The sequence below is a fragment of the Ornithodoros turicata genome, chromosome 1 (genome assembly GCF_037126465.1).
Source record: "Ornithodoros turicata isolate Travis chromosome 1, ASM3712646v1, whole genome shotgun sequence".
Taxonomy (NCBI): Eukaryota; Metazoa; Arthropoda; class Arachnida; order Ixodida; family Argasidae; genus Ornithodoros; species Ornithodoros turicata.
This window is the reverse complement of record NC_088201.1, coordinates 183,909,648-183,965,655: the sequence shown is the minus strand read 5'-3', so window position 1 is coordinate 183,965,655 and position 56,008 is coordinate 183,909,648. Positions and strand designations below refer to the sequence as shown.

Sequence of the window (56,008 nt, the reverse complement as noted above, 5' to 3'; positions counted from 1 at the left end):
TCCTAACCTCAACAGCCTTATTTTGTTTCTTTCGGGAACTCCCGGTAGCCTTTCCACAGGGGACATTTTTTGCGGGGACATTCTTTCCGGGGACATTTTTCCCGGCCTCCCATCTTGTCAGTTGCTTTTCCCCAAGCAGGCTTCGTCCGTCTGGCTGCATAGCTGAGTCTACTGATTCCCTTCCTGTTCTTGGTCTATATGGCCTTCTGACGCTATGCAAGATTGGTCATGAAATGGCTCATCTCAGAGCCCAACTTTGCCTCATCAGTCTTCAGCTATGTCGGAACCCGTCCGCAAGTCTGCCTCCGCCTCCTGGTTTCCCGTCTTTCCATCATTGGCACGGAAGAAAAAAGGAGCTGCAGACTCGTCGCCGCGCCTTCTTTCGCGCCGCGTCGCGAAAATGCTAAAATTGCTCAATAGAGGCATGCTTTTGTGAAACAGATGGCACCATGGAAGCCATAGCATCAATGTCTTAGATGAAATCAAATTTAGAAGGCCTTACATTCAAACAAAACTTGGGCTTTTGGAGAGGATGGCTCTGAGTGAGAGGAAAGCTGCACCGCGCGTGGGTTCACGGGCTTTATGGATGGACCTCCCGGTCGAGCATGACGATGTGATGGAGGACGGCGAAGACTTGGGCAGCTCTGACGAATAATGAACCAAAGCATGGAAAACTCTTTTGTTTGAATGCGTAGCCACCCGTTGTAGTCCGGGGTAGTTTGGAACGAACCCCAGAGAAGCAGGGACCATAACATGTTTGCAGAAGAATCCAGGTGATGAAGATGGTCAAAGAAGGCGCGGCGACGAGTCTGCTGCTCCTTTTTTCTTCCGTGCCAATGATGGAAAGCCGGGAAACCAGGAGGCGGAGGTAGACTTGCGGAGGGGTTCCGACATAGTTCCGACAAGACTGATGAGGCACAGTTGGGCTCTGAGATGAGCCATTCATGACCAATCTTGCATAGCTTCAGAAGGCCATATAGACCAAGAACAGGAAGGGAAGCAGTAGACACAGCTATGCAGCCAGACGGACGAAGCCTGCTTGGGGAAAAGCAACTGACAAGATGGCGTATATGCAGCCAAGCTGGTGGAAGAACTCCATTATGTAAAAGCCTATCCCTGAAGCAAATTCGAGCTCCTTTTCTTCAATGTTCTTGTTGAAAGACCATAAGCTAGACATGCCACTCAGGATTGTTCTAAAGGAAAATTACACTTGGCAGAAGCACGTATCCACGTTTATTCAGAAGTCACTTTCAGTTTTGTCCTTGCCCAGCACGTTGTCGTTGAAAAGCTTTGAAGAATTTTTAAACGGTTTGAAGGTGTTCCATGGTTCTAAGGTTCATGTGATGTCATTGGATGTTAAAGATCGGTATTACTCGTTGAAGAAGTCACTTCTTCTTCGACGTGTTAATATTTTTTGTGTGTGACAATTTGGTCAAATTTCAATCGTATGCTGGATTAGTCATAAGTGACTTTATGAGATTGTTAGAATTGTATTTGAGCTCTACTGTAACCTGTGTAGATGATACTTTGTACACAGAAAGGGAAGGTGTTTTCGTGGGTTCATCTGTGGCCCCGTTGTTGTCAGAGATTTATCTGCACTCATTAGGCTCTTCCGTAATTATTTTGTGAACTTGTGCCAACCTGATTCAGTGTACGTACCTAGATACGTAGATGACTTGATCGTCATTTCTCGTTCTGAGTCAGTTTTCGTGAGTCTCCAGCGGATAGTCCGCCAGTCTGCTCCGGAGTTAACTTTCACTGAAGAATACCATGGAGCGGGAAAGTTAAGATTCCTTGATGAAATCTTGTGCATGGAGAGGGTCCATGGTTGGGAGTACGGGAAGCCGAACGCAAAACCTATTCTCCCTGTTAACAGTTGTCACTCGAAGTCAGTTAAAAGCGGTCTAGTATGTTCCTTACTAAAAGGCGCTCTTGTGAGATCTTGTTCGCATCTAGTATTTGGCGCTCTAACCAGGCAGGTTGAAAGACTGACTGTTTACGGTTACAACCGTATTCTAATCGAACAAAAACTTCTCGGCTTGTTTTTGTAGAGGCCCAAAACAATGTCGCGCGATATCAAGTGTGTCGTGGTCCTGTATTTTCACAACGTGTCTCATAATCTTAGATCTATTTCTCAAACTTACGATGTACGCCTTTTCTTCACAAATCATTTTCGTCTTGATCGTCTCATCCCATTTTCATAGTTCGTTTCAGTGTGTGGGGTTAATCACAGTTCATTCAATTTTGTGCCTTGTGCTAAGAATGTCCTTTATTCCATCATATTGCCCTGTGAGTTTGTTTATATCGGCCAAACGTCGCAGTGCCTAAATCAGAGGTCGGGTCAGCATAGAAAAAATCCTGATTCAAATCTTTCTAGCCACTTAGCGTCATGCTATAATTGCCAACCTCTCTGGGCTGAGATGTCAGTCATAGCGTGGGAAGCAGACACATGAAGGCGACTTCTGAGAGAGGCTTTGCCGATCCGCAATGCCGGAAACTGTGTCAGTGTGGCTTCTGCGGCTATTCATCCGGCCTACCGACGCCTTTTGTAACCCATGCGTTCGCTTGACCTTCTGCTTAAGATATGACCATCCTTGTTATTTTCCTTTTCCCATGCTGTGTTCACTATATGTACTTGGTGCTCTGTTGTTTAGTAAACGTTGCTGGTTTGAGTCGTGTGTTCGTGTCGTCCCTCTGTTTGCCTAGACTCAGGCTTTTAAGATACATAATGGTGTTGCACTTCTCTCGCTCGGTATTTTTATTTCACTCCTCATTTGGTATATCATGTGTGCTACCGAAGTGTATCGGAGGAGTATCTCTATTACCGACCAGAAGAAGTATACGCTTACTCATTCTACAAGTGGTAAAAAAAACTCCTGTAAAGGGGGTTCGCATTGGGACAAGCCGTTTACTCCTCTTCTGGCGTTCATGTGTACTTTTTGGTTAACAGTGCGGTCGCGCATCTTGTCAGTCGCGCTCATTTTTCCTTCAAGTTAAAGCAAGCAGCGGCAGAAAAATATGTGACCCGTCATTCCTTTTCCCTCGTAGTTTTTTTTTTAAACAACTACTGTTCTAACTTTTCTGCTATTATCAGAGATAATAATAAAAAAAATATAATCATTCGAAAATGAATTAGAAGCGGCATGTCCGTCGCATCTTCGCCTCGCTGCTTGCCGGGGAGATGGCACGATGTCCCACAGTTAATAATCCACTGTTTAAAATCCCGCAGGTTCGAAATTCGAGATTTCTAAATTACATGTTTAATGTGAAGAATGTCGGAATGATATTGTTGAATAGTAAATGTTACTGAGCAACCTCGCAGTATTGCATGATTTTCACGTCGGTAGAAGTCATTATCGTGAATAAAATCCTGTTTGTTAGCGCCCCTTAGGCCTTGTATGGTGGCCACATCAGAGCAGCAGAAATGATTAGAATTGGATCAAGTTAAGTTGCAGATGTTAGGTTGGTTTAGGTTTGTTTTTTGACAGTTCGCCACACGACTGGGGGCCCCAGCACGCGCGCAACACGCTAGCGCCGTTTGATATTCTGAACATATAGCATTCCAAACGGAGGATTCTTAAATGTGGCATTTCAGGATATCCCACCCCCGTTGACGGCAACGGAGGGCCGCTGAGAATTTGTGCGTGTTGAAACGACGATTTCCGCATCTATTTTTTAGCAATTACTATGGCAGTAGATATGTACTGTGTGGTAAATTGGGAGACGTCCAACGCGCTTTCTGTTTATGTCAGGAAAAACATTATGTTGACAAGGCAGGCTTCGAAGTTCAACAGAGAAAAGTAAATTTATTTTAATTAAAATTTGACAATGTCGGCTGCGGCTCGTGCCTCACAACGCCATAAATGTCGCCGACCGCATATTTTTTGGTAGCGTACTTTTAAATTTTTCGACATGGCTACATCACCCTGGAAACTCCCCGTACCAAAGTACAGCTATACTTTACCTATACCGCAGATGTACCTATGCATGCTTCAAGTGAACCACCTTGCTTCAAACTATTCCATACAAACAACTGTAGGTACACATCGCATACCCCAAGGATACCCATATGCGACTTCATGGAGGCATATTTATTAACTTCTTTACAGATGCACATGCGCACCTTCATGACGGCTTGCTGAGCGGTCGCTTTACACCTTGCAGTATTCATCTATACCTGTATCGAAGTACCTTTGATGTCTTGGTGATACACATGTGTAACCTACAGAGGTACAGGTTTACCTCCCGGAGTGTTCGATTTATAGTGCTCCTCGAAAGTCTAACATTGCGTATCTTTTCGGAACAAATTATCTTTTCTTTTTATTATTTCCATTTCTTTAATAAAGAAATCAACGTTCTGTGAGTGAACATAGTAAATATTAAAAGTAAATTGAAAAGTAAACATTATTCAATCGAATGGGTACTTACCACACATTGCAGTGAAACAGCTCTATCAGGATCATTAAACTATAGTTGCTTTTACCAGGCGAATATAAATAACGATTGGGCAACCGATATATGACTTGCGCGAATCACAAGAAACTGTCATTCGCCAGAACAATGTTTTAAAATGCGAACTTTATTCCATAGAGATGCATTAAATTAAAACGGTGCTTCCTAAAGCACAGGGGTAATTTCACTTCTGTTCTACGTGAGAAAATCATATTTGCCGCATTCCAGGTCTGTATCCTTCTGGCATAGTTGCTTCCACGTCACCCGGCCTTCCTCTTCTTTGGTGGTTGTTTTCTTATCCGGGTACCATCTCTTCGTGAATGCAGCGTAGAAATTTGGAGGATCGAGGAATCCCCACTCCTTTTTCTCCTTTTCTTTAATCTCACAGTTTTTCGTAGAAGAAAACAAGCTGGACATGAAAATAATAAAAGAAAAAAAAGACACGATGAGACTCTCAGGTTATATATCTGATCATTTCAGATACACGATAACCAATATTAATTTAGAGAAAAAGTCTTCGTGGAGAAGCAAGAACCAGACACGTGGCTGTACTCCGAATCGTAACATTGGAGACAATACACCTTCAGAAGCATACTAAAAACTTCGGAAACGACCGCTATTCAGATCGCTCTATGTGGTGATTTTTCCAGAATGTTCTCACGCAGCTTCTTGCGCTTGCTTAGTCTACAGGATAAAAGCACAGAAAGTCGTGCACTGCATCCATTCTAAAGGTTTACCAGAATATCAGAATTATCAGAATAAAAGGTTATTAGAACCGCTCAATAATCGCAGCACCTAGCTGGTAAGCCTTGTTCAAACAGGTCAGCTTGACCAAAATCACAGACAAAGGTACAACATGGACAGGACACCTCGTCACCTGTCTAGCACCAGACCTTTCATTGTGGCCTACCGTGAATGGTGCTCGAACAAGATATCACCAACACCACCATTAGTTTTAAGGATGTGTGCCCCCAGCTAGTTAGCACAATAGTGGAATATTCTGCTAAGCTACTTACCTGGTAGTGCAGCTTACTTTGAGAGTGTGAGCAAAGCAAGGAACCCCAAGAGCGTCAAAAAACGCTTGGCCAAACTGATACGAGTCTGTGGAATTGTCTTGTAACAAGCAGTTGAAGAGCTTTATGTCATCCTTACAGTTGGTTCTGAAACAGTTCACATTACACGATGAACATATCTCAGCAAAAAAAAAAAAAGAAGACGAATGTTTTGACCGCTCCGTCTGTAGGTTATATATTATAGACAAACAGTGATATTTATTTGGCTTCGTATGTGCTTTTTCGGAATAACAATCGAAGTAGAGAACAATATACAGGATGCATTTCATTTTTTAACGACCGGAAACTTTTATGAACAAGTTATGAGAGCGACAGAAATGTCGTTCTTTCATGTGGGTTACGAGGAGGTGAACATTCTGCATTGGAGAGTACGTATATACAGTGTGTTTCACCTAACGTGATAAAAAATCCTAACTGGCGACGTACTCGCCAGAGGACTGTGGCACTTTCGGCAATTACCTTCACGGAAACTTTTGCCACCATTGAGGAAGGCTTCGGACAATTTTTAATTGCGCGAAACTTATTTTTTCAATTGTACTTTCAAAGTTGCCAAGCGACCCTCACTTTTTTTATAGAAATATGAAATCCTCTACGGATAACCACAGACCAACAAAAACGATGCACAGTATCCCCACAGACAGGAAAAGTTGGATAAGTGAGTTTACTCTTTTCGCAACGGCTACAAACTTAAAGTATCAGCCCAAAGAAGTGCAAGCTGCGACGTTCCTAGTAGTTATCGGTGAGGAAGGACGGAAAATTTGTGATACGCTTGTATTTGACAGTGAAGATGAAAAGCACGACATTGAAAAATTGAAGAAAAAAACAAATTTAGGAATGGTGCAAGCCGGCAATTAACCAAGTATATCAGGATTACGTGTTTGGAATTCAAGACCAGAAGTCTCACGAAAGATTTGATGACTGGTTGACGGATTTAAGGCTTCTAGCGAAACAGTGCGGAGTTCGGGGAGATGGAAGAGAGAATGCTTCGTACTAGGATTATACTCGGCACGAAACATAAGGATTTGCAAAGACAGCTTATCAAAGACAATCTTAGTTACGAGCGCGTTGTTACAGTCTGCAGGCTGCACGGAAAGAGCAACGAGCAATGTCAAGCAATGCAAGCAGAAGTAGGAACAGCAATAGTCGGAAGTGACCAGGAAGTACGTAGCATAAAGCACGCAAACGCTGTAAATCCTAAGAAGTGCAACTACTGCGGCTACAGTGTACATCGTGATAACAGATGTCTTCCTAGAGGCAAGCTATGCAAAAAGTGTGGAAGAAAAAACATTTTGCTAAAGTTTGCAGGACGGAATCCAAAGCATCGAACGATAAGCAAGTTAGAAGGCGCTACAAAAACCAAAAACGGGATCAGAATATTGGGGTGCGATGACGGATCAGTCGCGTCTGAAGACTGCGACTACTATTTCAACGCGTTGCAAGTGAACGGAGCCGGGCATGATTCGTCGTATTGGAACGTCGAGATTGAATGTGACGGACAGAGGAAGCTAGCGAGAATAGACTCCGGCGCTGACTGTTGTGTGATTAGTTACGAAGACCTGAGGGCTCTTCAAAGAGACTACAAAATGCAACGCTATTCAGCAATACTACAACGATTCTTCGGTGATAAAGTACGGGCTGTAGGAAAGATAAAGCTGAAGTTGAGCTATATACAAGCCACAGCTGAGCCAACGTTTTTTGTTGTAAAACAGTCGGTTCCGCTAACACTGAGCGGGGAAGCATCAGAACAACCGAAATTACTCAACGGCTTTACACCCTTGAATGCGACTCTGAGTTTGACGTTGAAGAGTTCAAAGACGTGTTTGAAGACGTTGGCAAGATAAAGGACGTCGTATATTCAATGAGGGTCAAAGCAGGCAGCAAGGGAGTGATAAGCCCGACTCGAACTGTTCCCATTGCATTGAAAGAAAAGGTAAAGAAGGAGCTAGATAGGATGGTACGCGATGGGATTGCTGAAACGATAACAAAGCCAACAAGTTGGGCCAGCCACATGGTTGTGGTCAACAAGGGAGACAAAGTTTGCATTCGTCTCGACCCGCAAGAATTGAACAAAGTGCTCGACCCCATGTCCTACCCCACTACGATCCTACGAACACTACCCCATGTCCACATTGGATGATGTAACCCACAAACTTGCTGGTGAAAAGTTTTTTTTTTTTTTTTTCAGGACTAGATGCAGAACACGGGTTCTGGCAAGTGAAGTTGGACGAAGAAAGTTTTAAACTTTGCGTTATGAATACACCGTATGGTCGGTATAAGTTTCTGCGCATGCCGTTCCGCATTTGTACTGCCCCAGAAGTGTTCCAGCGGTTCATGCATCATATATTTGAGGATCACCACAACGTAGCAGTAGTCATGTATGACATCCTAGTCTGGGGCGCCGATTCAGCAGAACACGATAAAAACCTGCGAAAAGTTCTGGAGGCATACCGCAATGTCAACCTGAAACTGAATCGCCGAAAATGTTTGTTTCGACAGAAGGAAGTGTCTAACTTAGGCTTCGTGCTCACCGACAAAGGAGTTATGTTGGACTGGTCTAGGATTCAGGACGTGCAAAATTTTCCGTCCCGGTAAAGAAAAAACAACTCCAAGCCTTTTTACGTACGGTAACCTACGTATCCAAGTTCATTCCGAACATGTCTACCATTAGTGTGCCGCCACGTAAGCTGCTAAAAAAAGGACGTGGTACGGGAGTGGACTAAAGAGCAGGACACTAGTTCTGATGAGCTGAAACGTCAGTTAACTACGACACCAGTGTTGTCCTATTACGACGCGTCAAAACCAGTTGTGCTAACAGTTGACCGAAGGCGTTGGAGCAGTAATGAGCCAAGAAGATCACCCAATAGCGTACGGATCAAGATCCCTCACGGACTCTCAGTGCAATTATTCGCAAATTGAGAAAGAGTTACTTGCTATTGTTTTTGGTTGCACTAAGTTCCACGATTTTATTTTAGGAAAGCCTAAAGTGAAGATTCACACAGACCACAAGCCATTGGAGGGCATCTTTAAGAAACCGCTGCCACAGTGTCCACAACGGCTACAAAGAATGCGTTTGTTTCTGCAACAGTACGACCTTGAAGTAAGGTACCAGCCAGAAAAAAACATTCCTATGGCTGACGCGCTATCTCGATTTCCGAACAAAGATAAGTTACATGAACATGTCTTGGTCAGCGCTTTGACGGTAGTCTCGGCAAGCAGCGAACGGCTACAACAAGTAAAGCTGGCAACTGATAATGACGAACGTTCTTCGCAAGTTTGCAGCAACCGACTGGACCGAAGATAAGAGGGATGTTCCGGAGCCGATTCGACACTTTTGGCCGTACAGAGATCAAATACATACCGAAGAAGGCATCGTCCTACGAAGTAATCGGATCATTGTTCCACCGTCCATGAGAAGGCAAGTACTTACTTCTCTACACGATCCTCACACAGGGATAGAGAAGATGCTACATAGAGCAAGAGAAATATACTACTGGCCACAAATGCAGTAAGAGATAACCGACTTTGTGAAGTCCTGCGCCTACTGCAAACGAGATATGCCTCGGAATCCTAAGCAACCGATGCTAAGCTACGAGATTCCCGACTATCCATGGCAAATTGTCAGCATTGACCTGTGCCAACATAACGGTAATGAATATGAAGTCATTGTTGACCCGTACTCTTTCTTTTACGAGTTGCGTCTACTTCGACATTCAACTGCAAAGGATCCGATCAACATGTGCAGTGACGTATTCGCCACACATGGACTACCAGCGCTGCTCAAAAGCGACAGTGATCCTCCCCTTTCGAGTTCTGAATTTAAGTATTTTCTTCACAGTCTCAAAGTCAAGCATGTCACCTCAAGTCCCAGGTATCCCCGAGCAAATGGACTCGCCGAAAGGGCCGTTCCCACAAGCTAAGAACCTGCTGAAGAAACATAAATACGGTACCGTACAGTTCTATGCTGCCTTGTTAGAATGGCGCAACCAGTCCCGAGACAGCATTTTAAAGTCTCCAGCAGAACGCTTGATGGGTCGCCACACAAGGACTTTGGTGCCAGTTCCGGATACCACGCTGTTCCAAAAAACTATACCTGCCCAGGTGGTGGCTACACGACTTCGGAAACTTCACCGACGACAAGCAGTGTACTACAACAAGACTGCCCGTCCACAGCGTTACATAGAGCCTGGAGAAACCACTTGGCTCTACAACTACGACCAGAAAAACTGTAGTCCAGCAGTTACAGCAGGGAAGGCGGTAACTTCACGGTCATACGTCGTTGAAACTTCAGACGGTCGACTGATTAGACGCAACAGAGAAGTCTTCAGAACAACCTATAGCACGTCAGGAGTCTGAGCCTTTATCTCCTGAACGGAGAAGCAAAAGGCCTCAGCGACCACCCTGCCGCTATCCAGCTCTGGAAGTCTACACCTTAAGACTCGGTTTTTGTTCTTGTTGTTCTTGTAGTTTTCGGTTGACATTGAATTGTTTATTAAAGAGGAAAGATGTAGAATGGTATGTACGCGTGCTATCGCTTGGTGATGAGATATCGTCCTTCTTCTGTGTTTGGGTTACGCCACCATCACGACTTACTTAAACAGTGATTTACAATAAACAGTGTTCATTCAGCAGCACCTTCTTGTCGAGTGCCGTTCCTCACGACTGGGGTTAGCCAGTCAATGCTACACTTGGAGGACTTCATATTTCTGTAAAACAAAGTGAGGTTCGCTTGGCAATTTTCAAAGTTCAATTGACAAAAACAAATTTCCCGGAATTAAAAAGTTTCCAAAGCCTTCCTCAATGGTGGCAAAAGTTTCTAGAAGGTAATTGCTGAAACTCCCACAATCCTTCGGCGAGTGCGTCGCCACTTAGAATTATTTATCAGTTTAGGTGAAACACCCTGTATAGCTTGATCCAGAGTTGATTTGAACGCATCCAAGTTTCCCGTATCCAAGCTACTGAGTTTCGGAAAACCTTAAGGCCCGCAACGTGATATGCTGCGCTGGCACCAGAAAAACATGCATGATCAAATTGTTTCGATGCCCACTAGGCCAGATTGGATATGACTGTGAACAATTATCACCACACCGATTGCTTCCTGATTTATACTGAACTGAATAAATGTTGTACAACGCTCCTGATGATCAATTCACGCGCACGAGATTGTACCTAGGTAAGTCGAAACGGGGAAACAACATCGCCTCTCGGCTTTATCAATTAACGTGCATCTTACGTAATCACTGGAATCACAGCAAGCGCCAAGAATCACAATGTTAGTAACCAACGCTGAATGCAATATATTGTTCCCTGCTAACGGCGAAGACCCCTGTAGCACGAGTGGGATAGCACAACCATTCACTCCTTTAGCTTCCTCTAAGCACCGCCAGGGTGTTTCCCCTCCCGCTCCGCACGGAGAAGTGCATTGTCAGCCCTGGATCAAGCTGTGCCTACGATTAGAGACAGTGATTCTTTAAACTACTGCAATTTCTAAAAGGAGGTCCTGAATGGAGCAGATAAACTGATACCCCTATCGCCAGATTCTGCCATGCGTATCAGCTGAAATCACGTGTATGAGAAGCGCACGAAGGAGAGGCCCCTTTGGCGTCGGCGACCTATATGGTCCATCAACCGGTTTATATCGCAAGCAAATCACCGTCGACTCCAACCAGTTGTATCGGTCCATAGCATGTGGCCGTGTGACGTAGAACGGATGTTGTTCTTCTGCACTCGCTTGCCTCTTTTTATATTTAACTAACAACAACAACTTTGTTAGGAGATGATGGATGGGGAGTTTCATCGCCAGGGGTGATACTCTACCCCATTGCTGATGGTGATGGGTAATGAAATAATCGCCCCTTCACAATAAGGATCGAAGTCCTAGGGTATCCAACTATTTATATTTAACTATTAATACCAAGCAATAGCCAATACCAATCGAATATTTAACAGGTGGGATATCAGAACACCTGGCATTGGTCTCTTCGTAGCATGGAGCCCACTTGACACCAATGTAAGAGGTGCTTCAGGAAACAATAATGGAAACAGATTTGAGTTTTAAAATAATGCTGCATCCTTGGGCACTGTGCCGAGCGTGTTTAACCGTGGTGGTTTTTGATGGAGATCGTTTCCGGTAAGTTTTTAACTTCAGTATTTTTTAACTTCTACTGAGCTTCATTGGAACCTCTTAAAGAAGCAGGGAGATGACCTTGAACATGGCTCAAAACCTAGTTTCATTCGTCATGCCGTCCCTGAAGAGCGATCACCCAAAGTAGTTTCGCTGTGCAATCAAATGCGTAATGTGCACGTGATTGATAATCTGTATTGTCACTGGACAGTACATGGACAAAAACACTCGAACCGAGCAAGCTCAGCCGGCCGGCCCGATCTCCTCTCGTAATCCCTCCCAGTTGCATTTATTTCCTTCTTTCTCTTGTGTTTTTCTTCTGAGCGCATGCGCTTATGCCAGTTTCTAGCTGTCCCGTTGTTGCCTACGTCATGAGTCACATGATTAGGACTAAACCTGATGACTACCCTTTTGGTGCACTTATACGCCCTTTGGAAGGATGGAGGTTTTGAACAGTGGCCTCACGCTCGCGGTTCTGTCCCCTGGTCGTTGTTCTTTTGCAGGGGCTCATTGTATTTGTCGCAGAACACGCACCACCCGAAAACAGAGAGAAAATGGGGCCACCTGAGTGCTCTATAAATGCCGCGTGAAATCATTTATTTTTACGTTTTTGCGTCAATTGTCACGAAGTAGTTTCTCTGTATCGGAAAGACAGTCAGGCGATCACGTGGTTCGCGCACCACAAGGTGGTGTCACGTGGCACGGTGCTCAGTACAAAAAGGCACACTACTTCTACACAGTAAAGTCATCGTTGGAAACGAGCACTGAGGTGACGCCCAATTTTTGTTTTTGTTTTTGGCTGCGGCGTCTTCAGTAAAGCATACTATGATCTCCTGCGAAAAAACAACGCGCGGGGGTGACCCGAAGAGCGCGCACGATGCCTCTGTTCGGCACACCTTTGAAAAAACCTCCACTCCTGGAAAGAGCGCACCGGAGAATGAGAAAACGTGGTGACGTAGTGTGTTTCTCTGACATGTGACACGTGACGTAGATCGGCGTGGCTCAAGCGAGTACACTATACGTAGCATAAGTCCGATTTCTTCCACAGTAGGTAATTCAGGTTTGTGTGAACCGTTATTTGAACCGATTACCGAAATTTTTTAACGGTTCGGTTGTGGTTCAGCTACAAGATGGCGCCAATAGTTTCGGTTTGCTTCAATTCCGATTCAGCTAAAGGTAACTGTTAATAAGGGTTTTCGCTTCAGGTTCGGGTTCGGTTCCACTCTCAGTTTCCTGGAGCTCGATATTCAACTTGTCAAATTTGGAGTAGATTTACACGTAAGGTAATTAAGCAGGGTAGGTCTGCGGATAATTTCGGCCACCTCGGGTTCTTTTAACGTGCGCCTGAAAACTCCGACACACGGTGCTGGGGGCTATGTCTACCTCCCCAACACTGCTACCGTCCTCGACGGGGATCGAACCCGCGATCTAGAGCTCAGCAAGGCAACACGTTACCGACTGAGTTACCGAGGCTGGCTTCAACTTGTTATCCCATAACGCCAGTTAAATGCATCACTTGACCCTGTGGTTCGCGACGCGCCCCTGCGCGAGCCTACCAAAGCGTCTTTACTTTACCTACCAGAGCGCGCGTACTTTAAATATAATAATAACGCTTAAAATGGCAAATTTGGCCAGTTGGTATATGACAGAGTTTCGTAGAACTTGGAGCAAACACTCACGGACAGGAGGACGACACACCACGCAGCACGCAGCTCACGCGTTCTCCTGCTCGTGTGTGTTTCCTCCAAGTTTCACGAAACTCCAGTCTGCTGAAACTCATAACGCCTGCTATGTCAGGTTTGAAGGTCCGAACCCTGGCGTATATAAAATATATCACTTCATTGTAACCTGTATTTTGCGAAAAAAATTTGGGAACTTGGTGGCTCATACTCCTAAAGTAATGATAAATAAAGCAATACAATGTAAGCATTACACCTTGGTCCGTACACCATCCCTCCCTTTTGGACCGCCACGGCGCGTTCCTTCTGCTGACCCGAAATAAGGAAAAGAAAAACATGTAGTATACGTGGTAATTGCACATACTGTTTACACTTACACGGTATATTGTTTGGGGTTTTTCAGCTCTGTATGGTTAGGGTGTGTTTGCGACGCTAATATGTAATCCTCGGCTTTATCATGATCTTCGCAACACTTGTCTGTCTCCTTGGCATTTCCATACGGGTCACCTTCTTTGGATATATTTCCAGCGCCGCACCATTTTGTACCTGTCAAGTTTTTATAAGAATGAGTAAGTATGCATATGACACAAAAGGAACGTAGATGCTTGACATAACCATTATGCACAGAACACGTTTCTGAATAAATAAATAGAAGTATACAACCAGCGAACGCCTGTGCGTTGGTACCGGTACGAAATAACCTCTATTGCGTCCAGTGGCGTAGCCAGACCTCCAAGGTAGGGGGGGCTCGATACGAAAACTCGCCCCACTCCCTCCCCCCCCGGAGGGGGGAAGCACACTTACTTGTTCACACTGCAAAGTGCGGATGCAGAAAAAAAAGGAACGAAAATAGTTGATTTGGACGTTCACAATACGATTACATCTATAGGCTGTCATGACCAATGAGGTGGTGTCACGCGATTGGAGCCCCCCTAGCCGTTGAACATGCGTCTTCTGATTTCCGGACTGACTACCAGAAATCAGAAGACCTAGGTTCGATTCCTAGTGTCAGCACCTTTTCTTTAGTTACTTTCATTCGAGAACTAGTTTTTTTATAGATATATTTTAGTGTCCCTGTATGACTCATAATTTCATGTTGTTTTACAGTTAAGAACCGGAACCCAATGGCACACGCACGTTATGACAGTGTGCACGTTATGACACAGTGCGACGACTTTCGCTGGTGCACGAAAACCGAGCGGAGTCAAAGAACAAACGTCTTTATTTGGCTGACGCCGGACGTAGACTAACCGACTGTCGCCAGTCGAACAGCTGATCCACGCAGCGCACGCGTCTCATCTTCGTCAGTCTACTACAGTTGGCATTTTCGGTTCTCGAAATACAGCGAACCTTCGTTAATATGACCATTTCTGTCCCCGTGGATTTTGGTCACAAAGCGAATTGTCATCCTAACCAGAAACGCACCCTCTGGACAGACCACTACGCAGAACAAAAGCCTACGTCGCCATAACAATTTATTTAAAAAAAAAAGAAGAAAGCTACGAATATCTACTTGAAGCAATTATCACTAATCGAGTCTTCTAAATCGACAATAGCACCATCAATCGCGTATATAATGCTTCACTTGCTTCCTTTGAAGTGATGCGTTGGTGCCCGCTCAGCTCACTATCAGACACCCTTATCCGCAGCGTTATTGGGCGACTCCTGGGAAGATCCAATAAGCCACTCTCGGAAAGCACTTTGCGTGTCAGCAGCACTGTATGACCTGGGTCCTGTGGTCACTGCCTTCTTAAAGGTCAGATATGCTGATCGATTTTGAAGTGACGCAGAACTAAGCGATACTCGCTCTGTGTGTTCATTAGCGAACACTGAATAGGTGTGCGAAATGTCTTGGCCCAACTGTTCGCAGTTTTTTAGAAAACACTTTTTTAGTATCCACCGCCCGCCCGTCAGACCGTCGGCAAACCCTGTGCACTGGCGCACCGACGTCACTGCTCTAGGTTTATATCTCTTTGGCTTGGCATGGGCCCTTGGCTCGGCCGATTGTCTTCCTTGGTTTCGTTCGTTCTCTGTGCATCGTACAACCGTACATTGGCAAACAGCTGTTATGTTATTGCTAAGAAGGAAACAAAGCATGTGAACATTTCTTGGGCACGACGTCGTTTAGAAAGCGTACTTCCTGGGGCTGACCTTGCCTTTTATGAGCTGAAGCGATATGATACGTGATATGCCACGGTGAAGTTGACAAGAATGTGACGAAAGCTGCGAAGGAAGGAGGTTACGTTGACACGAGGGGGGGGGGGGGGGTTACAAGCCTTACCCACGGAACAAACACGCGCGGTGAGTGCTGGAATCAGAGCTATCTTATCAATAACGAGGTCACTCGACGGCTTGCAACCCTTTCCCTCCTCGTCTGTCAATGTGACCTTCTTTCTAAGCAGCTTTGCGCTCAAACTACGAGCCGCCAAAAAAGAGGCGGAGCAAAGAGCTCATTTCCAGGGGGTTTCCGCGAATTTATTTCGGCACTTGCCATTGCATTACGAGTGAGATTATGTGATATACTGAGTAAAATGACCACGGGGAACCCATTTCTGAAAAGAAAACATTAGGTTGCCTTGAAGAATTTCAGAGTTCAATTCAAGAAATTAACTTTCCGTCAATTGAAATGAAATAAAAATGTTACCGATATGTGGCAGAAGTTATTGGGAGATATTTCTAGGACTCATGGTATGCCCTAACTCTTCAGACCACTGAGACAACATTTCTAAGTGGCAATATGTGCTCTGGTATTTCTTTTGCGTCTGCATGGTGTGGAACCGCATCGATTCTGGAGCTGTGCATGTTTTTGTGCTACGGTGCTCATTAAAAACAAAATCTAGATGTTAGACATGAAATGCAGTCGTTCGTAGCTGCTACAGTACGCAGCATGACGTGGGAGTGTGTGATTCAAAGAAAGCTTTTGGAAAGTGCACAGAATCCCATAAAAAGTTTAAATGTGATTGGTATTTTGCTTTACCTCGCTCGTCGTTCGATAACATCGTCGACGGTGTTACACATTGATAAATCGTACGTAAAATTTGTCCCATAGCATTATGCGGTTTCTGAAATACATAGCACGCTTTTTTTCCTGCAAGAATGAAACGCTGTCGGAATTTTCTTCGGCGTTTTCTTGTCGAAACGCCAGTCTCTACAATGGGCAAGTGCTGTAAAGGGGCTAACGCAGACGCGACTTGATACAAATTGTACGTGCTCACAAAACACAAACGACGAATTCCAGTCACAACATCGCACAGAGGTTGGTTCACGAATGAGTTCGCAGCTGCTGCACTGTTTACTCATCGCTGAACCAGTGGAACCCGGCTGTCCGCCATCTTGAAGCACAGATACGTGACGCCACGAAAAGTCGTAGTTGGAGTCCAGTGTCAAGTACGAAGGCGCGTACACGTCACAATGCCCGTTGGGACGCATCTGCGTCATAAACATGGCTGCGCCAATATCTGTTTCGGAATGAAGTATCTGTTTTTTTTGTTTTTTTTTTTTACATGGCACTGTACCGAACTGGGAGAATGTCGGGGCATTTTTGCGAGAGCTGGATGTGGGCTCTCAGAATATCACAACCGTTTCGACTATTTGGGATATCGGCACACCTGTCCTTTAAGCACTTCCGCGCATTGGTAGTTCGGGGAGTACAAGGCGTGATAAACCTCTACACGAGAAACGTCATCATGACGTTGGTAGACACACCGAAACCAAAACAGATCGGAAGGGGGGAGCTGCGTTCCACGAATGGGCAATTGTTCGCTGCCTCCTATTGGAAGAAAAGTAGGACCGAAGGTCGCGTCCTTTTCAGAGACACATCGTAATCCCCTCAAGAGCGTGGCTTTCGGGCGCGACCTTGTTCGCCACTAGCATTGAACGTAGTTCAACTCTACCAAACTCGTGGCACTGTCGAACATTATGACGTCATTTGTTTACAAACAGGTAGAGGTCTATTAGGCAACTGCATCACTTTGAAGTCCAACTCCCCTCTCCCACTTTCCTTTTTTTTTTGCTATAGTCGTGACGATGCCCACTTGCGCCCACGTGCGGCCAACAACGGCAAGCTAGCTCGACCCCCCCCCCCCCTCCCTAGGCAACTTTAGGAGTCATCCCAAACTTTACAGGCCTACATCAACACGTCGCCCTCTTCTTGAGGCACGCGGTACATTGTGCTCGAGGATTCACCTGAGGGTCAAGTGCCGTAGGCATAATAACCCGATAATCATACATGTGTTTGACCTTACGCGTAGCACAAATCGCGGTCATTGCCAGATAAGCGATTTTCATACTAAAGAGATGAATGAATGAATGAAATTTATTTATATTTCGAATGGAAAAGGACCAAAAAGCCTAGTGGCTTGACAAGGCTCCTTTCCCAGTGCACAACTACAGCAGCAATTTTACATAGAAGAATATAGTTCAGCCAAAACATTTAAAACATAACTACAGTCAAAATCAGAGAGACGTCAGACAGAATTAAATACAAGTCAATTGTGAATTAATTATGGTCTTGAAAGTACTACACTAATTTACACCTACTCATAGTCAAATGCCCGTATTCACCAGTCCCACTTAGCCACTCGCTTAGTGACGTCTGGTTTAGGTTGATCACGTGAGTACTTCGTCCGCCAATCACGAACAACCACCCCGCTGGTCTAACCTGGCTACCGTGAGGCCCATGGCGGCCTCCATGGAGTTTGTGTGCACAGCGCATAGGCCTAATCTACGCGGTTTTGACTTGTAAAGCTACTAGAAGTGTTTGTAAGGCGAATGTTGTTACACTCCAATCAATATTTGCCCTCAACGTCTCACTTCGTTCGCCGTTCACACGACGTAAACCCGGCGGCCTAGCGATGGTCTAACTCCCAAGTATTTTCATAGGACTGATTTAAACTAGGGGTGGGGGTAGTTTAAAGCCGGTCTACCGCGGAGCAGCTGTGAATGAGCCTTTCGAGAAACAACCCAAAAATAGTTTTTGCTGGACGCTGTTTTCAAGTTTTCAATAGTTTTCAAGTCGAAATTGCGCAAATTAAGCAAAAAGAACGTTGTGAGGAACAGGTGAGCGAAGTAAGTGAAGTAGTAAACCCGCCAGTGAGTTAAAAGTTAACGATCGGTATGAAGTGAAATTTTGAAATCCGCTTTCCTAATTTAGGACCAACATCGTCAAAGTTAGTGATGTCAACATTGGCAGCTAGACACAAGTCACTTTCCGATCCAAAGCTGACAGGAGGTCGTGCACAAACAGCTGTTACCTCCAGCAACAAAAACGACGCTGATTGTGCCCTAGTGCCTCTGTTATACATCACTAACAATAGTTCGTACTGTGCTGCCGTTACTGGTTCTGATTGATACATTTAACGACTTGCTGCACACTACAGTGAGAGCCGGTACTTGTGAACGAGCTTTGTGTTTCTAGATTACTGTTAAGAGTTTCCTGTTAAAAATGCATCCATCATGTTTGTCTTCTAAACTAAACGGAGGTCACAAGAGGGAGGGGAGGTTCCATGGAGCAGTTATACCTCCATGTGCCTTACAGCTATACAGCGGATTATGGTACATGTTACCCAGCATGTAAAGGCACAAATATCAAGCACGTAGCTCGCCTTTGAAATGCTATGAGTGACATTCCAAAATAGTAGCATTGAGAGGGTACCTGGAGTTATATGTTGGATGTCCCAGTGCATTAACAAGGTACAATATTTCAGATCTGACTCCGGAAAGGGCACCATATGGAGGAAGCTCTAGATCCCCTTGGAAGCTTGATTTGCTTGCCCAGAAAGATGCAAGCCCCATAGGAAAGCACTACTGTGTTCTGTCATTATGAAAGCACTAATGTTTTTTGAAAATCACTATGCGCATGTTTATTGGCACAATTTTGTGCTGGTGAGATCTGGCTTTGCTTATCGGCTTCAATGCAGGGTGCTGCTGTATATGTCGACTGGGAGAAATTTTGACAAAAAAGCGTGTCTTTAGGATATCAGACTTGGTTATTCGATAAAAGTACCGGTAGAAATATCCTGCACAAGGAAATATTGTGAGTAGTGTTTTGTGTCGACGAATTTGTATGGACAAATGAGAGCCTTCACGGGGGCATATAAGTGTCAAGCAGCCCATGCATGTAGTCATGATGTCGATACCACTGTCAGGAGTGTGCAGATGCTGCGTGCAAAATTGTGAGCAGGTTTCACCTTGCCGGTTCAGGAGAAAATCCACAGAGAAGTGAAGGTCTCAAAATTTTATAAGGACGCACATGTAAGTACATGTGTAGCTAAAATGTGTGCTCTACCACTTCCAGCACACCACACCGCAGACGGGGAGGGCAAATATGCCAACAACCAACATTTCTGCAATGATGATGTACCGTAATATTAGAAATTATTCAAAGTGACAGCTACTTGCTTTTATGCTCACATTTATCATCTGCTGTAGATGTGGCTTTGTAGACTGCCACCGCAAGAGACAAAACACAAGTGACGTGGCTGCAGACCTTATCAAAGCAACATATTTCTGGGATGCGATTACTGCCAATAGAAGCCCATGACCATGATTCACACAGTGTTCCCCTTCATTGTGTGAGCAGCACTGTGTATGCCCAACACTTTGTTTCTTTTCTTCCAAATTATCTGTTATGGGCACAGCTGTGCTTGTACCTCATGCATGTGAGTTGTTTCTTTGCATTAAATCAATAAAACTTGTTACGCATTTCCACAAGGATTATTATTATTAAGGATATCAACTATTAGTTGTGAAGTACAGATGTTTGTCCCATGCCACATGCTATAGAAAAAAGAAATATTTACTACATTGTGCATGGAGACACAACTCCAATGCATTGATAGTGCAACAGATCGAAATATATTGGGCAGTTTAGCATGAAAAGCAGAACCACTAGCTGACACTCTTACTGCACAGGAAGTACCAACACTGAACAGTTGAAATTACTGCTGTACATTGGACATGAAGAATGATTGAATTCGGAAATGCTATCTGTTACACATTAACGAACAAATAGAGATCATGAAAAAGGGAACTGTGATGGAAGGACATGTAGGGTGTGTCTGAGCCAATGCAAAGAGAACCAGTAACACAATTACCAGTACCGTGAAATATATGTAGATCACAGGGACTTGTTGTTATTGGTAATGCTGTTTTTCCACCTTGTACTGCAGCGCACAAGTACATTGATCTGTCTGAAACGCAGCTACGCTGAGGACAGTCACCACGTGGCAGATTGACATTTGTATCATCTATGCTAAATCATGGGTATCATTATGATGTGTCTGCAGATGTATGACAGATCATGTGATCTGAGAACACAGGCATGCTCATTTTTTGCAAGATTTCCTGGCAAATCTCACATGCTATGCATTGTTGACAGCTATCATGACACTGATGTCATGACATGGTGGCGACACGGATGTCAACGACACTCCAGCTTTACGCTGGTCTGATCTGTGCACTTGTTGTGTAGTCTCATATGCTGTAAGGCGCAAATCTTAAGAATAGAAAAAGACGCCCCTGTGCAATCAGGTCACAAGATTTATTCTATACATCTGCATTCACATCCACATTGCAACCATGCCTCTATTTATCATGAATGCCCAAATGCCTGTAATTTAGTTCTGTTGTGTCTGTCTTCAATGTGTTCTAAATAGCTGAGTTCGAGCAATAAGTATAGAATAGTACAAATTGTAGTAATACTGCATGAACCAAACCAATTGCCGCTTCTAATATACACTTCACTTCACTGTACTTTCAATTATGTTGCAACTTCGTTCTCCTTACACCAGTACAGGTACGTGCTAAGTGCCCACGGTTCTTCCATTTTGACATGTCCTGTATATTACCTGATAGGAACAGGTACTCCCATTGCGTACTAGCTCACCTCTGCCTTGACTCACGCTCCACCCCTAAATGCACACCAGTGAATGAAGGATAACGCAATACGGGAATACTACCGTCACAAAATTCTGATGTAATTATGGGTGTTGTTATCAGCATCATTACAAATGATTCTAATATCTATAAATCTGTCACTCGAAAGCCCACAGGAAAGAGTGCCTAGATGCTGTTACAATGCAAGACACTACGGCACTCATTTACGTTTCAAAACGTTGAAGCTTCCTTCCTTCACATCATCACCAGGAGAATGTGTAGCGCCTCAAGCATACTAGTTTTACTGCATAACCGGCACAAAATGCCTGTGACATATGTTACACATTCTTATTTAGTTTGTTTCAGGAATGCAGTTCTTCAATGCAATACGTGAAGAAAACTAATTGTCGTACAGATATGTGGCTGGAACGTGACTAACCCTGCTTAAATGCATGAAAAACATGTAATTGTAAGGGTAGAAACCATTGCTTCAGGAATATTGTGGTTGTGTATGCAGAATTTTTCCTTTCTTCTAAAGAGGAGTTTCGCACTACCTCTACCTCTGTTTCTTTTGGCAACCCTGCCCCATCCCACATTTTTTTGTGATGCACCTTTATGGGTACATAAAGTTCAATAAAGTGTAATGAAATAACTATATGCCCTTCATGTGTGCCAACATAGATGTGTTTGCCCCAAATCTGTGAAACTGTTGTTGCTGTTGGGTGCTGTTAACTTGCAAACCATCCCCCCCTCCCGATACGTCACCTATTAATTTCCAGAATACACCAGGTGAAGACATCGCATGTTCATCACTGGCTATTGAAGCTAGGTGGTCAGCCATGCAAAAATATCTGTGTTATTTTTCTGCATATTAAGCAATGTCCCACATTTCTGCTCCCAGACTTTGTCCTTGATGATGCAGTACACCGCGTTCACTACCCTAATATACTGTCTGGTTGTGTAGCTTTGTGCTGACACAGCTGAATGTATATGTTGGCTTTTGCAAAGTTACAACTGCCAAAGTGTCTCAAAAGACAACAGAAAATGTGGAAGAAAGATATACAATCCTGTATTTCCTAAAAAATAATAGCAGCACATTGTAGATAAGATGCATCTGATTTCAAGTTTCATTCTTTTCTTTACATGAGCTTATTTGCATTGCATTCATTTGCCCATTGCAGCCTTCCACTTACTGTCCATTACATATCAATGCAGAAAGCTAGCAGACAATGATCAGTGCTGCTGTTTGCTTTGATAATCCACGGTGTTGTTTCTCAAGAAATAGCACAATCTCTCAGCACACAGCTGTGCAGTTTATAACTGCGTAACTACGCAGTGCACAAATGCATGGGGCACATGCACAAATTTTTCAGAGCTTTACCATCTGTATTTCAGGTTGTCTGCAATACAGGACAGTGTAGAAAACTGGGAACAGTCAGAGAACTATAGCAAGACTTAAAAGCTAAAAAAGAAAATTCTCAAGAACGCTGTATAGAGCTGCTGATGTAATCGTGCAATACCTTAATTTGCACAACTGGACAGTGGCAGTTCTCAGAGCAGCCTTGCCAAAGGAGAAGCAGAGGTCACACGGGCCTCTCATGTGATTTTACTGTCAAAGTTGAGCTATCTGTGTGAGATTGAAGTGGTAAATGCAACTGCATCACCATAGAAATTCTTTCTGAACAAAAAGTCTAAATGAAAACCCTCAGCTGGCATATTATAGCATGGCATCAGCTGTGGGGAGTTTTTAGGCATAGGTGGTGGTGATTGTTTGGCATGTAATGGTGCAATGATAATGGAAGTGAGATTGTTTACAATGCCAGTATGAAGTCAAGAGAGGAGCTTATAAAGAATGAGCGCAGAAAAAGACCCTGACCAGGTATGTAAGTGTTTCCTCAATAATATATGACTCTGAACCAGCAAGCACAATGCAAAGAACAACACGGATTCGCTTGTAGCTGATGTTGCAGCTGTTGTTGTATGTGTTTGCCTGTGTCCATTGTATGTTTGCTCCACCCTTGAAACACCATTATTGAGACAAATAAGACCTTCTGTATGAGATATTTGATCCATTTTAACAGCAAAGAGAAGATTGTTTTTATTTTGTGTATGTTGTCTCAATAAACAACAAACTCTGAATGGCTCGGATTTATTGTAACGACACTAAAGTGTGCCCTTTTATTTTTGCAGATATGGCGTCTGTGATGTCAAGTGCGCTCAATATATCACTGTAGGACAAGTGTGTACATTCCCATTCTATTAATTTCCAGCAACTGACAGTCTTTGTTAGCTGAACAGAATAAATCAATTCAGTGCTTGATGATTTGTACAAGAATGTTATCTGCAGAGATACGGAGATAAAGGAGGTCACAAATAACCATTGCACCGCACTGATAGAACGACAGGAGGTCACGACACTGGCAACTTCCACACAACTCACAGCCAGGGGCACCCTGGGTAGCATAACGAAAACAGCGCTAACACACACACACACACACACAGGACACGGATGTAAACAAGACTGCACAGTTCGTTTTCCGTCGTGCGCCCGAACAAACGCAGCCAGCGAAGCGATGCTTTAACACGTTGCAGATTTGTGACACCTTGTAAAGTACCACGTCAATTTCTTGAAACCATAACACTAAAAGTTATGCCTGTGGGAGTCCGATGCAGGATATGGATCAATGCATCAATGTTATGCATCAATGTTATTGCTGTTTGCTTACAGGTAGCCAACCGTGATGATGCGCCTGCACACACGCTGCGCACATGACACCAGACTTCAAAGCGCTGCTGATATGCCCCAGCGATCGAAACGCTCTCTTGATCGTTGCAATTCACAACACAGGCCGCACAACAAACGATAAACAAGCGATGATCCATGGAGGTGCAGTTATTATACGCAACCACAATCGACGACCGAACACTGACAAAAGTACAACGATTGCCTCCACGAGAATGTGTACTCCTGCCTCTTCAATAACATGGCAAACGCGCTCTTTGTACATTGTTTTACCTATCATATTAACAGACACAACGGCAGGCTTAACCGCCGGCCACCAACACACCATCCCGCAACCACCTGTAGCAGCGGCAGCCAGCGCCGCACGTAGCTCAGGTCGCGGGGTTTTTAGCGGAATCCCACCGGGAATATCTGTCAACCAAGCCTGCTACCTTGGCCTAAGTTATTTAAGTAATTGAAATTATTCGTTACCAGTCAGGATCGCGAATACACGTTAATAAAATAACGACGCTTCACGGTATGTAGTTGGATTGGAATGGTGCGATCGTGAGCTCGGGGACTTTATGTGTAAAGGGCACGTTATTGTGTCAGCACTGACCGCCGCCTTGCTCGGCGTTAGCGTGAAGTGTCTGTGGAACAAAGACAAAGCAAGTGAAAACAGAGTTCGGCTCATTTTAGACCCACTGGCGAGTTTTATATACTGTGTCAGTACGGTCGTTTTTGCTTCTTTTATTTTAAATCCACAAAGAAAGCCAACTTGGCATGTTCTTTTCATTCTGACCAGAATGAGTGTGGCCGGTGCTTTACTTTCTAGTACCCTAGGCACGCGGCAAACTTAGTGCTTTAAACGGAATGACAATAATTCACCTCCTGAGCAACATTCGTCCCGAATGACTGCGTTTTTTCAACACGCCCCTGCCAGCCAGGAGAGAACGACGCTACACAAGGTTATAGTTGGTGAGGAGGTGAACTTACCGCCATTTCGTTTCATGAAGTGTGGCTAGCGTATAAGGGGCTTATGTAAGTTCACACGCGCACACGTTGGGAATTATGCTGCAGCGTTGTATACACGAATACGTGCTAGAACTGAGCTCAGGTAGTTTGCTTTCGCAATGCATTACGTGCAAGAGAACAGAAGAAGAAAAAGAAAAAAAAAACGAAGGGGAGAATATTTGAAAGACCGAAGGTCGCACAGCCGACGACATATACGTCGGTTGGTCCGCGTATTGGTATTTATATACAGGATGCCTGCGATAACGGTAGAGATGATCTCGAAGACATAGCGCTGTCAAAGAAAAACTGACAGGTTTTTGTTGCAAACGGACTTATCTAGAAATGCAGCGCCAGGACACCCTGTGTATAGTTGACTCTGACTAGTATATTATTATAATATGTCACTTAATGACTACTACCCAAAACTATCCCTAATGTGTGTCCTGTTGACCTTTAATTCTTATATATATTTATGTGTATGTCTTAGACGTTAGTAGTCCTGGCAGTTTTCAGTTACTATCTCTTGCTATTTCGTGACTCGAGAAGATCCAAATGATTGTTGCAGGGCACGACTTGACGATGTCTACCGGAAGCTAATAAATGAAGAAAAAATACGAAAAATACTTCTTGTGTTCATGCACAATATCCAAAGTTTCGCACTTAATTCCGTGTGAACCGTTATTTGAACCGGAAACCGGTATTTTTTTACCGGTTTAGTTCCGGTTCAGCTCCAAGATGGCGTCGACTCTTTCGGTTCGGTTCAGTTCCGGTTCGGCCACAAATAACGGTTAATAACGGTTTTCGGTTCGGGTTCGGGTTCGGTTCGACTCTCTGGTCTACACAACATCCCATTTACCGCGGCTACTTTTTTCGCAACATGGTCTACATGTGCATTCCAAGTAAGGTGCTCGGAGAAAATTACCCCTACATTTTTAAAGAAACAGACTTTCTCGAGTATCGTGTCATTGTAATAAACCATAACATCGTCATCGACTTTCTTGTTTAACGGACGAAATAACATCGTTTTAGTCTTATGTGTGTTAACTTTTAGAGTATTGGAGTTACACCCCGTTTTTAGTGCCCGCAATGTCTCATTGACAAGGAGCTCTAGTTATGTTTTTGAAGGTCCCGAAAAGAGAAGAGTGGTATCGTCAGCATATACAGGGTGTCCCAGAAAACGTGTCATTGAATTATAATAAAAAAAGTACACCACCTAGAGTCATGCGGTCAATGGCATTTGTTCTTACTGGGTTTTTGCCACCTCCTCATGTGAATGTCGTGTAACGTAAATTTAATTATGTAAATTTTTGCGAGCTCCAGTCGGAAATTTGCCTAGTAAAGGTCACTTTTTTACCCCACCAATGTGAAGAGCGTGTCTACTTTAGTCAAATTAATGATAATTGACAGGGATATTCAGGAGCTATGCCATCAGAAAAAAAAGCCGAACATCATGCTCTACAGAGGTCGCACAGAATAGCGCACAATGAATTTTTCAGCGCAATCTTTGTTAGTCCGACGAAAGGAGGTTGGAAACCCAGCCCTCCCCGACATCGCGGAAAGAGGTAAAACAGGCACGGCTTATCACGTCCGACTTTCGCTGGGATAATGGTTTCCCTCTCCCAATTTTAGCGACTGTTACCGCTGTTACTTTTTATACTATCACTCTGTGGGCTGGCTTCGGAACGTTCTTTCGTCGCACTGAGAGCGATTGCGCTCAAAAAGTCATCGCGTGCTATGGTCCGTTCTCCGAAAGCCATGATATTCGGCTATTTTTTCCGATGGGATAGCTCGTGAATATCGCTGTGAATTATCATGAATTTGAGTGAATTCGGCACGCTCTTCATATTGGTGGGGTAAAAAAGTGACCTTTACTTGGCAAATTTCAGAGTTCAGTTCGCAAATATTTACATAATTAAACTTGGAGTACATGACATTCACATTAGGAGGTGGCAAAAACCTAATAAGAACAAATGCTGTTGACCGCCTGATTCTAGGTGGCGTAGTTTTTTTATTATAATTCAATGACACGTTTTCTGGGACACCCTGTGTAATGAAGTTCAACTGTACAGAGCTGTGAATAACTGGTGTAATGTTTACTATGTCATTAATATATATATTAAAAAGCAGAGGACCCAAAATGCTGCCCTGGGAACGCCAGATCTTATGTTACCAAAATCGAATCGAAAGTTATTGAAAATTACCGCCTGTTTTCTAGAAGACAAATAAGACTTTACCAGGTCTAGGGCGATGCCACGGATTCCGTAACGGTTTCTTTTTTTTTTTTTTTGTAGTTTTTCAGCCAGGACATCATGGCTTATACAGTCGAAGGCCTTACGTAAGTCAATGTATACCCCGAGGGTTAACATCTTCTTCTCTAGATTCTGTACAATTATTTATTTTTGTTTTAACAGTGCTATTTCCGTTAACCTATGTTTCCTAAAACCAAACTGTTCGTCAATAATTACATTGTGCTTACTGAAGAATTTCCATCAAACGGGTATATATAGTCCTCTCAAGACCCTTTGAAAATGCTGGAAGGACAGATGTCGGGCGGTAATTAGACGAATCATTTTTGTCACCGCTCTTATATATAATGGAAGCTCTAGCATTCTTCAACTCCTTAGGGAAAACATCACTTTGCAGTAATTAGATTGTAAATGTAGGTCAGAACTGGGGCAACTACATCAATAACATACTTAATGGGACGAATTTGTAGACCATCAATGTCGCAGCTTTTTGAGTTTCTGAGTGACAAATAGTTACTGCACACTTCTACAGCGTCCGTCGGGTGCAGAGAAGCTGAATCGCTTACAGAGTTCCTTAAAAACTCTCGCGCACCAGGTGCTGGATCTTTAGTAACCAAATTAACAAAGAAATTATTAAACCGATTTGCTAGCGATTTCCCAGATAATGTAGCACCATCAACAGTGATTTCAGTGATATTCTGCTTAGAAGACTTTCGGTTCAAAATATCGTTCAAGTTCTTCCACATTAAGTCACTGCGCTTCGATGTATCGCAAAAGAGTTTACAAAAAAAAAGGTGGATTTATATGGCGTCGAAACGGTCCTAAAGCGAGCATTAACGGGGTCATACTAACTAGGGTTCACTACGTGATTCCAGTTTCTTGTTGTTGTTGTTTTTTGCATTCTTACTTCCATTGACACCGAATATTTACAAATGTAACTTCACATTGTGAGGATGGATGAAGCAACGTGAGGCCGAAAGGCACATGTGCTTTCGTCTTTCATGTTCACATTTCACCTTTCACATTTCTGAATGGTCACATGGGTTACATTGATGACATGGGTCACATGGGTATGAGGTACGAGCGTCATACGATCAAGTCACATAACAAATGACGGTTTACAATGTGCCCTACATATGTGGATCATATGATATTTCAGGAAGCAACAGGCAGTGTTCAGAAATATACAACCTGGTGTCACGTGCCTTGTGTCCTTTTATGTGTCCTTGTGTCCTGTCGGCTGTCCGTGCTTCCTCGCGCGGACGCTCCGGCGGCGCCACTTCTTGAAACGCAAGTGCGTACGAGCGGTTACCACGAGCACCCTCATTTTTGTGTCTCCGTCCATAAAGTCCGGAATGTTCTACGCCAGTGAGTAGAACTTTTTAAGTTCCATAGTGTGCGACACGCTTTGTTTAATTTTTGTCTCATATGGCGTCATCTGAAAATTTCGGCGCACTACTTCCCGCGTAACTCTCGAATGCGATTTTATGTTTATGCTATGTATTATGTTATCAGTTTTATTTGCATATGTATGAGGGGTGTTCAAGTCAAACCGGGACGGTTCATTTTTCGCAAAAGTAAATTGGACCTACAGGCGAGAAATTAGTTTTATTTTTCAACGTAATCTCCAGCTGCACTAATGCACTTGTCCCAGCGTTTCACGAGGGCTTGGATGCCAGCAGCGTAGATATCCTTACCGGCGCGTAGCAGCCATGATCGGACCGCTTTCTTGACCTCATCGTCGCAGTTGAAGTGGCGGTCTCCCAAGGAGCTTCTTCAGTGGCCCGAAGAGATGGAAATCGCTGGGGGCGAGGTCTGGACTGTAAGCGGGAAGTGGCAGCAACTCCCAGCCAAGTTCCTGTAAGGTGCGTGGTGTGAGGTGCGCGGTATGCGGGCGTGCATTGTCCTGTAGGATGAGGACTCCTTTGGTGATCAGGCCCGGCCGCTTTTGCTTCAGCGCATTATGCACATCCCTGAGAACCTGACGGTAATATGCACTATTGACGGTTGAACCACTGGGCAGAAAATCAACATGAACAACGCCAGCCTTGTCCCAGAAAACCGTGATCATGGCCTCACCCGCGGACGGGGTGCTTTGGAACTTCTTGGGAGCTGGCGAGAACGGATGCTTCCACTGTTTTGATGCGCGTTTAGACTCAGGAGTGAAATGGTGCACCCACGTTTCATCGGACGTGATGGTCCAATCAAGGAACGGCTGTGCTTCAGTGTCGAAATGGTACCTTAGCTTTTGGGAGATTTCCAGTCTTCTCTGCCGGTCAAACACGGAGAGCTGCCTCCGGACCCAACGGGAACTAACTTTCCGAAACTGGAAGTGTTCATGAATGATAGTGTTCAACGTTCCCACAGAAAGGTCCGTCTTTCGAGCCAGTTCGAGTCATGTTATCCGTCGGTCCTTGAGGATCAGGCGTTCCACAAGTTGGATGTTCTCAGGAACTCTGACACTGGGCTCTGAGCCGCCCCGGCGGGGATCGTCCAGCACTGATGTACGGCCGTCTCGGAACCGTTTGCACCACTCAAAGGTTTTGCTGCGGCTATGTGTATCGCGGCCATAATGAGCCTGAAGTCTTCTGTAAATTTCAGATGACTTTGCGCCTTCATTCACGAGAAACTTCATGGCAATTCGCTGTTCGGTGTGCGCGCTCACCTCGTTGTCGGCCATCTTCTTCAGCATGTGTATTCTGTTATCACCACCTCGTGGTGAACGCGGAGGCCTGTCGCGTGTGAAAATGACGAAAAAGAAGTAGCGCGACCCATTTGTACACTCAGGAGGCAGAAGTCCCGCTTTGACTTGAACACCCCTCGTATATTATACAGGGCGTTTATTTTTATCCTCCAAAGGTTCTGAGTTCTCGTAAAGAAAGGTTGTCGCTTCTGCAGTTGCATTATATGGCCACGCGGGCATCTTCTGGGAGAAAGTGTGCAACCACAAGAAGACTACTGTAATTTTACGCATACTAGCCGCGGCTTAAGCGCGATTTTTCTCTTTTTTTTTCTCTCACGGGCGCCTTGCGGCTTATCCACCGGTACGGATTTTCCGATGACTGTTTTTCCCTGATATTTTCCCCATACACCGGTTTTATCGGAAGGGACGACAGTATCTCTGGAACAGATCCGCCGGCCCCCGTTGCACGTACGATGCGTAGCAGGGGCGCGTCCGCGTTCGAGTAAGCTAACCTTCCCGGTGCCTTCTTCCCCCAAGCAGCTTTAACTAATGTGGTGACAGTGATTCCTGTCTTCTGGAAGGCCACTGACCTGTCCATCCATGAAAAATATCACAACAAGTGCACGATCCAATCTTGGTAGAACACGAGAACTGACCTTTGTTGAACACCATGTACACCATGCCGACCCCGGAGCATGGACCACAGGGTTTATGGCCTTCTCTATGGTCTCCTTTCTGGCACAAATCAGTTGCGCCTTATTTCCCGGTGCTTATCTGCGAGTGCAGCTTATCTGCCCGAACATTTTGAAGACGTTCCTAGAAACGGGTCCTACGGCTTATCTTTTTTGGTTGCGTGTTAGCCCCACGAAGCAACTGTGGCTATGAGCGGCGTACAGATGTGGACAGACGGAGAGGGGACAGCAGGAAGGAGTGGAGGACAGGGGGATTAGTATGCGTCCTGGGCCGACTTCAGGGGAACTGTGCCGACATTCGTCTGGAGAGTCTTCGCAAAACCCAGGGAAAACCTCAGACAGCCGGCGGTAGGATTCGAACCCACCACCTTCCAGTCTTCAGCACGACGTTGGTTAGCACCAACGAGCGGACGCCTTAGCCCACTCGGCCATGCCGCTGGTCCGACGGCTTATCTGCGGTGCGGCTAATACGCGTGAAATTGCGGTAATTACCTAAATTGCGGAATCCCTTATTTAGCGGATATCGGGCAAAAGCGAGATAACAGGGGGTGGTGGTGGTGGTGATGGTGAAAGGGCTCGCCGTTGACATACTATCCTCGTTGAAAGCCATTCCACGTCTAACATATCCTGAAACACGCACGTGCGTTAAAATATGGCTCCAGAATTTTGATATGCAAATGGACCGAGACCGTGATGACCGGGAACGCAGATGGCATAGCGCTTATTTCAAAGGGAAACGTCGAAGGGAACGTGATTTGGAGCTATGGAGATGATTAGAGTTGGTGTCGATCTGCTTGCTGGCCAGACGGGCCGCTTTCCGGCCCAGACAAGTCTCCGCAGGCGTAGATGATGCGCTCTTGAGGCGCGCTTTTTGGGTTTCAGCTCATTTTTATACAAAAATGTGTACTTCACAGCACGCGCTCTTTTCTGGATTTTGAAAAGATAGAATGGCCTTCAAGGAGGATTGTCTCCCGTTCTGCTATATCGCTTTTGCCCAAAATTTCCTAATTAAACAGTGAATAAATGAGTTTTAGGTAATTAGCCATCTTGTAGTTACGTACTCTATTCTAGTGTCCGCGCGGCCGTACAGCTCAATTGCAAAAACGATATCTGTGCTGCGCTCATTGCGTTTGATAAAAAATATGTAAAGTGTAAAAATATACACCCCGTATGTGGTTAGAGCTCGTCAAGACGAATAGGCTGACAGGTCACTTGTTCTATACAGTACAAGGCACCCAATGAACCTCTACCCAAGAAACGTCATCATGACGTTGGTAGACAGACTGAAACCGAAACAAATCGGAAGAGGAGGGCTGGGTTCCATGAAGGGGCCCTTGTTCGCTGCCCCCTACTGAAAAAAAAAAAAAAAAAAGTAGGATCAAAGGTCGCGACCTTTTCAGGGACTATCGTAATCCCCTCAAGACCGTGGCTTTCGGGCGCGAACTTGTTCGCCCCCTAGCTTCGAGCATCGTTCAACTCTACCAAACTGGTGGCGCTGTCGAACACTATGACGTCATTTGTTTACAAACAGGGAGAGGTCTGTTCCTCAAGGTACACCTTCCTCAGCACATCGCCGGGAAGTCTTGCATTATCACATGAAACGTATATCTGCGACGACACCTCGCTGGTTGCGATACCTTGAATAGTATTGTATTATTGCATTTTTTAGCTCTTCAATATACTTTACGTTTCGAAACGCGACCCCATTAGTGATGACGCGTCATACGAACCGCAAACAAAGGCTGGGTTCGACGTCAGAAAGTGGGAAGTTAGTCGCTTTAGGAATGGCTTTCCCGGTACGCCTACGTCAGGCTTTAACAATGCAGGCAAACAGTGCAGAATCCACGAGGAAGTAGCAGTTGTAGTAGTAGTAGCACAGTGCAGTGTAAGAGTTCAACGGATAGTAATGATCCGGGGGAAACGCTTGCCCAGTGACCACATGAATTTAGGTCGGGAACATCACGAAATGAATGTCAGCCGTGCTTACGAGATACTGCTGCAGCGCTTGCTGCTGCTGCGCTAGCCAAAGACCTAGAATTTTCCGATGCAAAATAGTGAAGCGTTGAATAGAGCATAAAGTAGAGATGCCGACTTGCCTGGATATATGTAATTCCCGTCCTTGTTCCATTTGATAAGTAACACGTTTTTCGGAACAGGGCCAACATTAGGTGTGGTACAATTGCCTGTGTAATCCATGACTGCTTGCTTTTGCGCTTCTGAGACGAAGTAGGACGTTCCTCCGAGTACCCATTCACCACCACCAAAGAAGCTAAACCTAGAAGTGCAGCAATAAAGAGCTCCAATAAGTACATTCGGTTGCTGGAGAAATAACTAGACAGTAAGGGAAGCATTTGTATTTCAATGCGGGTACGAAAGCCTTCGAAAGGGTTATTATCATTCGTATCAATGCCTTTTAGGAAGATTGTTCCTTAGCGTTTGTCGTTTGCCCGAAGGGTATTATCCAACGATGACTTACAGAGAACTCAAGCCTTTTGCGCTTCCTTCCAGGGATTTGCATTTCTTTACCAAGTCGTCACCTGACGCCACGTCAGACCTCGGCAATGCCAATGGCGCAACCCTGAAAGATGAAGCCGCATAGTTAACATGGGAATGAATAACCATATTCATATCGATATGCAGCGCTACTTCCCAAAAATATTGCGTATCTCAAAAATGCAATGGCCCACTGCGCTATAGCTGTATATTTCACACTTGATAAGCAGTAGAACACAGCGCTGCACAACGAAGAACGTTGGACCACAGCTCACAGACATCTGGTTTAATAATTAAGGCGAACGAGGCAGCCTGATTAAGCTTGTGTTGTTTGGACAGTGACAGAAGAGGTTACCTCAGAGTCTGGGTCTTGAGGTATCATGGGACGTCTGAGGTTTTGAGGTTGCCTCAGAGCTTGAGGCCTTGAGGCTGCCTCAGAGCCTGAGGTCCTGGAGTTACCTCAGAGCATGAGGCCCTGGGGTTACCTGAAGCTCTGAGGTTTCCACAGAGTGGAACTCAAGACATAAACAACAGCGACCACCCGTAGCACCATTTCGTGTTCAAATACTTTCTATTGTGATTGAGGTCATCAGACTTTAAATGGCTTTCCAGACACTTTAATATGTTATTCATGTGTCGCACAAACTCTCCTAATTTTCTTTCTGGCTTCTTCGCCTTGGTGTGCTCTGCTCCTGAAGCATTCAAGGTATATGCACCTAGAAATGAAATTCTGTTGAGGCATACGATAACCAAAGAAAGAATAAAAAATAATACACTAAATGCCGAATAATAATTACCAAATTCACTGAGCATGTACTAAAGTAATTGGCTATCCGCGGTAACAGACTATAAAAGTCCATTGCGGTTAATTGCGATACTCAGAACAATGACGGTTTTCAACATTGGGATATGTGTAGTCTCCAAATAAGTTTAATAACTCTAAGCGTATCAAGAATGATATGAAAAGCAACACAGGGACAGAAATTCGGTGGCGACAGCGTTCTGTTCAAGATATGTAAACTCATTTCATCCCGTATTTGCTGCGGTTCCGGCTCACGCCTTGAAGGCTTTCCTATGCGCCATCGTTCGCTGCCGGCCCTGGCAACATCCTCAGTGCCTACCATCAGACATGCAGTCTATCTGAAATGTGTCGCAGGGAATCTGAAAATACGATATCACAAATATTTCAAATTCAAAGTTGCATCTACTTCTGCAGTGTCACTTCCTACTTATAAAAAAAAATTCAAGCAAATTGTTTTCTTTGATGCGAAACACACGTACGCACGCACTCGCATACCACCAAACCAATATGCAAGAAATAACTTTCACGTACCTTGCTGAAAGAAGCCTCTACGCGTTTTTTCGCTATCCTGCCGGAAAATAGCGTGCACTGGATATTCCGTGTTCCGATTGAAAATCCGTGGCATGATTGTCTCCAGCAAAAATGATCATGTTCTCCACAGAAGCAAGAACGCGAATGTCGTCAAGAGCCTCACGTATACACACGCCATGTTGCGGCACCTCATTAAGAAACGGCAGACAGCACAACGTGAAAGCCGGCGTGTAACTGCTCTAAGCAGAGGGGAGGCGATTCCAGGAACCACAAAAGCGGGAACTTGTTGTACGGCCCCTCTCGAACCAAGGAAAAAGGGAGAAAGAGGGATGCTTCGCTCGAGCGGAGAAACTTAGTGCGGCTGTAAAAACGACACCGACGTTGCATATTTCCCGCGTTGTTTTTCGTAAACCAAATATTTCACCTTTTGTAGATTATTTGCAGAACATTTCATTGTAATGGCATCGCCAACCTGTTTGAAGCTCATAGGATCAGAGAGTATTAATGAGAGAGTAAATGAATTTAGAGAGTAATGAATGAGAGTAAATGAATTTACGCCTTCCTATGTGGATGACCCTAAATTTGATGTAACGTTTTGGCGTTACGGTTTCGTGTCGGGTTAGTTAACGTTATCAATTTAATGAAGGTAGCATGATTAAATTAAAACTCCCCAAACTAAATTGTACTCCAAAAGCCTTGCGAACCCCTCCAACGAAAAATGTCCCTGAGAAATGCCCACCGAAATTCCCAAAGCTGTCAGGTGTATCAAGTTGTGAGACCCTATGTTGATACTAAAGATGCGCTGAGGTAGCCCTAGGTGAGCTACGGTCTGGTCTGAGGTCTTGAGGCGGAGCCTTAAAAGAACCACAGCCAGGTCTAGAGTTCCGAGATTGAACCTCAGAATTGCTTGAGGTTACCTCAAAGAATCGAAAACGAGCTCTGAGGTCCTGAGGCAGAACCTCAGAATTTATTGGGGTAACCTTAGAGGACCCACAGCCGGGTTTGAGGTCCTGAGGTACGGCCTCAGGATTTCTTGAGGTAACCTCAGGAGAACCTCAGGCAGCTCTGAGGTAACCTCAGAGAACCTCAACATATCCTGAGGTAACCTCAGGACCTTTTTCCAATAGGGTCATCCGGCGCAAATCCTATAAGGAGATTCGCCCCCCCCCCTCCCGCAAAGAAACAAGGATTCCTACCTGACCTACATAAGAGTCCCATAACGGCACATGCATATTTGATTGCGCGACAGCCTAACTGCGTCCTATTCCTACGGACGAGAGTTAACATTTAAATAAACATTTAACTAACATTTAAACTTTATGTCAGAAAAGCTGAGGGCCATCCTTCTATCCGCATTGAGTTCTTGTCTGACCTTGACAAGATAAAATGAGGACAGTTACCCTTCTTATCGACCTCCTTTTATCACTATGGCTGATTACAAATATATTTCTACGCATGAAATAGGGATGTTGCAGGAGTCACAATCCTTGAAATGTGTGCATCTGAATGTGCAATCATTGAGTAATAAATTTGATGAGCTTGAGATATTTATTTCTGAACTGTCGGTCAAAATTGATGTGCTGATGCTATCCGAAACATGGTGCCAGGATACGCACCACTATTTCACCCGCCCGGGGTACGATCATTTTTACTTGGATAGGGAAGGGAAACGAGGAGGTGGCGTAGCTATCCTTGCTGATAGAGACCACAATTGTGAAATGATGCCTCAGTTCTCCACTGTAACTGCAGACTACGAAATCTTAGCATTACGAAGTCGTAAATGTTTGTTCTGCGTGGTATATCGCCCACCACAAACGGATATAGTCCCACTTATGAATGCCCTTGAAACGTTATTTTCGTTCATTAACGATGAAAAATACACTCTCATACTAGGGGGCGATTTCAACATTAATATGTTAGTAACTTCACGTCTCAAGAAAGAATTCACCAGCGTGCTCCAGTTGTATGACATGCGCAATGTAGTTAATGCTCCTACTAGAGTAACGGGTTCGACTTCAACACTTCTAGACTTGCTCATTACGAACTGCCCCGAAGATTTGATCACCTGCAGCGGCGTAATTAACGTTGGTATTAGTGATCACATGCCAGTCTTTATATCTGTGAGATCTCGGCTAAGGACAAATAAGCACCCAGGCGTATGGCATAGAACCATCACGGAAGAAAACCTTGTGGTATTTCGGGAGTCCATTCGTTCAGTGAATTGGGATTCAATAGCGAATATCACTGATGTGGAACAGGCCTATAACGTATTTCTCTCCATGCTACTCGAATGTTACAATGCTGCCTTTCCCCTGCAAAAGCAACCCGCAAACAAAAAAGCAAGAAGTCCCTGGATGACCAGAGACCTTTTAAAATTATTGCGAAAGCGGAATAATAAATATAAGCAATTTGTAAAGACCAGGACACAAGAACATCTAGCAGAATTTAAAAAACTGCGAAACACTGTAAACGCTAAGATTCGGCATGCTAAAGCTGACTATTATAGCAAATTATTTTCTGGTGTCACCAATCAACGAATTGCGTGGTCTAAATTAAACGGCCTACTGAGTACTAGCAAGTCCTCAGGGCCGCCGAGTACCATGCTGATTAATGATCAGGAATTGCATAGCGAGGAGCTAGTTCATTGTTTTAATACTTACTTTACCTCGGTTGCAACAACGTCACCATGTCCAAATACTAACACACCAAGCAGCGCCTGCGCCGCATCCGTGTTCTTTGCCCCGACTGATCCTTCCGAAGTGACTGAAATAATGCTAGGGCTAAAAAATAGCAAAAGCACAGACATAGATGGCCTGCAGATTGGCCCAGTCAAGTATGTAATCGATCTCCTGTCACCGCATCTAGCGCATATCTACAACTCTTGTTTGAGCAATGGCGTCTTTCCTGGCAGGATGAAGATGGCTAAAGTTACTGTATTATATAAAACGGGCGATCCGAACATGCTCTCTAATTATAGGCCAATTTCGATCTTGCCTGTTTTTTTTTCAAAAGCACTTGAAAAAATAATTCACAAAAGACTAATGCCATTCTTGAATAAGCATGAGTGCACTGCGAAAGAACAATTTGGGTTTAGGGCAGGACGATCCACTGAGCTAGCCCTGTTACATGCTAAAGAGAAAATCGACTCATTACACTGGCTATTTTTCTAGACTATTCCAAGGCGTTTGACCTTATTAATCATAAAATTATGCTATTTAAGCTTCAGAGCTATGGTGTACGTGGGCTTCCACTCAAGCTGCTAGAATCATACCCGCAAAATAGAATGCAGCAAGTTATGATAAGGGAAAGTGTTTCCACGCCATTAAACATCAAGTCCGGTGTTCCTCAGGGAAGCATATTGGGCCCACTTCTTTTTAATTTGTATATTAACGACATTGTTACGCTCTCTGTAAATGCGGACTTCATTCTTTATGCTGATGACACCACTATACTAATCACTGGGCGTGAATTGGACAGCATCATAAATGATGGAAACGAGATTCTGGAAAAAATAAATCAATGGGCGAGAGCAAATGCACTAGTAATAAATCCGTCGAAAACAAAGGCCATTATTTTTAGGGCAAGAAATAAAGCTGTGGGCATTGCTTCAGACCTGCGATTGGGCACGTCTGCTATCGAAATCGTTGATAGAGTGAAGTTTTTAGGTGTACATTTCCAAGAAACATTATCATGAAATTTACATATTGACCTCCTTTGTTCCAAACTTGCTAACATTACTGGCAAGGTTTACAGGTTTAGAAACATACTCCCCGGTCATGTTAAAATAGCATTATATAATACACTATTCTTTGGCCTATTAACTTACTGCCATTTAGTATCGGGTAGCACCACCCAGCAAAATTTGATTTCAATTGAGAAAATCCAGAAGCGATTTATGCGTGTCATAGCGAATGTCGACAGATACCATTCGACCAATGTTCTCTTTAAGGAATACCAAGTAATCAGAGCAACCGACTTCCTTAAATTTAGATGTCTAAGTACTTACAGGTCATCCCTTAGGAATAAAAACCTTGAATTTTTATCCCTGTTCAACCTCATTTTGGATAACAAGAGTTATCCTACCAGGAGAGACGCTATGTGGACTTGCCCTGGCGTGCGGACGTCATGTGGTGAGCAAAGCCTGCCTTTGCCCTGCCTTTGTCATTCCCTCCGAGTCATTTTCAGATGCCATCATCTCTCACGTAAAACATCGTCAAAATGCGCTGAGCTTTATGTTATTCTTTTCGCCCTGCGGAAAATTACTGACAGCCCCGTTCGCTCCTGGGTCGTTTTTACGGATTCCAGATCTGTGCTGCAGTGTGTGGTAACTATGAGACTTCGCGGTTTCCTCAGCCCTGTGGTGATTGAAATTCTGCAAGTATATAAGAAAGCAAGCGCACAGGGCCACTCTATCGTCTTTCAGTGGATCCCGGGTCATGTAGGCATCAGCGGAAACAAGGACGCAGATCGATCAGCCGCATGCGCGCACCAGTACACCCGGCCTGTCCCCATCATCTTGTCTCGGGGGCATCGCTGTTATCTTGCCTCAAGCCTCACTGGCCCCATGACGCAGTCTCAAAGCCAACGTGACATCACCACCCACTCTCTCCTTTACTCCGTTGACCCCACATTGTCCCTTACTCTCCCCCGCCGAATGCCGCGTTCCTTTACCACAGTCTTCCACCGCATCAGACTTAATGTGGCTATTAACCGGCTTTCAAACACCTCCTCGGTGTCGGTGCGAACAACCTCTGTTCCACGTGTGGTGTGCGCGGTGACCTCCATCACGTCCTTCTGGACTGCGGACAGTACGATCGCGAGCTGGCCCTCATGGAAAATGAATGTTCTCCAACGTGTCGATGAACGCCAGTTCGACTTAGCCAAAATTCTCGGGCCATGGTCGGACCCCTCACATCTGATGCAAGGCCTATGAGCTGTTGCTGATTTCCTCTCCAGCACTGGACTAATGGACGAACTCTAATAGGACACCTTTCCATCATCATCACCTTCTCATCCCTTCCACAAGCGCAATGGGGCAGTGTACCGCCATAACGGCGGAGAATGACCCACCACATCATCATCCCATTTATGTGTGTGTGTGTGTGATGTGTCTACCGGTGGGAGATTGCGGGAAAATATTACGTAACTTTTCCTTAAAGATGCCAAATGCTGTAAATTAGTGCCTCTGTACCGCCACAAAGTGTGTACGGAGAATTATTAAGCATGTTGGCATACTCTGGCTCCGGAATAACATTATTGTTTCTTCATTTTGCATGGCTCACACACCTACACAGTGTAACGTATTTAGTGTGAGAATATAGCTAGATCACATCCGTCATCCTGTGTAAGCTTTAGTAATTATATCTTACGGAAATGCTTCACTTGCAGCATAAACACCTCAAAGAAAAGTTGGCTGTATGCTAGCAGTGCATTGACTACGGTGCTATATCACGGTTTCGGATACATTTTCGTATTCCTATTTCAAAAGACACCACGCTTTGTTTATCTGCTCCGAACAATAAAATTGCAAGACACAGTTCGAAATGTGCTATCAACACACTCGCGCTAGCGATTTGCAAGTGATTGTATCACGGAAACTTGCAACGGAAACTTGTAGCTTGTAAATTTGTAACGGATTGTATGACATTTCCCCTGTCGTTCAGTGTATTACAGATATCTGCTTGTGTTTCACAAAAGCGAAAAAAAAAAACGCACACAATAACACAAATTATATTCCTAAATTTTGGATGGTGCTTAGCTTATGAGAGTTAGTGATGCTGAGGAAGATCGACATGTCAGACTGCATGTTTAACAAGTAACTCAAATGAATAACAAGAACAAATTTTGCTTCGCCGGTATCTCGCTTTTTTTCGGCGTCTTCCCGGACTTCCATAGTACGAGACGTAACGGTAGCGGCACTGGCTCCGCCAATACGAATATTTTAGCTGAAATATTTTTGCTCTAAATTTAAAATGTAGCCGGATCGCTACTCCGCTACTGAAACAAGTCACTGTGGGGTGCCTCGAGGTTCGATTCTCGGCCTGCTTCTTTTTAGTGTCCTTATTAATGATGTTTGCTTTCCAATTAAGCATTCTAGAATCTTGCTGATGTAGGCAACATCAACTTATTCCGTCGGGTTGAGAATATTTCTGATTGTGGCTTGCTGCTAGACGATACAGATTCTGTACATGATTGTTTTTTGCTTGTTCCGTGTTACCGCCACGAAGCAACTGTGGCTATGACCGGCGTACAGGACATGAGGATAGTATGCGTCCCGTGCCGACTTAAGGGGGAACTGTCCCGACATTCGTCTGGAACGTCTTCAGAAAACTCAGGGGAAACCTCTGACAGCACAGCCGGTGGTAGGATTCGAACCCTCCACCTCCCAGTCTTCAGTATATGACTGGTGTAATGCTAACATGGTACACGTCAACCTTGGAAAGATTGTACGAACAACATTAACCCAGAAACTGTTGTGTTTCATTCAAAATAATTGCACTTTGAATAATCAAGTTCCTGAGCAAGTTGATTGTACAGGGACTTGGGTGTTTACATGGATTCTCACTGAAATTTGATCGACACATCAGTTTCATTGTCACTGCAAGTTACCATACGTACTTAGTATTAGAGAGTTCTAGTACATCGTACGCTATCGCTTTTGCGTACGTACGGGATGGCGTTGATGGTCCTGCGTACGCCCATAACATAAAGAGAGCTTCCCCCAGTGCGCAGAACCACCAACGCTATCGCTTAGATGCCAACCTTACAATATCGCTTAGTTGCCTAAAGAGCTGGGAAGCTCAAAACAAAACCGAAACTTCTTAAGCTGGAGAGAACTGATGTTTGAGACTGGAACAACATAGAAGGGACAATTACATACAAAGCCTCAAGTTTGCGCCGATCCCTGTCGTATGAATGTGTGTATGAGTGTCCAAAAATGTAAGAGTGAAAGGAGGATGAGTGAGAGAAAGTAACTGGTTTGTCCCTTCAGATGACGCACCCTGGAAATCGCTGAAAAGGCGTGTTAGCTTAGCTCCATTGGTAGAGCGAAAGATGTGGGTTCGAGTCCTACAGCTTGCTAACCCTTTCAGTGACTTTCATCTTTCATCGTTAACTTCTTAAGCTTCCCTCTCCTAGAAGATCAGTGCCGTTATCTCATAAATAACTTGCTTTTCTGAGATCACCCTAACCCTGTACAAGATATATAACCCAAGTGTGTTTTTCAAAATAAACCTGTTGGAAGTTAGCGCCTGTCCGGTTTGTGTCTGTCAGTCTGTGTCTTCTCGACTGCACTTCCCTGCTTCGTTCCCTCTCCTACCTCCTGCACCATGAGTGACGTTTCGGGTAGCCTCGTGTGGGCCACCGAATGTTTTTCGTGCACGTGCATTGTAAATTCTTCATGCCACATTCATGACCAGTCATCTGCTTCCTCGATTTCGTTATAAATATTCGCCAGCAGTAAAAGCAAAGCCTACAGAAAGCCGTACACGAGAAATACCGGTGAAGTAAAGCGCAGTGTTGATGGACTGCTTTTCCTTGGAGGAGCGCCTAATCGCTCAAAGGAAAATATTCCATTTCTAATTATCTGTGCCCCTTGGGGATGAGAAATTGTATTCACTGAAATATCATACGGTAAGGATGCCACAAGACGTATTCGGCGACGGCAACGACGAGCATCTAAAAGTTCTCTCTAAGTCGCCCACCCGCGCGATAGGAAATGAGAAAAATGGGACACACAAGACACCAGAACGTTTTCGACATAGTCATTCATCAATAAGATAAGTCTCATTTTCAAAGGTCGGTGAGTTCGGACAAAGCGAGTTTCTCTTACCACCCCAGCGGGTTAGGCGAAAAAAAAAAACACACAACCAACCTTCCGTAAGACATGACAAACATCATGGGGGAATCAATCGGACCAGATATCTACGCATTGCAAACCTAGGCAATCTAATCCCACACATCCATGAAGGAACCACGAACATCCATACTCGAGCCGAACGTCTTCGCCGATCTGGGACCAGCTCTGAACAACCCTGTTGAATCCCGTTACGCGCTATCTCAATAGAGATGAGTGTGTGCGTTCGGGTGATAGTATCGTGACGTACACAGCTGGACGGCGCGCGGCATCCCGCTCCTCAGTAGATCCTCAGTGGTGCACACACTGGGGACTACTGCTCTGACTACTCGGTTCCATGGAGAGTTTCCCTGATGAAACGTCATCTCGGTCTTGTGTGAGAAAGAAGAAAGTTTTTTTTTTCTCCCCGGGTGTGCCTATACTACAAATTCGTCCACACAACTTCAGTACTGCATTTGTACGACACTAGGGCTGGTTTCATATCTCAACCCATTGACCACACCTTCAAAGTATCATGTAGCGTTTGTCACTCAGTCAGTTTGTGTCAGTTCTTGAGAAAGTCATTTTTTTCATGAGCCGAAGTCGAGTGGAACGTCCTACCACAGTCCATACTAGATTTTGCCCCATTGTCTTCTCCTTTTCTTTTACATTTCTTTTCCTTTTCTTTTTTTTTTGAATAGCAAGCCGTCCTCCGTCTGGCTGACCTTTCATTACTTTTTTTTTCTTAATAAACATACCCCCCCTATTGTCTTTCGGAAACATCTTCGTGCTCATTGATTTTGCTAGTAGCCAACTACCTTTCTCTTCCATCGTCATGTTTTCTTAATATAATTAATGTACTCTTAGTGTATGAAGCGAGTAACATTTATTCATTGTTCTTAATAATGCAGTAATTTCTGTTCTGAATAATATATTAGCATGTACTGTACTGTGTTTCAATTTTGTATTACCCATGTATTGACCATCACGGTCCATTGGGTTTCTGAATCAGAAATAAATGAATAGTATGGTGCCACGATTGTGGCGAACTGCAGTCAGCCTCAGCACACTTTGGAATTAAGACGATACGGCCATGCTTAAAAGAACGGGGAAGTAGTCATTTATGAAAAAAACAATAATGATCGCGTCAACAGAGAGCCTTATCGCTATCCTGAACTGTTTATAAAATGTGAGCCCGCCACGACCTGGTGCCGATTAGCCTTTCTTTTTGTAATACCGTCCAGAATTTCTGACAAAGTAATTTGGAAACACAGCGCTTCACCAAAATATTAAAAGGTCGTTCCGCCAAATGGTTGAAGGGCGCTCTGGAGGCATGCGTACGGAGTGTACGTCGGGAGAACACCACCAAGAACATTGACGACCCTGTGATCCACTGGTGCGATCTCTACGTTTCATTACCTAGCAATTCAACCAGATTCATGAATCTTCTTCATGGTATTCGCTGAACACGTCCTTCGGTATCAACCGACGAAATGAACCGTAATGGCCTCATTCACATGACCTCACGAATGGGTTACCGGCCATCAGCGAAAGAGGCGCCTTACCAAAGTGGAATAAATTGGTATTATAAGATTCTTACCTGCTAGATGATGTGTCAGCGTAGACACTTCCCTTAAGCAACACGGCTACAAGAACGAACCTCGTACTCGTAAGGGACACCTGGAGAACAGAAACGCTTTCGCAATAAGACTGTAACTCTACTGAACACATATTTGATTCAAATCATTCAAAGGGTGAGCGGTGTTTTCTTTAGTATTGAGTTGTTTCCCTGTCCGATAATAATTCACTCAATGCTGGCGTCTCATGGCCTAATCGCTGACACTATTATGCACCATTTCTTCTCACTTTAGCCTTAGTTGCAGCAAACTATGCAACACGTATGCTAGAAGATACGAATACAAGCAATGTTACATTTACACCTTGACCATGAATGCTTCAGTTATCTACTAACAATCCAAGCGCTGCACCGAAGGGAATGGTTTTATGCACTAGATACTTAATACCAGTTTGTTACGCATAATTGCTTTTTTTGATAATGACACACTGACGAAAGTGACTGCAAAGTTGCAAAATAGGCTATATGTTTTCGAAAGCTGGGTGTGATCAAGTACTGCTAATTGTTAAGTCTCATTTTTAAGGCCTCCATTGAGGAGGAACAAACTACACCTGCCATTCAGTTGCCTGTCCAACCTTGCCCTGTAATTTTGGCTTGATCTCAAGAAACGAACGAATGGAAATGAACAGAAAATATGTAGGGAACTCATTTATTGTGCATCGCTCTCAGTGCTGCAGAATTCAATGTGAGCCGCCTAAATCCTCAAACTGTCATTGTATGCTGCACAAACATTCGATCACTCCCCAGGCCGACCTGTGAAACAATCCCACTTCCCGTTGTTACGCGTCGTTTAGTTTAAGACAACTTCTTACCTCCAATTTCAATACCGACCGCGCATGCTTAATAACGCATCAGTCATTGCCAAAGGTCTTCATCCTAATTGCGTATTCCGCGAGACGAACTTTATTACGCAATGCTAGGTATGTTTTAGAATTATCGCCTTCAGCTAAATACTGAGAAACGGCTCGCATGAACCCCTTTAGCAGACAATGGCCCAGCATTTTAAAAATCAGCTGTGCAACATGTATATATGCATATATGTCGTATTTCACTCGAGTCTCGCACGCAGTTGTCCGTGCGCCTCGGCTTCGACATGCTTGCACTTGAACAGGAGAAGTTCCTCCGTCGACAACTGCTTGGCCGGCGTGGCGCGTTTGCTTCCACGGCGTGACATCTGCAGCTCGCCCCATTTCATGGGAGTGCTCGTGTCCACGGAATTTCTTGCTATAGTCGGCCATGCTCAAGCGGGCAACGTCATGAATATCGCGGGTGAGGGGGGGGGGCGGACCATGCGTCATCAAGTCCCTCGGAGAAGTGTCGTGGAACCCTACAGCAACGTCTGGAAGTCTCGCGACCATAGCAGCATAGATACGACTTTCATTTCGTTTAGCAAAAGGATTAGCGAAGCAGTCACAACTCCCATTTACAATGTTGTTCAATGAAACTGACTTAGCCACTTCGTTTTTGCACTTTCAGAGCTACAGATGAAAGAAATCAGTAGATTGCAGTGCCTATAATTCCATTTTTAGTACCTAAGTCGGGATATTTAACGTATATTCTATCTAACGGGATATTTATATCTAATTTATAGGGGACTAATATATCTAACGGGATATTTTGTGCCTAATAATCCGGTCTCTAATAATAACACCATCCTAACAATCAGCAACAGTCCAAAATCATATCATCACTTCACCGTCTTTGGATTATGTAATCGCGTTCCACGCTGGGAATGGGACACCAACTGTGTTCAAATCCTGGCACCGGCTGTGCTGTATAGGACCTTATCCTGGGTTTCTTCAGCCGTAATTTGGCAAATCGCGCTCCCCGTAAAGTAAACCCGATACCCCACATCGGCATGCCACCATACCAGGCAGGCACGCAACTCCGCAGTAGCACGCTACCAAGCAACCGAACAATACTACATTTCCGTAAAAGAAGAGGCGGCATTAAAACACGATATTGGGATAGGTTGTGATATACCCAGCTCCGCTGATACAGAAGGAGGCACTGTCGTGCTCAGACGCTCTCAGACATATGTCGGCACAGTTCCCTTAGAAGTCGACCCAGGGCGTCAGGCGTGACGTTGCCAACCTCTGTGAGGCCGACAACAGCGAGCCCTTTCACCACCACCACTACCACCCGTCCTGAACATCACTGATTTGGTAGTCGAGGCTCACGAGCAACTAGGCGACTCTAAGTTTTACTTGGCCTTACATAAATGTCCTGCGTCCTATTTCTGCAAGTTTACGAACGAAGTAAGCGATACCAGTTGCCATATGTACTTAGTTCCTACGTTATCTGGTGCACGGACGTTAAAACAAGTATATTTGAACTTCTCAGAAAAGTAGAAAAGGAAACCCATTCCGGCTAACCGATTATATCGGGTACCAACACCCCTAAAGAAAATATTTTTTCCTTCACCGGCAGTTTCATTAGTCACGTTCGGCGCCATCGTCCTTCGCATATTTAAGATACCAGTGACTTTTTCTGTAAAATTTCTACAATTACAAACAGGTATGCTGATCTCAGCGACCACTTTCCAGGTGAAATGGATGTAGTTTTCCTCAGGGGTCGAAACTGGAACTGAACCGTAACCGAAAACCGCAAAAAACGTTCTTTTTTGCAGAACCGAACCCTAAACATTTTTGCTCTCGCCTTAAACGAACCGGAACTGAATCGAACAACATATTGTGCGGTAACCGGTACGCCAGACGGTAAAAACGCCAATACCACCCACTCGACTGCCGCGCACCCGCTCCCTGCATCGCTTGGAATCTTGCCGAATTCATAGAGCAGACAAATTGATAAACCAAGAAATGGTGAATCCATGCACCTTCTAGAGCCTCACTTCCAAGAGGTTCACGACATCCCTGTACATTTTTTGTGACTCGAGGTGTAAAAAAAAAAAAAAAGAAAACATGCTACACGACAGCTACACTTTGCATTGCTGCCTCGCTGCTTCCTTTTTAAGCGACGTACATTTTAATAGGTCACAGTGACATTCACAAGCAACGCAGACCTTTACGACCACGGGCAAGACTATGGTGGAAGGAAACACAGGAGGCGGCATCTCGCCCTCTTTTCAACGGGGAGCAGCGTGCCGGCCAGCGCATGGGACTCTGGGATACTCCTATCTACCACATGACCGCTTTTCTCTCTTTTTTTCTCTAGAAACTGGCCATAGCGTTTTGCAATGGAGCTCAACGTTATGCTGTACGCCATTTCCGAGCACGTTTCGGTACAGTAAATGATTATTCGCTGTGAACTACATGGTTCGTTGTACCTATGAAGTGTAGAGGCGAGGGAGTAAGAGAAAGGAAGAAGGGGCAAGCCATCGCCGGAACCTGATATTACCTCTCACATGTGGTACACTGATTAGCACAGCACACGTAAACCGGTTCCAACCGATTAATATTGGTTCAAACCGTTATTTTGGTTGCGCTGAACCCGACCCCGAACCGAACCGATAACCTTGAACCGGAACTTGAACCGAACCCCCACAAATAACGGTTCCGAGCCTTGGTTTTCCTACACAAAATATACCCGTCACAGCGAGGGGCGAAAATTTTGTGATTCCTTTCATGTGACATTCGCGCCATAACCCCAGTTTGAAACTGAGAAAACAATAACTTTTTAAATATTCTCCTAATACATGCTATGCACAATTTCATGGAGCTACAATGGGATCTATCTCCACGTCTATCTCCACGGAATACCAATCTGTTTCTCATGTCACGTTAAAAACTGTGGAGGAATATTTTGATGTGCGTTCCCCAATTCACTGCAGGCGTATTGATGAGGTATTCATAAATTGGTCACGTTATGGAACGCGATGACTGGGTTTTTTAATCATTAAATCGTTGTCCACCTCCATTAAATTTTAATGTTACAATTCAAAGCAGTGTGTTAATTTTTCTGCACGTTGCAGTTGAGGAAAAACGTTCATTTTTCGTATGGTTGTCGCGTAGCAAGTGCGGCTATGAACGACATACTGTCATGGACAGATGGAGATAACACAGCAGGATGGAATGGGAAAGGCCGATCATTATGCATCCTGGGTCGACTTCACGGGGAACTTCGCCCACATTTGCACGGCCAGAAAATCCAGGGAAAAAAGAATGAGGGATAGGTAACGCTTCGATTTAACACGAATTAGCAGCGGGAGCTGCTGAGGGGAGGTGTAGACACATTCGTCGATACATTGTTGACAAATGGCGACTAAACAATTTTGCAACAGAGTTTCTACTGAGTGTATTTTATTTCACTGTTCTTCACGTAGTGTGACGATGAGAACTTTCTGATGCGTGGTGAGAGTTGATACTTCTTGCTGCGATGTGCGATTCTCGAAAACCAGGTTGATGCACGAATTGCAGTTGGTAATGGGGTCTGCCAGTTTGTTGCACATATATATACAATGCCATCTGGTTGGCAACCTGGGTTGGGAATGTGGTCTTACTAGCATCCACACTGAAATCACCCAACATAATGCTTGTTTTGTGTCGACTTAGTCTGACTGCGCAAACTCCAGAACCTATGTCGTTGTTGCTGTGGGTGAGAAGTAGACTGTGGCAATTTGGACGCCGCAGATTTCTGTCATCAACCGTACCATTCAACTGAGCTCGTTGGATTCATTCTCGTTGCTTGGCTCGGCGCCGTTCTTTGGAAGCAGCTTGTCGTGCAGGTGATGGCTTGGGACGTCCCATGCGGACTAGATAATTTCGCCGCCTAAACAACATATTACACAACAGAAGGAGAGAGACCACACCACAATCACGATCGCAGAAAGGAGGAGCGCAGAGAGGGAGGGGGAGGAGGGTTTTGTGTCAACGTCGAGACGGACAGTCCAGTCGAATACATGGGTCTAGGAAACACAGCCTAATGATTTCTAATATTCCTCACAACCACCGTGCAAAATATTTAAGAAATCGTATCGCGCGATTTATAATCGGTTTTTTTCTATGCCCCAGTTGGTCCTGAGTAATGGCCGCAGCGAGCTCTCGCGTGACCTGCATAAGAGCAAAGCCTCACGTGACTTGCGCATGCCTGTTTGCGCGATAGTTGGTTGTTGCGTGCTAGCATTTGCCCATTATGATGATTCGGTAGGTATCACCCAACGCACAAAATGTTATTTATTTGACATTTTTATAGCCTCCTGCAACGACGCTCCGCTATATTCTTTCTTTCACGCTTACTTTGTACCCATAGTTACTCTACTTTTCGTCGCCTTGTTGTTTGTTACGTCATTACCCGCCGTGTATTGGAAAACATTGTCTTCCTAGAACAGCCCGACGTCAAATGCGTCTCGATACACATCGAAAGTGTGTTATATGTACGGCAAGGAGAAAGATGCTCTAGAAGCTGCCGAAATGTGCATGCACTTATGCACTATACACAAAGCTGCCGAAATATGCATGCACTAATCCTCTATAAAGAGTGGAAATATGCCCCGTTATATAAGCGATAATTAATCGTAAACATTTCGCCGTCACTATACTACCAACGTGGTTACACTGCGATTTTTCGAGTGCTTTCCTTCAGGAAAAGGCAGAATTGACAAAGCACACATGAACTGCGCACCACACGCCGATATAGTAACCTGAGGTAAATGGACTTGGAAGTAGTGTGCTGCACGTCCCGCGGGCCCGCGGGTTGGGCACCCGCATGTTGGTGCGGTTGGCGGGGCAGCGGGTCGGGTGCGGTCGATGCATGTGACCAAAACACTATTAGAAAGTACACCGATTTCCTCAATTTCCTGGGCGTGTGTACTATGCACTGGCGCGAAATATGACGTATAATACTCCTGCCACAAGACAAGTTGAATGCCATTCCCAGCGAATGATATTCGCTCTGAATGACATTCGTTTCGTGTCACACGGTGACGTCAAACGGCGATTCACCCAGCGAATGAGTTCGGGGAACTTATTCGCTTTTCCCTCTCGCACCGACAGTGTACCCTTGCTGTAGAGAGGTATCAAAAACAACAGCGATAAACCGTTTCAAGAAATGAAAGACGGATGAAAAGTTGTACACCAACATTTTATCACGAATCTGTTAGCTTTTGACAAGAAGGAAGGAAGGCTTAACACTGTTTTTCGGAGAACTACCCTCGTTCCCAGTTGCCACGTTGCCAAGTGCGGTGTAGATAGGCTTCTTAGCTGTCTTTGCTCGTGAAATAGTCTAACGTTTCGCTAGTTTCGAGCAAAACAAATAAAAATATAACTAATGCACTCGTATAATGCTTCATATGTTTGGCCCTGGTGTCTGTCGACACTATCGACACTGACATCATTTGCGAATGACATTCTGTTTCTTCGTGTAGCTCGATGTAAGAAAAACGAATGCCATTCGGTGCGACTGTCATTCGCTGGGAATGCCATTCGGTATGCCCTGTGACAGGGGTATAACGTCGCTGACGAGGGCGGAACAAACGCTCACACCGCTTAGGGTGCGACAGCGCCTGTGTGTCCTTCTTTGTCCATGTCGCGTTTCGTCTCATCATGCCTCAAGTCATAAACCAACATGCATTTGCACCTTTTTGCCCCCTGCGCTGATGTCATACAAGAAACCATGCACACAGACACATCTAATCATGAGGCACAGACTCGGGAGTACTCTCAGTTTTCTCGTCAGCGTTCATAGCTTCGCGGGTAGCGGGTCGGGTGAGCTTTTGGAAAAAATATGCAGGCAGCGTGTCGGATGCGGATTTGCATCTGCGGATGCGGGTCGGATGCGGATCAGACAATTCTGGTCCTCGCAGGAGTATACTTGGAAGCATCGTGAATCGTATCTGAATTCGTCACAATCCCGAAATTCCGTCGCGGGATCGCGGGATTGACAGCAAAAAATCCCGAAATCCCGGGACTGCAAAAATGGCTCGGGATTGACAACCCTAGGCATAACACGTTGCCTAGCAACCGAGGCACTAGCTGACCAGTGTCGTGGTTTTAAAACCTTGCCGTTCCATCTACGGAATACACGAGCGTGGGGCCACCCAATCTATATCTTACTTTGGTTGCTGAGGTATCGGAAAGCAGAACAATGAAAAATGCTGCCTGCAAACCTCACTGAAACTACATAAGGGTCGTAGTCATCGCCGTTATCGGTACGTGTAAGGCCTTGTCGCTCCATCTGCTCACACTGGAGCTCACCGCATGAATCCACACTATCCTTCTTATGTAATTCTGTGTCGCTACACTCAAAAACCTATCTTAGGCACGACAAGCGTCTAAAACAGCGATAAATGCTCCAAATACGTTTGTTTCCAAAACCGTTGAGCGCAAACGAAGGACGGCGCCAATGTGTGCGAGGTCAGAGTGGTCAGGTGACAATCACTGGCTATGGCTTGTGACCAAATATACTGTATTGGTCTTTTGTTGTTTCTTGTGTTTGTTTAGACATTTATGCGCGCAAAGAGCAATAGAAAAGGAGCATTTCGGAATTTTTCAACGGGAGGATATGCTCTTATACTTAGAAATAAGATGCATTTTCAAATATGCCAGAAATACAATCTGGTATGCTGTATATATACTCTCTTCACGACTTCCTAAACATGTGTTCTGCACTCCAGACTAGGCCGGCATGGATATACTGTCTCCAGAAAAAGAAGAAAGAAAAACAAGCATTTCCATTCAATTCGTAGCCCTAGTTGTATGTGATCAATGTTAGCAGCAATTCAAAGTAACACCATCTCCGTGCGATTATGTACTTCTCTTGGGAAAAACGGACTCCACGTAAACAAGCTTAAGCTGAACATCAACCTGAATTTTGCGTCATCAGTGACTTCTGTTCATGGAGGCTAAACTGGTTACGCGCACGAGGCGACTGCGTACATTAAGACACGTTAAGTGAATGTATCTTGCCGGTGACAGAAACGTGTGACGCTCTTACATGCCAGGCATTAGTTGTTGAAGTACAGCCTCCACTCGCCGCAGCAGCGCCTCCCAGAACGCTGATGAAGAGGAAAGGAACGTAAAGAGCTTGAAGGATATTGAACATTGTGTTCAGATGAAATTGATTGGGCGCAGCAAGTGCAAGAGTATTTATAGAGCACTGCCCACTGTGCAGTGGGCTTCCCTGGTTAACTCATGGCTGCGTAGCAGTCTGCCTTAACGATGTAAGTAAAAAAAAGACCGCCCTAATTACCAAACAGGCGACAAACTGCCAGAAAGCGATTTGATGTTGTTGGACATGTTTCAAATTAACGTAGGTCAAGATTACTTTGCGAGTAATAAGTCCGGTAATTACGCTAACGTTAATTGCCTGCGCAATGCTGACGATGGCCCAATTATGGAGAGACAGCTGCTGTATTATTACCGCAAATCACCTAAGGCTAACAAGATGCGGAATTCGTGTTTTTTTTTTTTGTTTTGTTTTTCATTCGAACAAGCATATGATGGAGGGAAGCCTGGAATTAAAATAAAAAATAATTAATGATTATGAAAATTAATTACATTAATTTAAAAAGAAATCCCTATATGTGGCAGCGCACGCGACACTTTCCGCGTTATAGATGGAGAAACCCCGAAGTGCTTTATCTTGCACCGACATAGAGCGCTCCAAGACCTATTTGCTTTTGAGATACAGGAAAAATTGTTTTAAATGCGATAGCATTTTTTAACGCATTTCTGAGCCTTGTTGAAGCGTGGGTCACTGGAGGGGGTTGTTTCATTCTCGCGGTACGCTATCTCTGCTAGAGTCACTAGATAGTGGTAGAGAGTACATGATCCTTTTCCGCGCCGGAGCCGCCGTCCGGTGTCCGCGATTGGGCCCATTGCGTCACGTGGTTTCTCCTTACAGGAACTCGCCGTCCATGTTGAGTCACCTCCATGCAAAACCGGTTTCTTGGGATGCGAGCTGGTTCGACTGCGCGCTGTCCTTCGCCGGAGAAGGGGCAGTTGGCGTCTCATTGCTAGGCGACGCAGCCGCGGCTGACTCAAGATGGCGGGCTCGCTCGCCGGCGTGACTCGGTGTCGCTACTCTACTCCTTATTTGGTGACTCTAATGTCTGCTCCTTGATTTCGTTATCGCGGCACTGGTTCAATGGGGAGATTTTAAAGGATGGGAAGAGCTTTGACAGGTCTTTACGATAACGGTTCCGAAAAAAATTCATGCGCCTAAATTCCTTTGAAGTGGCTGGCATCACGTTGATGATCTTGAACATGAGGGATTCCCGCTTGCCTTTTTGTAAAGCGCGTCCGAAGTGCAGAGCTCCGTAATGTGTGCCACACTATGAATTCGAGCGGCATACGGATGTGGTCAGATGGAGAGAGGAAAGCAGGAAGGAGTGTGGCACTGGTGGTTGGTGCGGGCCCTGGCATGACCAGCGTAGACCAGCGTTTCCCAAAGTGTGGGTCCCGACCACCGTCGGGGTCATGACAGATTTAGAGGCGGGTCGCGAATCGGCTCAGTAGCTATAAAAAATAGATGACCATAAACGATGCTCCGCCCACTATTCTGCGTCCCGAAAAAGCTCGTCGTAGTGGACCATAAGGTCTATAAAGCAAGCTCAGTTTGTTGGATAGGAACGGTCATCCCTGCATGCCACGCGTTTATTTTAATGCGTTAGCATTAGAAGCGGCGTTTCGAGGAAAAGCGTGGGTATCGATCCGTAGTCAAAACGTGAAGATGGAAGTACGCCGCATGAGAATGGAGGAGGGCAGCGAAGAGTTGAGAGTAAGGGAAAGTAGGCCACGGAGCGGCAGCGGTCTTGGCGACGCGCCAGATACGAAGGAGGGTCTGAACTTGTGGATGTAAAAAGCGCGCATGGGCTCAATTCATGCACACAATGGAGTGTGAACCGAGCACGAGTGCAGGAGCGAGTGGGCGCCAAAAGAAGACGGATTTTTCTGGGGAGTTACTGGTCATTACACGCTGCGCCGTTCCTGAACAGCACGAGGTCCAGAAAGTGTCGGTACACATAAACTGGTTTATGTATGACAAATCTTCACAGCTGAAGAAATAAACAGTCTATGAATACCCTCTGTGGTTGAGGTTGGGAAAAATTTAGTCCGCGAATAGGAACAAACTGTTGAGAGCAGTTCGCTCATGAGTATCACAAATCACCCCTATTCACCAACGCAAAATAGACCTCTACCCGAGAAACGTCATAATGACGTTGGTAGACTGACTGAAACTGAAACAAACCGGAAGGAGAGGGCTCGGTTCAACGAATGGGCATTTGTTCCCTGCCTCCTATTGGAAGAAAAGTAGGACCGAACGTCGCGTCCCTTTCACGGGCCATCGTATCATCAACACTGTAGCTTTCGGGGGCGATCTTGTTCGCCCCTAGGTTCAAGCGTAGTTCAACTCAAATTGGTTGCGCTGTCGAACATTATGATGTCATTTGTTTACAAACAGGGAGAGGTCTATTGGGTGCGCACAAAACGCGAGAGTTTACCTCAAGGCACGACCAAAGCCTTTAGCAAGTCGAAGCAAAAATATGCACCCCTTACCCGCCATGCGCCTGCTTTCAGAACGACAGGACACTCTTCATTCCCATGAACAATCAATACCACAAGCGGAAAAGACAAGAAAATATTGTGAACAGCTTTCTCAGCATCTTGCAAATATGCCTCATTTTGGCCTATTCTTGGAACTTGACTCGGTTTTGGGGTCCGTGTGAATATCTAAGTTTCTTTCCTTGTTCAATAATAATGTGATGATGGTTAGTATCTTTATGACAAAGTGGCTACGAAGGCTGTTCAATAAATCATTGCTGCTTTGAGCTATACGGTCGGCTTCGGCATGAAGACGCGAGCAAAGTGAGCAACCCTGGATGTATTGCACAAGAACGTCCAAGATTATTTCTTGCGAAAGTTTAGTAATATGTGTCGTGTACTTCGTTGCCCGAGGTCAGGCTCTACTCATAATGGATATGACTGACCAGCTTTGCCTCGTCTACGCCATCTTGTTTCTCCAATTAGATTACAAATGGGTTTGCTGGTAATCATGCGGGATATCAACTGGAAAACGAAGTTTGCTGTCCCTGATGTCATTTAAAGCGTCTGCGCCATCTCGTATTTCCAATTAACTGCCCAATAACTGTCCACTAATCATGCTCGATATCAACTGGATAGATCAAGTTTGCCTTGCTGGAAGTAATTTAAAGCAATTACGTAATATCGTCTATCCAATTAACTGCCCAGCAATTGTGCTGGTAGTCATGCCCGATAACAACTGAAAAAAAATCAACTTTGCCTTCCTGGAAGCAATTTAAATAATCTATATTACCTCGTCTATCCAATTAACTCCCAAACAACTGTGCTGGTAATAATGCTCGACATCAAATGGAAAGATCAAGTTTGCCTTCCTGGAAGTAATTTAAAGCGTCTTCGCCGTCTTGTTTCTCCAATGAACTGCCCAGTGATTGTGCTCTGATGATGTTGGATATCAACTAAAAAACGCGAGTTTTTCCTGGAAGTAATTTAAATCGTCTACGCCATCTTGTTTCTCCAATTAACTGCCCAGTAATTGTGCTTCGATGATGCTACATATCAACTAAAAAACATTTTTTCCTGGAAGTAATTTTAAGCGTCTACGCCATCTTGTTTCTTCAATTAACTTCCCAGTAATTCGGGAGGTATCAGGAAAGACAGCCGTTGGACAGTTTCTGGCTGGCGCACGTGACGACCCGCATTGTCAATCAAACCAAAGTTCAAGGAAAGAGAAAATGTAGCTTTTGGCAGAAGTTCCGTGACGTCAAAATGACGTTGCGCTACTTTTCTGCCACCGAGAACAGTACAAGGAAAGATAGTGGCGTACTTTGAAGTTTGTCAGAAAGATTGCGGCCGCTACCTTTACTACTGCGCCTCTGACTCTACATTTACCATGAGTATCTTTTGAAATGATAGAAATTATGATATATTCAAATGGCTATACGCCGGCTATAGATCAGAAGGAATAATCCTATCATTCGTGTCAATGGTTTGCGGACAGCGTTCTATGCGGTGAAGTTCTGTTCTGAGAGTATAGGATTCACGCAAGATGCGCTTCTCGTCGCGGATAATGATATCATTGCGCACAAGATTGTTGTGTTCTCCATGTATGACACTGTACCTCCCAGGGTTGCAGGTTCTGTGATGTTCTCTTGTTTTCACGTGGTTTCCTTGCTGTGCAAAAATGAGATTTTCCATTGGGACACGGAGCAGGACAAC

At 44.7% G+C, this 56,008-nt stretch overlaps 1 protein-coding gene across 1 annotated transcript; it reads right to left on the bottom strand.

Annotated features, from left to right (window-relative positions):
- Positions 1-4,557: 4,557 nt before the first annotated feature.
- On the bottom strand, positions 4,558-51,900 carry LOC135373840 (uncharacterized). The gene is made up of 7 exons (XM_064606897.1): positions 51,744-51,900; positions 43,818-43,897; positions 33,034-33,135; positions 32,654-32,832; positions 13,703-13,871; positions 5,469-5,612; positions 4,558-4,861 (listed from the first exon to the last, which is right to left on the bottom strand). Exons 1-7 carry the CDS (start codon positions 51,849-51,851, stop codon positions 4,648-4,650), a joined length of 996 nt encoding a protein of 331 aa, XP_064462967.1. The 5' UTR covers positions 51,852-51,900; the 3' UTR covers positions 4,558-4,647.
- Positions 51,901-56,008: the final 4,108 nt, after the last annotated feature.

Bases quoted from the DNA above. Each gene is read 5' to 3' on its own strand.
- LOC135373840 (XM_064606897.1), bottom strand. From the start codon at position 51,851: ATGTTCAATATCCTTCAAGCTCTTTACGTTCCTTTCCTCTTCATCAGC. The intron at 32,833-33,033 runs GTAAGTCATCGT...CTGCACTTCTAG, and splicing joins GCAAAAGGCTTGAGTTCTCT to GTTTAGCTTCTTTGGTGGTG. The intron at 13,872-32,653 runs GCAAGTCGGCAT...AAAACTTGACAG, and splicing joins CGGGAATTACATATATCCAG to GTACAAAATGGTGCGGCGCT.